Raw genomic sequence first — 71,413 nt, 5'->3', positions numbered from 1 at the left:
CATGGGCCTGGGACCATAAACCAAAGCACAAGTTACAGTAACTGCCGAAGCAGTCGATTAAATTCCTAATTTTAAACACTACATAAGGGAACAAGAAATTCAGCTAGAAGGGAACTCTGCCATTTCCTTGGGGAGACTAAATCTCTGACTTTCAACAACCCATTGTAAATAATCATCCTGGAATATGAGAAAGCAAGATAAAGCATTCAGCCAAAAAACTGCAACACCAACACCACAACTAGTTTGGATGTAGTGGTGGAAAGAAGAGCATCAGTCATTTGTTGACCTTGCCCTAAGATAATGCCAAGAACTTGTCTTTCTGCTTCACCGGGCTCAATTGCATGAGCAGCCAATGCACTTAATGCAGCCTGACAACTCAAATAGTTTGAAACAGTATTTATTTTCAGCGGTGGACTATAACAAGAATGAAAAAAAAAAAAGGAAAAAAAAAAAAGAAAAATGCAATAAACTGGCATGTGCAAAAGATCTGCATAAGGTGCAACTGCAGTGTGAAGGTTGCAAAAGGCCACATTCCATCATCCCTTCTTCGATTTGCATTTTTCGATATGTAAATACAGATCAAAGCATCTTAGAAATACATAAAAGCAGCAAATAAAGGAAACAAAGGAACTCTTACCAATCAATCCAGACTTTGCAGTAGATTCTCTAACGAAAAAGCCCTCACTGGACTTTTCAATAGGGAAAGAGTATACAAGGACCAATGGACCCAGAGGATGAAGAAAGTATTCCAGCAAAGAGACTCTCACTGGATTCTTCAACTGGGAACAATGTTCAGGAAGAAGGAAACAGGTACCAAGTGATACAGACAGAGAAGAAAGCAGTTCAACGATGATGCATTCAGAAGGCTCTTCAACAGGGCAGAGTGCACAAGAAGCAGAAAAACCGAAACCAATGGACTTGGATTCTACAGAAGGCACTCCATATACAGCAGGCTCTTCATTTTCATTTTATGCAGTAGTTTTAGATTCTTATCCCACATCTTTTTCTTCTCTTTCCTTCTGTCACCACAGTCATATGATGCCATATTAGGATTTGAATCCAGGTCCCTGTACGTTTTTCCATTGGTTGTCAAACTAAGATCATGGAATTGTGCATATTGGTATTCTTTAGAATCATAAAAGAGTATAATTTCATAATGGTCATGAAATATTATGATCTCCTATCCAAATAAAGAACCAAACAAACAAATCATCCAAATTATATCAAGAAGTAAATTTTAAAAAAATGCAAAATCGCCAACCATAATAGTTGCATCCCAGCCCTAGGTTTTCATTACTGCAGGAACCCTGTATCTCTATTTTCTATGCATAGGTTCAACCACAAAGGAGCCTTTGTTTATCATCCAAGTAAATAGGGAAACAACTGAAGAACATGCTCAACCAGGAAAGCAGAACACTAATTCTATAATAAGATAGAAATTACTCCATCAAAGCTAATGCCTCTGGAAGAATAGACAATCAGATCCAACAACAGCAGCAAAGCAAAGACGTCATACCTCAGGGCTTGAAATCAGCAAATCATAATGCCTCCACACCTCTGAAATCAGCATCATGAATCCCACCAGATCTTAGGGCTTACTTTTGGACCTGAAACATAGAAATTACTTGGTAGTTAAACGACTCAACACTATTCGGACTTTTTTAGGAGTAGAAGGCGATCTGCCGCAGTATTTGGAGGGCTGCGGCAGATGAAAAGGGTTTTCTATTTTTTATTTTTCACGTCTCCTGCGTTTCCCTTTTGGTTACGAAGGCTATTCCCTTCATCCAAAAGAAGAAGCATAATATTCCCATAACCACTCCCACAAAGAAAAGCAATCCAAAAGTAAAAGTGGGTTCAGAATAAGATATAGCATATTTCGATGGGTAACCTCTGATTCTGAGTCATGGTCACGTCCTCACATTCAATGGGTTCCCCCGCAGAGATTTCTTTAAGGACAAGAGTTGACTCATTAGGGGAGGAGTAGAGAAGAGAGAATTGAAATTCACCTCTTCATTAACATACATTAAACCTAACCCACATCTCTTAATTTCATAATAGTTCGGCACGGACATTATTGCAAATGTAGCCTTGATGTGAATGACTTGATGCGGACTGAGTGAGGGTTGAACTGGTGCAAAAGTCAGAACCACATGATCCCCTTCAGCGAAAACACTATTTTCCATGGGGAAAGAAATACCAGTTTCGAAAGAACGGCGACATGTGCCAAAGTCCAAGAAAACACGTGCCCAAAACCAATCATCATAAGCGACAGGAAACCGGCCACCGAAGACAAGAGCCAATGCAAAACCCAGGCAGTTGGTAGACCAATTTAGGGGTAGGTCTGCTTCAATTACATTCCTCGAGCTCTGATACCTGATCCAATCTGGTATTCTACTCCCAGGAATCACAACACCGAATGTAGAATCCTGCAGAAAGAAAATAAATAATGTCCATGTTGAGAGAGCGAGAAATTGCTACTTTCCCATCTTGATTCATTCAACATTTATTTTACACTATCAGTCTAATTTAGTAAAACAGAACAAAGACTAAAATATGAGTTGTCTCCTCATATTTCATACAGGCAAAAGCTTTTTATTTTTTATTTTTTATTTTTTATAACGAAAATTGGATTTAAAGAGAACTCACTAGGGATTCGAGTTCCCGCGGTCTCAGCAGAGTATGCACCTTCGTTGTAAGTAGCAAGTTGAGTAATTCAGTTGTTCCCAACGATGTGCAATTTTTTGCATTTAAAGAACGTATGCTTGATGGAAGCTGTGAAAGTGCCTCTAGTCTTTTACAATTTCCCAACCGAAGCGTTTCCAGGTGAGAGAGTCCACTCATGTTAGGCAAAGTGACAAAGTTGTTTCCACTTAAATTTAACCATTCAAGTGAAACTAAGAAGCCAAGGCCACTAACATTTGCTCCATCTGATATATTGCAGTAACTTAAATCTAGGTTCTTTAAAGAGCATAAGTTTGAGGAAGAAGGTACCGTGAAACAAATAGAATTTGAACTTCTTTTTGGCCACAACCATGAGGCAGATGCTGGTCCTTTACATCCACCGAAAGATAACTTTTCAAGGTTTCTCATGGAAAAAAAGGAGGGGGGTAGTACTCTTACCACAATTCCATCTGCGTGAAGCTCCTTCAACATTTCTAAGTTCCCAAAATTCTCTGGAAATTCTTCAAATTTGGAGCAACCAGAAAGAATAAAGGTTTCAAGAGATTTCAAACTACAAGTGCTGCTTGGAAGCCTTCTAAGCATTGTGCAATTTTTTAAACTCAAGAAATTTAGCTTCTTCAAAACTCCAAGTGATGGGTGAACCTTAGGCAAATTTATACAACCTTCTAAAACTAGACGTTCAAGGTTGGTGATCCCTGAGAAATCTGGAGTTTGTATTAAGTACTTGGAGTGGCTGAGATCTATGGATTTTAACCTTTCAAGAACCTGTCATAAAAGAAAGTTAACTTAAAAATTAGCTTCCCTATATATTACATACTTCCTAAACAAAATAACATGAGTTGTAGATCATAACAATACCTTGATTCCTTTCCAAAGTTTTTTAATGTGACTATAAGGCATACTGAGCTCAACAAGATGCTTTGGGCTGAAATCCTTTGGTAATGATTTCAAAGAGTATCCATGCCAATATAAGTACCTCAAATCATTGGAACAAAACTTAAATTCATGGGCAAACCGCACTCTACAATTCACCTTGTTGTTAAAGGTATCTCTGAAGTCTCTTGAAATACTCTTAGAATTATAGACTTTGAGCAATCTAAGTTTTTTCATCCCAGCAAAGGCTTCAATGGTGAAGTCTAGTGTATCTTCTAAATGAGACAAGTTGAGGAATATGCCTTCAATTTTTTCACTTCCCTACAAACCAAGAAGCAAATTAAGTGAAAAGCATTCAAAATGCAAAAAAATAACTATAATTTTATCAACATATAACTACTTAAAATAAAATAATTCTTAATTTGTTCTACACAAAATAAATTTCGTGTTTTATTTTTCTCTTACCATATTTCTTTTCAACACATCAAAGATATCTTCATGTTCCCACAATCTACTTCGTCTTTCAGGCTCTTTTGGACATTCTTGGCGAACAATACCCTTACCCATTTCTTGTATTAAGTCATGCATCTCCAACTTGTTAGCAAAATTAATAGTTATGAGAGACTTGTTAATGAGAGTTTTTATTCCACATTTTGCAGAGAAGCCACAACCCTTCAGTATTTCCACCACATGATCTTTGTCCTCTCCTTTAAAGAAACATGCAATATCCAAAAATATATTCTTCTCTTCATCATCTAGCCTATCGTAACTTAATCTAAGTACTTCCTGAATTTCTATATTAGGAGTACTTTTTAGTTTGACCAAGTAATCTCTCCACTCGTCTTTGTTCATGCCAAATAAAAGAGAACCTAAAACTCTAAGAGCCAATGGAAGGCCTTTAGCATAAAATATTATTTCTCTTGAAAGCTCCTGTAAATCATTTTCAAGAAGTTCATATTTTAACGAATGATGTTTGAGGAACTCAAATGCTTCATCACCATTAAATTCTGCAACCTCATAATAATCAACTTTATGTTGAATTAACAAACGTTGATCCCGAGTAGTTACGATAATTCTACTCCCTTGACCAAACCAATCTTGATTTCCAGCTAAATGTTCCAATATTGTTAGATTATTCACATTATCAAGAACAACAAGGACCTTTCTTGAGTGGAGCCTTGCTTTTATAGAAGTGGATCCTTTTATTTTGAGATTTTCTTCCTGCAATAATTGAGAAAGAAGTTTCTCTGCTAAACTAGTTAAATCCTGCTCTTTGAAATCATTTGCAATTTCAAGAAAGGAGCAAGCTTCAAATTGGTTAGAAACTTGGCTATAAATAGCTCTAGCAAGGGTTGTTTTCCCTATTCCACCCATACCACAAATTCCTACCATCCGAACATCATCTGATTGTAAACACAATAGCATTCTCAGTTTTTGAATGCGGGACTGTATTCCAACCAGGTTCTCTTCAGTATCACTTGTCCATGTATTTAACAACTTCTTCAAAAGTTTTATAACGATTTCTTTTATTAGCAGAGGCTCATTCCTGCAATATTTGAACCATAAACATGTATAATAAGTTTAACTACCCACAAAAAGTTAGTAAGAGTAAAAAAAAATAGCGGAAGATGTCATGATCATATTAGTTGGTCCTATATCTAACTTTACAAAATTCCAATAAATTTTTTTTTTGAATTTTATGAACTTTATCCTCTAATCAAATAACATTAATTAATAACAGGGTATTCTTATAGCCTCTGTATTATAATAACTGACAAGTGAATTAGCAAGAGCATTCAAAGAGGCATATTTAAAAATTTAAAACAAAATTAAGAGAGAAATATTACTTGTTCCTTGAATCCCAGCCAGATAAATTTGCAACTTCAGTCAGAGCGTCCCTCCAAATTTTCACCCTCTCCCCGTTCTCCTCCAAATTCTCTTCATGTTTAGCCAAGGCTTCTCCAAATTTTCCCATGTGATTCCGCACATCTGATGGATCCACGTTGTAGAAAATTGGTAGAACCCTCTCCTCCTTGGATCTATTGCATTCTAGTATCTTGACCATCTCCTCCAAGCACCACCTAGAAGATGCATAGTTTTCCGACAAAACAATGATAGAAAACATGGAGTTTTCAATAGCTGTAATGAGTGCAGGGGATATGACTCGACCTTTCTCGAGCTTATCCTCATCAAAGAAAGTGTTGATTCCTTTGGTGCGCAACTCCTGAAGGAGATGGGCAGTGAAATTGTTGCGGGTGTCGTCTCCTCTGAAACTGAGGAAGACATCATAGCTCTTCTGAGAAGAAGAAAAAGCAGCAGCCATTGGGAAGTAGCTAGAGAGTTGAAGTCGAAATTATCCAACAAAACAAAAGGAATTCAGAAACACAACGCGAGAGGTCTTTGTATCATCAACGAGAATTGAATTGAATAATAGAGCTAAACCGGGAAGCAGAAAAGAAAAAGTAGCTACAATTAAAGAACACAGGAGTGAGAAATCTGAACAAGCGAATAAGCAACGATAATAACTAAAAACAGTGACAGGGTTTGGTGATGAATCTGATGATGCTGATACAATCGAAGCCAAGCCTCACAGCACTGAGCAGTGAGTAGGAGGAAAGCACACGGCAATTACAAGAAAAGATGAAAGCCGGCTGATATTTGGTAATGTAGAATGGTCTTGTTGGGCCACAAGGCCCACAACCACAAGGCAAGCCGCGTAACCGTACTTGGTCGAAAAGGTTAAAAAAAAGTATACTTCAAAAGAAGCCTCGACTCACCCACCATGCTCCTGTCCTTTTGCTTTGCTTGTTCTTAGCACTTGTCTATATGTACAATCCTCCGTTCATCCCGTCAAAATTTAATCCAATGGCCAGAGCCAACAGTACTTGAATCCAATGGTCAGGAATAACCCCATCTTAATCCCATGGCAAGAAAAAAAATCCTGTTTTAATTCAAGGGCCAGGTTTCGTCCCTTCTAATTCAAAGGTTAGATTTCATCCCTTTTAATTAAAAGGACATATTTAATCCCTTTTTAATTAGTCCAAGGAATATAAAGAAATATAAAATCTCACTTTACTATTGCAAAAAAAAAAAGTACTCTACACTATTAGCTATGAAAAAAGAGTTTAAAAAGGGATAAACAATTAGCCCAAAAAAAATTGAAAACTTAATTGTGGTGGTTTTAGTATTGTTGATAAGTTCTCAATTACACCTAAACTTAAATATGAATAAGTTTCATTTATAAAAATTTTAGTTAAAATTGAGTTCTCAATTAGAATATTCACTTGCACTTAATTATGTTCAAGTTTCACCTACGAAGAACTTAATTGAGGTTAAGTTCTCATGTAAAACATTCACTTAAAATTAACTATAATTGAGTTATAATCTATGAAGAACTTAATGAAGGTTAAGTTCTCAATCAAAATATTAACTTCAATTTAAACTACTATTGGTTTAGTTTCATTTGTATAAATAATAATTCAATTCCTATTAAGTGCATTTTAAACATAGATAATTGCAATAAAACTTATGAATAAACATGTTATATTTTTCATTCCAAGTAATAAGTTCATCCAAGTATTTAATAGTTTGTGATTCTATAAGATTAAGTCTATCATATTACTATAAATTTATATAATTGTTCATCCAATATATTCACAATAATAATTAACGTTGGACCTGCATTATTGGATTGAATTAATCATGGACCTAACCCCTGAAGTGTATATATATATATATTAAACTAATTGATATGTGTATTATAATTTGTTTTATTATTTCTTAATATTTCATCCAAAATTTCTATATTTTAAAAAGTTGATAAGGTGATTTTCTCAAAAACATTTTTAGAAAAACCACTTTTACTAAAAGCATTTTAAATAAAAACACTTATCAAATGCACTTTAAAAGTTTGTTTGACAATACTTTTAGGAAATATTTATAGTATAAAAATGTTTTCAAAATAAAGAATAATGTGTTCGAAAAAATTTAGAAAGTATTTTTAAATAATTAAAAAATCATTTACAGTATTTCTAGAAAAAAAACATTTGACAGGTGATTACTATAAAAATACTTTCATTAAAAGTATTCCAAATAAAAATAATATTAAACGCACCCTAGATAAATTTTTGATTCTTTGAGAAAATATATTTATATATATTGGAACAAACATACAATTATATATGTTGCATATCAACACATGATGTATCTTAGAAAATATGGTATCCTTATGCAATGGTGGGGAAGAAATGAATAGGTGATTCATGCCCAATTGGTGTCTCAGCTGATTTGTGTTCAGCTGGTGCTCCTTGATTGAGGAAGTGATCAACAAAATTTATACCTATAACACCATACACTAGGGTAGCAAATACAAAGCTACTATAGTATAGTGGCTCTAGGATCGTTCACTGGGAATGATTTGCAAGCAATCAATGATACCAATTCCAAGTGAATTGGTCTTGTTTCATTTCACGGTTAGCTTAAGGAATAAAACACAAACTTTGATTTGTAAAGGTTGAGATTTAAACTAACTAACTTAACAGAAGTTTGGAATAATTTAGGAAGAAAAACATTCCTTGGAGATTTAGGTTCACTGGGGTGGTTCCTCATGCAAAAGACATGGCTCCGGTCAGATGGTTCATTTCCTCGCATTAGAGATTCAACTTAGAGTCAATTCTCTAACCGGTGATGTACAGAGACTCCTTCAATTAGATTTCACTTTAATTCTCTCAGTGATGCAACTTGCAATGGTTCATGCCTCTCACGAGCACTTACCATTCAAGGTGATCTTTAACCTTGGACTTCCCTTCACAAACTCGCAAGAGATAACTAATGGATGTCTCCTAGGAGTCCAAAAGCTTACCAAGTGTTGGTAATTCCAGAAAATCCTACCTTGAAGTCACCTACCAGAGGCTCGCAAGGGGTAAACTAGTGCATTTCCACGATTGGAAATCACTTGCCTTACCAAGTGTTGGCCCAGGTGACTCCAAGGTGTTTTAAGTTAACTAAAAACATTGAAATCACTAAAGGATTTCACTTCCTCTTCATTACTAGCTAAAACCACAGAGCTTTGCATTCTTGCACTTGGAACCTTCCCCGGCAACCTTAGCTCCAAGGAATTGGAGGTTTAGTTACTCATTCTCTGGGGAAAACTCCTCAGAGAATTCATAACTTAGAAATACAATGAAAATACAAAGTGAGAAGGTAAGGCAGTAGAAAGAAAATAGACTTTACTTGCTTACCAAACGTTTACAGAAGGAACTCCTCTCCGAGAACAGGCTCCCGAGAGGTATATATATCAAAACAATATAAAACTAATTGTTACAAAGATATTTGGTCTTTTTACTAACTTAAAAACTAAGGAATCATGTAATTGGTGGTTTACAAGGAGTATTTTGGGATTTAGACAACAAAAATCTAATGGAAAATATCTCCCAATGTCGGTAGCAAGCTTCGGGAGGCTTCAGGAGCCATTTCGCAGGAGAAAAGTGGTGTCTGCGAAATTTCGCAGACACCCGAGAGGGCTACGAAATTTTTTCGCAACACCAAGCTATCTTCACCAGGCTGCAAAGTGATTACTACTCAAAAAGTGCTATTTGATAGCCTTTAATTAATCCTTTTTAACACTTTTGAGTAGTAGTTTAGGCCTTTTAACTCAATTGGCATGTTAAGGATCCTTTAAAGCAATTTTGATCACTTTGTGTAAGTTTTGGTGTTTTTGTTAGTATTTTGATCACCAAAGCAAGTCAAGAATGAGGAGAGCTATGAGGAATCATGGGCAAAGCTTAGAATTCAATTGCCAAGAGTGAATCCGGATTGCAAGGAGAAAAAGCAAAGAGGATCAGTCATGGAGCATATTCTTGATGACAGTCGTATCAGCCACTTTTGGAGCACTTTATGAAGTCCAAATGATGCAAGCTATATACCATTTCAAAGCTCAGGAAGTCAACAATCCAATGCTTCAAACGGTGTGTGATTCGGAATTGAAACGAAGAAGTTGCAGCCATTACAAGCCAGACACTCTAAAGTGTTGCGGAATCAGCCATGTGTTGCGAGAATTTCGCAGCACTTTTGTACAGTAAGGTGTTTCTCCTTCTAACGATGCACGAACCATGCCGCAAGAAGGGAGCTGGAAACTTCAAGATGGAAGCCAACTTTGCAGCCTGGTGAAGATAGCTCAGTCTTGCGAAATAATTTCGCAGCCCTCTTGGGTGTCTGCGAAATTTCGCAGACACCACTTTTCTCCTGCGAAATGGCTCCTGAAGCCTCCCGAAGCTTGCTACCGACATTGGGAGATATTTTCCATTAGATTTTTGTTGTCTAAATCCCAAAATACTCCTTGTAAACCACCAATTACATGATTCCTTAGTTTTTAAGTTAGTAAAAAGACCAAATATCTTTGTAACAATTAGTTTTATATTTTGTTGATATAAATACCTCTCGGGAGCCTGTTCTCAGGGAGGAGTTCCTTCTGTAACCATTTTAGAAGCAAGTAAAGGTCTTTTCTTTCTACTGCCTTACCTTCTCACTTTGTATTTTCATTTTATTTCTAAGTTATGAATTCTCTGAAGAGTTTTCCCCAGAGAATGAGTAACTAAACCTCCAATTCCTTGGAGCTAAGGTTGCCGGGGAAGGTTCCAAGTGCAAGAATGCAAAGCTCTGTGGTTTTAGCTAGTAATGAAGAGGAAATAAAATCCTTTAGTGATTTCAATGTTTTTAGTTAACTTAAAACACCTTAGAGTCACCTAGGCCAACACTTGGTAAGGCAAGTGATTTCCAACCATGGAAATGCACTAGTTTACCCCTTACGAGCCTCTCGTAGGTGACTTCAAGGTAGGATTTTCTGGAATTACCAACACTTGGTAAGCTTTTGGACTCCTAGGAGACATCCATTAGTTATCTCTTGCGAGTTTGTGAAGGGAAGTCCAAGGTTAAAGATCACCTTGAATGGTAAGTGCTCGTGAGAGGCATGAACCATTGCAAGTTGCATCAGTGAGAGAATTAAAGTGAAATCTAATTGAAGGAGTCTCTGTACATCACCGGTTAGAGAATTGACTATAAGTTGAATCTCTAATGCGAGGAAATGAACCATCTGACCGGAGCTATGTCTTTTGCATGAGGAACCACCCCAGTGAACCTAAATCTCCAAGGAATGTTTTTCTTCCTAAATTATTCCAAACTTCTGTTAAGTTAGTTAGTTTAAGTCTCAACCTTTACCAATCAAAATTTTGTGTTTTATTTCTTAAGCTAACCGTGAAATGAAACAAGACCAATTCACTTGGAATTGGTATCCTTGATTGCTTGTTCATCATTCCCAGTGAACGATCCTAGAGCCACTATACTATAGTAGCTTTGTATTTGCTACCCTAGTGTATGGTGTTATAGGTATAAATTTTGTTGATCACTTCCTCAATCAAGGAGCACCAGCTGAATACAAATCAGCTGAGACACCAATTGGGCATGAGTCACAAAGTTGGCTTCCATCTTGAGGTTTCCAGCTCCCTTCTCGCGGCATGGTTCGTGCATCGTCAGAAGGAGAAACACCTTACTGTACAAAAGTGCTGCGAAATCACTTCGCAACAAAAGGGTGATTTCGCAACACTTTGCAAAATGCTTGCTTCAGCTCGGAGTGACTGGCTTGTAATGGCTGCAACTTCTTCGTTTCAACTCCGAATTGCACACCGTTTGAAGCATTGGATTGTTGACTTCCTGAGCTTTGAAATGGTATATAGCATGCATCATTTGGACTTCAGAAAGTGCTCCAAAAGTGGCTGCTACGACTATCATCAAGAATAAGCTTCATGGCAGATTCTCTTCGCTTTTTCTCCTTGCAATCCGGATTCACTCTTGGCAAATGAATTCTAAACTTTGCCCATGATTCCTCATAGCTCTCCTCATTCTTGACTTGCTTCGGTGATCAATATACTATCAAAAACACCAAAACTTACACAAAGTGATCAAAATTGCTTTAAAGGATCCTTAACATGCCAATTGAGTTAAAAGGCCTAAACTACTACTCAAAAGTGTTTAAAAGGATTAATTATAGGCTATCAAATAGCACTTTTTGAGTAGTAATCAATAGGTAGTTTATATTTTCCTAAAAGATGCATGTGAGATTAGTTAAAAAATGCCTCTGCAAAGTTTGCCCTACTTTTGATGCCGGCTTGCTCACCTACCAAGCAACCTCCTCTCTTCTTGTTTTAAAATCTTCAAGCATTTGTTAGAAGATTCTTAAAATTATCTTCTTTTTTTTTAATAATATCAAATGATGCACAGGAATGGAACCCACCAAAAGCCTTGTGCATGGCCGACGTGTTTGATATTTTAGAATTTCTTTTTAATAGACAAGCATTTTCTCGCACATCGAGTTTTGAAACTCACTTTTTCCTTTTTTATTTGGTTTTGAAAATGAGATCAAATATATGAATATTTTAATTAAGGTTTATAAATGAAATGAAAATTTAACCTCATTTAAATGAAACTTAATCACATTACAACTCAAGTTTTCCACAAATGAGAAGGAAACTTAACACTAGTTAACTTTTTTCTAATAAAACTTAATTATAGTATAGTTCAAAATATCATTACGGTTGAAAGCTTAACTTTATTTAGGTTTTTATTATTTTTTATTTTTTAAATTGAACTTAACTCCCATGCAATTAAGGTCAACACCCTAGGAAATTAATAATAAAAAAGTGAAATAAAAATATAAATATATTATAAAAAAAAGACGAAATGAATATAATAATAAAATAAAAAGAGAAAGTGATTTTTTTTTTAGTCAATACAGTTTGGATGAACACCAATAAATGGTGGATAGAGCATTATGAGATGATAATTAACCAAAGTGTCTTGCAAAAAATAAAGTAAATTAAAAATATAATGGATGATCATGAAATGAGAAAGAAGAAAAGTTTGAAGTCACGGTATTTAAAGATTTAGCCATGTAGTGAGAGAGAGTATGTTGGAATCAATGTTAGAGTGAAAAAGTAAAAAAATGTTTGCAAGATAAATGAGTAGAAAAAAAAAAGAGCAAAATAAAGGGAATACGGTGCTTTTGGAGGAAAACAGTTTAAAATGGTAAAATAATCCAAAATATATCATCTTTAAGCAAAATTAAGGAAGAAGGTCATTCTTACCATTTGATTATTATTTTAGCCTATCAAACTAAATAACCCAAAAATAAAATTCTAGAAAAACCAATCAATCGATCAATTTCATCAACCGTTCTTTTAATTTCAACATTAAATGAGAAGGTGTCTGGTTGGCTATCCAACCACTCTAGCTTTAAAAATATAGTCGGCAAGTCTACCAATAAATTCTTAATGGCCCAACCACCTCACTATAAATAAATTATACAAAATATTTATGAAATAAATAATAAACTTTAATTTATACAAAATGTTTATACAAAGTACTCTCAGCTTATTACAATTAATGTTTTAATACCCTTCATTTAAAAATAAATTATTTTTTAGTATGTTTAGATAAAATAAGTGGGTCAACAATGACCCTTCTTCTTCAATGATCTTACATGCATTTAATTTACTTGTTGCAAAATCCACTTGCTCATTTAATACACTGCAAGTATTGCTGAGAGACTTGATGTCTTCAATCACATGTGAAACTACTGCATGTATTATCATTTTTCACTGTTTTTAGTTATTATTATACTATTCCCAATTCTCATCTTCAGATTTATTTTATTATTTTTCTTTTTCAAATAATCAAATTTAGTTTTCAGTTTGATTACTCTTTTGCGACCTTGTCATTTAGTCCATTGGACCTTCATTGGTAAGTTTGAAAAGATTTGAGTAAAAACAAGTTAGTTTTTTTATAAGATAGGATTGGATTCGAAGTTTTAATTGAGTTAAAATATGTTAATTAATTAAAAAAGAATTTTAAATTGAGAATTAAAAAAAATCATCTTTTCAAATAATAAAAATAATTTGAAAAGAAATTTTAAATTGAGGATTTAAAATCAAGATTTTTTTTTAAAAAAATTCAAATCTTTTAAGGAAATTGGAAAAGAAATTTAAAAAAGAAGTTAAATTAAAAATTTTAAAAAGAATTTTTTTTCCAAATATTTTTAAATTTAAAATATGAAATCTATCTAAATCTTTTTAAAACTATTAAGTTTCTAAATTATTTTTTTAATAAAATATGATTTATAACTGATTCCAAGTTTACTAGATTTTCCCTTATAATATATATCTTACCTAAATGTGTTTTGAGATGAATGTCGTAAGAGAGTCGACCCTAACTTGCCCCATAATTCCCAAACTCTCATAATTTATTAATTGAATTTTGAGTTGTACGTTAGGACCTGCTTTCCCATAGAAGTTGAAATGAATCCATTTGGATTTGAGGTGTTGCATCGTGGATGTTGATTAAGGTATAGATATTAGAGAGTAAGTGGTAAAACCATTAGGTAAATTTATATATTTTGACTTCATATGGTGGATTATTAGATTAGAGGTCTTTAACCCCGTGATTATTTATCTCCATAATTAGTGTACGGGTTTTCCTCATAAAATCTCTTTTATCTCTTGTGTGTGATTCATTTTTTCATTGATTTCTTTCATATACTAGGGTTCAATTGAGTTAAACAAGTTTAAATCCCTTTCACATATTTAATTGGGTTCAAAATCTCAATTCTTATGTTATAATATTTGAAAAACACTCATTCACCTCCTTTGGTTGTTAGTCCTTTGGCTTTTAACTTTTTAAGTGATTATAATTATATTCTTTGTAGAATAAGGAAGATTAGTAAGAATATCTTTATAAATATTCTATGTGAAAAAATTTATGAGAAATATGAAATAGAAATGTGGAAAAGCGAGAGACACTTGGTAAAATAAGAAGGCTTAGTACACCGTACCGTAGATGTAAGAATGAGTAAGAACCACCTAATAGAGATATAAAAGTGAAGATGAAAATACAAAGAAATTCGATAATTATATCTATTTTTTGTCCTTTATTTCTTTTTCTATCATATAATGAAATGTTTTATTTCATTCATGGAGATAGACATAATTGACTATATGCTAACACAATAAGTAGTATCAAAGTTTTAAAAAGAATTTAAAAGAAAATATCCAAGTAAACTTTATGGGTTTAATATGAATAAATTAAATATACATTATTAATTTTTATTTCTTTTTATCTTGTAGTGAAAGTTTGAATGACTGTCAGCTTTTTTATGCCATTTTGGTCTAAACCCACCACTTACTTGGAAAGACCCATCTTCATACGTAATGTGGCAATATGTTTGAGAATAATTTCAAAGTTTATTTTCAGCTAATAAAATCAATTTTTATAAAAATATAGCCAAGAGGATGTTTCATATATTTAAATATTAAGTACTTAATTGTTGAATTTTAAGTGTTAAAAACAATGAGTGTTAAAAATATTATCTAAAATTTAAATATTGAAAAAAAAAAAGGGAAAAAAGACAGTGCTGCAAGTTGAATGTCATCTAGCTTGGGTTGAATGGTGAACGCCCTCTCCTCGTCGAAGAAAAACTGCAAAACAAAGCATGTCGGTGGAAGAAGTCTTTTATGGCATATGCCTTGTTTGTCCATAGGTGGATTGGAAAATAATTGTGACCGAACGTGTATGCTGCCTCAAAATAAAATCAAAAATAAAAAAGAAAAGAAAAGAAGAATTGAATGGTCAAATAGGAAATAGGCCATACCTTTCCCAGTTCACTTGTCTCATTTCACTTGTCTCTTTTCCCTATGATATGACATGCGAAGCCAACAATGTCAACAAACCCTTTTTTTTTCCTGCTTTGCCTTATCTTTTCTCTTCTGTCGTTTAACGCGCTTGCCTCCTCACCACTTCTTTTAGCAGAGGGAGGATTTTCTTGCTTGTATCATAGACGACATCTTTGCCTTCAATTATTTCAAGTTTTGTGAGGAGACTTGGCTTCAATTACATTCACTTGCCACAGTGTTTAGTTGTTATCATTGATCATTCTCTTTCCAGATTTCTCAGGTGTATTATTCAATTATAGCTATTTTCAGATTTGCAGTTCTCTTCGATAATACAAAGAGCTGACATTTTGTCTCAGAATTTCTTTGGTTTTGTTCATGAAGTTTTTGGATTATATAAATCAATTGTGAAACTTTCTCTTTCCTACAGGATAATTCAGACTTGACAACTCATATCTCAAGCTTCATCTCTCTACTACTCGGTAATGGCTTCTGCGGCTGCTGCTTCTTCTTCTTCTCAAAGGCGCTATGATGTGTTCCTCAGCTTCAGAGGAGAAGACACCCGCAATAACTTCACTGCCCATCTCTATCACGCCTTGTGCCAGAAAGGAATCAACACTTTCATCGATGATGACAAGCTTGAGAGAGGCCAAGTCATATCTCCTGCCCTTGTTGCAGCTATCGAAAACTCCATGTATTCGATAGTTGTTTTGTCGAAAAATTATGCATCCTCTAGATGGTGTTTACAGGAATTGGTGAAGATAGTAGAGTGCATGAAAAGCAAGAGACAGATGGTTTTCCCAATTTTCTACGATGTGGATCCCTCGGAAGTGAGAAGACACAGGGGTACATTTGGGGAAGCATTGGCTAAACATGAAGAGAACTCTGAGAACATGGAGAGGGTGGAGAGTTGGAAGGATGCTCTCACTCAAGTTGCAAATTTATCTGGTTGGGATTCAAGAAATAAGTAATTTTCTTTTCACTCTTATTTTTATTTTGTGAAGGACCGGATACATAGAATTCAGAACTTTTTTTGTACATAAGGGTAGATTTAATATTGACTATGTCTTCACACATCTTCTCATATTTCCGTTATTTTTATTATCTTTTTGTGGATAGCTAGACTTATTATGTGTTTATGCTTCAAATATGGCAGGAATGAGCATCTACTAATCAAGGGAATCGTCACAGATATTTTGAATAAGTTGTTAACTACATCTATTAGTGATACCGTAAATTTGGTTGGAATAGATGCTCGCATGCAAGAAATAGAAATGCGATTATGTTTGGAGTTTGATGATTTTCTGATGGTAGGAATTTGGGGCATGGGCGGAATAGGGAAAACAACCCTTGCTAGAGCTATTTACAGAAAAATCAGGGGTCAATTTGAAGCATGCTGTTTTTTTGAAAATGTTGAGGAGGATTTGGCAAATGAGGGTTTAATAAAATTACAACAAAAGTTTCTAGCTCAACTATTGGAGGAACCAAATCTAAATATGAAGGCACTCACATCTATAAAGGAAAGGCTCCACTTGAAAAAAGTCCTTATTGTTCTTGATAATGTGAATGATCCAATAATATTGAAATGCTTGGTTGGAAACCGGGATTGGTTTGGTCAAGGAAGTAGAATTATTATAACCACTAGGGATGAACGTTTGTTAATTTCACATGGAGTACTCAATTGTTATGAGGCTCGGAGATTTAATTATGATGAAGCTAAAAGGTTCCTTTCACATTATTTGTTAAAACATGAAATTCTTAGAGATGATTTCATTGAACTTTCAAGAGAAGTAATAGGTTATGCTCAAGGCCTCCCATTGGCTCTAGAAGTTTTAGGTTCTTTTTTATTTAGCATGACCAAAGAAGAATGGAGAAATCAATTAGACAAACTGAAAAGTACCCCTAATATGAAAATTCAAGAAGTACTTAAAGTAAGTTATAAGGGGCTAGATGATAAGGAGAAGAATATATTTCTAGACATTGCATGTTTCTTTAAAGGAGAGGATAAAGATTATGTAATGGAAATACTAGATGGTTGCGGCTTCTTCTCACTTAGTGGAATACGAGCTCTCATTGAGAAGACACTCATAACTATTTCTTGGAATAATAAGTTAATGATGCATGACTTGATACAAGAAATGGGAAGGGAAATTGTTCGTCAACAATCCCTTGAAGAGCCTAGTAAACGCAGTAGATTATGGTTCCATGAAGATATCTATGATGTATTGCAAAAAAATACGGTAAGTGCAAAAAATATATATGAAATTTATTTCATGTAGCACAAATTAAGATAAGAAATCAAGAATTATTTTGCTTTCAATATTTATATGTTAACAAACTTTAGTGAGCTTTTATGCACTATGCATGCTTTTTACTTACTCAATTTCTTGGCTTGTAGGCAACTGAAAAAATTGAAGGCATATTCCTCAACTTGTCTCATTTAGAAGAGATGCTAGACTTTACCACTCAAGCCCTTGCAAGGATGAATAGACTTAGATTGCTCAAAGTCTATAAATCTAAAAATATTTCAAGAAACTTCAAAGATATCTCCAATATGGAGAATTGCAAAGTGAACTTTTCCAAGGACTTTAAATTTTGTTACCATGAATTGAGGTGCCTATATTTTTATGGATACTCTTTGAAATCATTGCCCATTGACTTCAATCCAAAGAATCTTGTTGAACTCAGCATGCCTTATAGTCACATTAAACAACTTTGGAAAGGATTGAAGGTAAATTTATGATCTACCCATGTTATTATCTTTAGAGAGTATGTAATGTTTATGAAAGCTACTTTTAAAGTCAAGTTTCTTTCATGGCAGGTTCTTGAAAAGTTAAAATTCATGGATCTCAGTCACTCCAAGTACTTAATAGAAACTCCAAATTTTCAAGGAGTCACCAACCTTAAGCGGTTAGTTTTGGAAGACTGTGTGTCTTTACGTAAGGTTCATTCATCACTTGGAGATCTGAAGAATCTTAGTTTCTTGAATTTGAAAAATTGCAAAATGCTAAAGAGTCTTCCAAGCAGCACTTGTGATTTGAAATCTCTTGAAACATTTATTCTTTCTGGTTGCTCCAAATTTGAAGGATTTCCTGAGAACTTTGGAAGCTTAGAAATGTTGAAGGAACTTTATGCAGATGAAATTGCTATAAGAGTACTTCCCTCCTCTTTTTCTTTCTTAAGAAACCTTAAAATATTATCGTTTAAGGGATGTAAAGGACCATTATCTACCTTATGGTTGTTGCCAAGAAGAACTTCAAATTCCATCGGTTCCATATTGCAACCTTTGTCTGGTTTATGCTCTTTAACAACGCTAAACCTAAGTAACTGCAATTTATCGGATGAACCAAACCTTAGCAGTCTTGGCTTCTTATCATCGTTGGAAGACTTACATTTAGGTGGGAACGACTTTGTTACTTTGCCTTCAACCATCAGTCGACTTTCTAACCTAAAACGGCTGGAGTTGGAAAACTGTAGAAGACTGCAAGCACTTCCAGAACTCCCATCAAGCATATATCATATTTATGCAGAAAATTGCACATCATTGAAAGGCGGCTCACATCAAGTACTTAAGTCACTACTTCCAACTGGCAAGCACCAAAAGCGCAAGTTCATGGTGAGTTCTCTCTATATCCCATAAATCATTGCTTTAATTATTAAAAAAAGGTCTTGCAATAAAGTTCATATTATATATTATTACAAAAAATGGTTCTGTAATAAGTTGTGTTTTATTTTTATAATTGCTGAGATCTTGTTGAAGTATGAAAGATATGGAGACAGTTTGTTATGTTTCCTTTTACTTTTTTTCCTTATAAAAAGTACTTAAAATTTAAATTGACAAAAGGAAAGTGTATTCAAATAATATTAGTAATAAATGATGAATGAAGGAAAGCAACAATTTCTATCTTTCGACACCCTAATCATTTTCATTCTACAGGGTTACTTCGTGGCATCAATAGCATCAATGGCATTTATTCCTGGAAGTAGAATACCTGATTGGGTAACATATCAAAGCTCAGGGAGTGAAGTAAAAGCAGAGCTACCTCCAAATTGGTTTAATTCCAACCTTCTGGGTTTTGCTTTGAGTGTTGTCATTTTTCCCCAAGTCTGCTACTCGACCATTGTTTCAATGACGGTCTCATTTGACAATTCTTCCTCCTTTGAAATCGGTCCTCGTATGCTTCACTTTAATGGAAGGTTGGAGTCGGATCACGTGTGCCTGTTTTATTTACGACTTCACCAGCTGATGAGCAATTGCTCTCAAGTGACTCGCTTGAAGATATCATTTAAAACATTCCCCATGGGGGGTCAGATTGAAATTAAGAGGTGTGGGGTTGGTCTAGTGTACAGTAATGAAGATGGGGTAGGCGACAGTCCCCCAATGATCCAATTCAACTCTATCTCCTCTCCTCCTCCCCCTCCCCCTCCTCCTAATAAGTCAACTGTTGTCCTTGAAGAAATCCATGAGGGGGAACCCAGTGGAAATGGGTGCTCTAATGTTGATGGCTCAGAAGAAGAGAATTCTGAATACCATACTGCTGATGAGGAGGAACCCAGTACTGCAACTGCCTGCTCTGAGGATCACTCTGAATCAGTTATGCGGCCACAGAAACGCTTGAAATGCAGGCATTAATGAGGACATCCCTTGATCAGGAGAAACAGTCCAGACAAAAGCTTAATATGCACCCAAATCTTCCCATAATATCTCTTGGTGGGTTGTGTGTTTCTTTTCTGCTTTTCTTTCTTGTCTGATTTTGAGTAGATGTCTTAATTAGGATACGTTAGAACTGTTTAAAGCAAGAGTTAAAATATCCCATAACACTGTTCTAAATTAGATTTGCTTAGAATTACTCTCCCATCAATTCCTGAAACAATTTGATGAACAAGTGATATTTTTTCTCACGCATCTTCAATTTCATGTGTTAAGATACAAATGATTGCACATCACTAGAATCATTGCTGAGTCTATTTGTATTTATGCATTCTCATTTACTAATCGTGGCAACTAATCACAGAGTCCCCATGTCTGTCTCTAGGTTGATCGTCTTCAGTGGATATACGAATGCCTCCATATTGCTCTTGCAGTGGGCAATGCAATGCAATTAACTGGGATGATGGATTGATGAGGGGATTATTCTAGTGAAGGAGCAGGAGCAGAAGCAGAGCTAGAAGGATAGTAGAGAAAAGGTCTTGTAACAGAACCCAATCTTCCAGAATCTAATTGTTGTTGCATTGTTTTTCTTCATTCTACGTAACTATAGTATTCACAGTACTCTAATTTGTTAGATTCTTCACTCAATACATTTATCACTGGTTTCACTACTATGTGAAGTATTAGTTACTGTGCAGCAAAGTCACTGCATGCTTCAAAACCTCAGCACAACCCAGAGCCTTTGCATTCCTTTTATTATCTCTACCTTACATCATACTTCAAAAGTCTGCATTTGATCTCACACACTCTTGCTTGTCCGCACTTCTATTTGGTTATAATTTAAATATGGTATTTCTTGTCCGATTTTCTCTCCATTGTAGAACTGTAGATTTTAGGTAGGTCATAAGTAAATTTGAGTCATTCATTTGTTTTTTGAGTTGATTTCTATGCCTCACCATGTAATTTATTTCTCTTTTTTTTTTTTTCACATGCTATTGGTATGCTTAAGAATGAAAAGTCAAAATTGGAATTAAAAGGAAAAAAAAAAATTGTGGTGATGACTTTGACAAAAAGTTAAAATTGGAGCATGTTAATGATTGAAAGGGAAATTTGTTATTAGTATTAGACAATGCTTGTAATATTATTTGTTAGTAAAATAACTAACTTGGTGTTTTAATAGATTTTCTGTTTTTTATTTTAAAAAAGAAAAAGGCAGAAAATTTTGAAAGCAATTTTAAAATTTCTATATTTTATACTAGAAGTCTTATATTCATATAGGAGGGCTATTGCAATTCTTTTTTTAAAAGAAGAATAATAATAATAATAGTAATAATTTCTATATAAAATATAGGAACTTTTATATTGAAAGATAATAGTTTTCAAAAATTATTTAAAAGAATGTGAATATGAATTACTTCCAATAATAGAGAAGTCTATTTTTATAAGAGGTAAGTTACTAATATTTTATTTTTTTAAAATAAAAAATAAGAAAATAACTCAAACCATACTTAAAATTTTAAAATATACTAACTAACAACATTAATAGAAACACATGCAATATGGACTTTTTTTGGTATAACTACAATGGTTGGTTGGCCCTTTCTCCAACTATCTCTAACCCCTCTTCCTTTTGCACAACCTCAACTTACTTGGCCTTGACTAAATGGGAAGCACTTTGTCAAGTTTATTTTTTATCCACGTATAGAAGGATCCTCTATCATGTGTAATTATATCTTTTTTTTTTTTTTTTTTTGATGATTTCAAAACAAAGTTTTAAAACATAAAATAAAATAAACTATGTAGAATAAATGAGATGAAACAAATATGACAAATTTTCAAATTTTTCTTATTTGACATTTTTTTTTTCTAGGAATGGGATGATATGTTTGAATAATTAAACAGGGTAGAGATATAGTTGACTCATCTTAGACCCACCCAATTACATATCTATCAAGGAGTAACATAATAATAATAATAATAATAATAATAATAATAATAATAATAATAATAGATAATGATAATATGTTGGTGAAATTAATAATAATAAAAATACTAATAGGATAATAATATTAATATCAATATTATAAAATTAATAATATTCATACTATTAGTATAGATGATAATAGTAATAATTTTGGTATTTTTTTTGTATAATCAATGAGTCAAATGTCATTCACTTTAATTATATAAAAAGTTAAAAGTGGATTTTTACCTTATATAGAAAGTTGAAGGCTTTTTTTAATTAATTCTCTTTTTTCTTAAGACTTTGGCATGAAAAATAAAAAGTATGAATGATTGAAGGGGCCTTTTATCTTTATAACTTCATCCTTTTTTTTCCCTTTCAATGTAAGTCCACCCACCATGTACTTTTTTCCTCTCCATTTTGCATGATTCTCCCAAAATGATATAGGACACTCTCCACCATCCACCCTCCTTCATGGATTCCATAGCCCCAAAACATCATTTTTTGTTTATGAACACACCATTCATAAACAAATGCTTAATCCTAAATCCATCATACAAGTTTGGGAAAAGTAGACCCACAAGCCAATAGCCCAATAAAGCGTTTCTTTTTTACTTTTACGTGTAATGCATGGAGGCTTCATATTTTCTTCTATTACTCAACATGCTTTCCTCCTCCTGCTTCAATTACATCTGCAGCATCACATTGTGGTTTAGTTGTTACTATTGTTCATTTTCTTGTTCATATCTCACAACTGTATTCTCAAATTTAGTTTTATCATTCAATTGTGGTGGATGTAAATGAGTTTTTGGAATTATATAAATGAATTGGGGAACTTAGTCTTTCTTGTAGGATAATTGCCTACTGGTTCATATCTCTCTATTGCTTGGTTTGAAGAAGAGAAAAAGCCAAAAAAAAATTAATTTCATTCAAAGAACTTAAGATTCAAATAGATTTTCAAATATCAGAGTCTATAAAATATTGCTTTTTGTATAAAATTGGCAAGTTCAATTAGTCTCATATGACATTGCAAGACAATAATGTGGGGAAAAGCAAACCCACAAAGCCGACCAATAGGTCAACAAAGCACTTCTTTTCTACTTGAATTGTAACACATCACACATGACTTCATCATTTTCTTCTATCGTTCAATGCGCTTTCCACCTCGCGACAAGCAGATTCAGGATTTTCTTAGTTGCCTAAAATATTTGAAGTTTTGTTGTGAGACATCTGCAGCATCAGATTGTGCTTAATTATTATTATTGCTCATTTTCTTATTCAAATCTCACAATTATATTCTCAAATTTGTAATTAATTAAGCAAATTTAGCTTTATTATTCAATTGTGGTGGTTCATATATACCTTTGTTTTTGGGATTATATAAATGAATTTTTGAATTTTTCCTTTCCTATAGGATAATTTAGAATTCAAACTTTCCAATAACCAAATATAGACTAATGAGGTTTTAGATGACTTCTTTTTTATATGATATTTATTGAGATATGGAGTCTTAAGGGGTTAGGTTAATCTAATGTTTAATATATATATATAAATAAAAATATCGATGCTCAGATTTTATATAAATATCAATGAAAGTATTAATATTGCTAAAATTTTTATAACAATGAAAAAAACAAGGGAAAATGATAAAAAATAATCCCTTAAAAATTTTATATGAAACGTTGAAAAATACATATATTAAATTAGTATTTTTTTTAAATATATGTATATTAAAATTGTTGCGATTGATTGGTAATCTAATGTGCAATATACTATTAATGTTCTATATATACAAAATCTTGTAAAATATATGGTCATTGTGCACAAGGGATGAAGTCTAGCTGTTGGATAAATCATGGATGAAGTTTGGCCGTTGAATGTTCAGAAGATGAAATCTAGCCGTTGGATTAAAAAGGGATGATGTCATTGTCACATGGAAAGTAAAAGCAAGGCAACTAAGTGGAGGCAATGGTTTTATTTCGACCTTCAACGTGCTTTCCTCCTCTTCACCGCATGCTGATGGGGCCTTTTCTTTACTTGTTGCAGAAGCAACTTATTCCCCTCGTATGCTGCAAGTTTTGTAGTCATCATCGCCAAACACTTGTCACAGTTGTTAGTTATTAGTATTGGTCATTCTCTTGTGTTCAGATTTCTCACGGTAGCATTCTTCAATTATAGCTCTTTTTCCATTTCTGCTTTGAAATTAAGAACATTTAGCTTTATCATTCACTTATTGTTAGCTGTACAAAGCTACAACTAACATTTTGCTTCATAATTTCTTTTGTTTTGTTCATGGAGTTTTTGGAATTATATAAATCAATTATGAGCCTACATATTAATATTAATTGTATATGTGTGCTATCTGTTATTAGCATATTAAAAATATCATTTAAATTAATTAATTTATTAGACTTATAAGGCATCTTTAAATGGAACGTATTGCTATTCTCCTCACATCCCTTCGTTGAGTGAAATTTAAGTAACTCCATTATTACACTCCAATAGATATAGGTATGCTTTCTTATTAATTTTCTTGATGATTCATTCTTCCTTATTATTTAGATTTTCCAAATTCTTTATTCAATTACGACATAAAAGAAATATTATTGAGTAGCCTACTTCCCTTCGAATGATGAATCCCCTTAAACTTAAATTAAAAATTAAAGAAGTACCTTACCATTCATAAGGGATTTACTTGTCTATGTATCGTTTCATTCGATCTTTTTAGGTCCTGACTTCATCTCCATGGTTATGCCACGATGCCCTTAAAGCCTATATGCGATGGATAGACTCCTATAACCATGACATATTTGTTTACTTGAACATATTTAGCATGAGATTCTTGGACAGTGAATAAATGTTTTATCATTTATCAATTTTCTAATAATTAGTGTGCGATAAAGTTCTTGGGTGTGTTTTCTCTAAAGCTGAGGAAAACATCATGCTTGCGCTGAGAAGAAGAAAAAGTTGCAGCACACATTATGGAGAAGTAAAGAGATGAAGAGATTTGAGTTACCACTCCAAATTACCTGTAGAGAAAAGTGCTTCTATTGATTAATATAATTCTGAAAAGGAGAACAAGAAGCAAAAGATTGAACCTGCGGATCTAAGAATTACAGATGTTGGTGAGAAATCCAAGCCATGCCTCACTTCCACTAAATGAGAGATTTGAGTGGACTTGCTGAAGACTTGTACTACAACATAAAGTAAATAAAGGGGTCCATTTCTTCTGCAAATTGGTCCTGGAAGCGTGTTAGAGGATAAATGAAAGAAAATGTGATAGAAGAAGCAAGACAAGACACTGTAAAGATAATCATGTGATGTGTGAAAAGGAGAAAAATAATGAGATGCGCAGAGCACACTGCAACGGGCCGCTCCAATAATGAGATGCGGCCAAAGTAATGCTCGGAATGCAGGCATTATTAGGACAACCCACTTCCATCGAACCAAAATATACAATTGAGTCATTTTCAAGCCCATTTATATGCACATTTGAGTGTTGTTTGGATTAAGTTTCCTTGTTTTTAAAAAATGTTTTTTATTTTTTAAAAACACAAAGTAGCAGTAACTCAACTCTTATAGAAAATACATGAATAAATAATCTTCATATATTCTTAAAACCTACCATGAAACTAAGACAAAAGATTCTGTTTTTAAAAATTAGAAATAATTATAGCACTATTTGACTGTTAGTTCTCTATAAACTGTTTTAAAAAACAAAGTGAATAAAGACCAATTTTTATTTTTTTTATTTTTTATTATCACTTTTAAAAATATACACTATGAGAAAATGAGGAGATAGTCACACAACTTTAGTCAGGGTTAGCAAAACTCATGACCAAAGGGTGTGTACAGTTGTGTTTAGAGGGGTTAGCAAAAATCATGACTCAAGGATGTGTACAGTTGTGTTTAAGAGAGGTCCGCCTCTACTAGTCATGATCGTACCAAATTCAAGTGGGTAAATTTCCTGGGGTACGGGGCTGTAGTACAACCATAGAATGGTTGTGGACATGGTATTTCATGGGCAGTGGAAATAGGCCCAATATGCCAACAGTGGGCCAAACGGTAGAGACTGGGTCTGCATATAAACCCAATTCTTTGCGGCCCTATCTCTTTCATATCCATTTTTTTTTTTTTTTTTTTGCAAATATGCTCTCTGTGAACTAATTTCAGCAGCCCTAGATTAAAAACTCCACAGATTTCGTATCCAATTTAGGGCAAAACTGCAGTTTGGAGGTTTTGATTTAGTTTAATTTTTTTAGTTCTTTCTGGTTTGTTTATCATTTTTATTGTATGATTAAGAAAATTAAGGCTAAATTTTTGTAGTTTGTTTGGTGGAGAAAAGGCTCAATATATACTTAAATATCATGAAGTTAATTTTTTTTATTTTCTTGACAACCAAATACACATAATGCTAGTAGAATTAGACAAATTCTCAATTTGAAGAAATTCATTAGAAAATTAGTAGACAAACTAAAAAAATATTTGCACAAAAACATGTCTTTTTCTTGGTGGAACCATCACTAATTTTGTTGTTATCTTTGCCTTTTTCTTCATCTTTAATTGTGAATATATATATATATATATATATATATATATATATATGTCGTTATTAAATTTTCTTTATTTTTCCCTATAACTGTGCATGTTAGTGGATCAGTTATTAAATCACCACTTTAACACCTACACATCAATGCCCAATAACACAATATTTGTGCTATTGCTAAGCCTAAATTTCCTTTACTTTTTGTTTCTCATTTCTCCCATACAAAACCTTTTGTACATGGTTGTTGTGGGACTATAAATACCGTCATGTATTCTCTTGGCCATATAAATGGAATTTGCTATGGTTTGCCATCTCTATGTTGAGCCATATTCAAACCTGAAATTCTCTTTGTTCTATTTTTTATTTTCTGTCTTCCTATTAGAGCCATTGGGCATCATCAATATAAATTAAAGCCGACTCAGCATACTTGCCTCCCTTTCCATCTATGACAATAGTAGACTCAACTTCATTGGCACTTAATATTGATCTACCTTAATCCTTCATTACTAACAACTCTTTGCTTGGCAATATCATGAGCTTTAGGTCTCCAATAAAACTAGATTGGAACAATTTTCTTTTATGAAAATCCGTCATCATTACGACTATGAAAGGGCATGAGTTAGATGGTTATCTATTTGAGACACAAACCCATCCCAGAAAAGCTACTACAACAGGTTGGTGAGACATGATTGAAGGAGTGCAAACAAAGAAAGGGCTTGAGATGTGCATGAGCCGCATAAAAGTGCATGTGACAGGTTACCTAGAGATGCAATATCAAGTTAATTGAATGCATGGCTGATTCAAACACATGAGTGGACTAATGCAAGCGACAATACTAAGAGGAATTTCAAATAGAGGAGGAATGGACCAAAGACACTTGAAATCTCAAAGTTGGAATCAAATTGGGATTGCAGTTTGAGTTCGAGTAGGAGTTCATATGCTTATTGTAATTGCAGTCTTACCAAGACTAGGATTGCTTGTCCCTAATCCAAATAAGAATTATTGGTACCACAACCGATGAATAAGAGTTTGGGTAGGACTAGGATTGTTAATTCCTAATCAAAATAAGAATAGGTGGTGTCACACTTATAAAAAGAGGATAGGAGTGCCATCTAAAGACATCTTGTAGGCATGAGATGAGAGAGAGCCTTCATGAGACTAAGCATGAACTCATCAAAGAGAATGTGGGAGTCTTGTTATCTTGCATTGTTATTTAAAGAAGAAATAATATACAAGTTGGGGATTGAGCCCCATAAATCTCATGTTTCTTTGGGTTGATCATCTTCAGTTGACATGCCAATGCCTTGATATTGTTTTAAAACAAACTTCTTGGGATTTCCCTTATGTGGTGTTGCTTTTGCGGTGGGAGCCCTAGAAATATGTGTTGTGAATTGAAGTCAAATGAGCTCCATTCCTGTAATGCAAATTAATGAGGGGGATTATTCTAGTGGGCTCTAGTGAAGGAGAAGAAAAGCAGAAGCAGATGAGAGAAAAGCTCTTGTAACAGAACCTAATCTTCCAGCATCCAACTGTTTTTTGATTGTTTTTCTTCATTCCTAGAAATGGGATGACTAGGCAACTAAAGGATTCACACTTGTCAGAATATATAATTATTGTAAATAATATTTTACTCCTGTATGTAATTTTTCTTGTATAGGGTGATAATCCCTTTGATGATGATAGGATTCACACTACTTATTTAAGGCGTTTATATATTAAAATAATAGTTAGAAAATATGACTTATCATATAAATTTTATTTGAACTTATTCAATAAATTCTTTCATGTATTAATATTATTTTTTTAAAAATCATGATTTTGGTTTAGTGTTTTTTGAGAAGGTGTTTCAAATTCCTATTTAGATTATACTTTTTTTTGTAAAAGAAATATTATATAGAATATTTCATAACTTTATATGTAATTGTAATTAAATTTATTAGAAAAATAATATAAATATCTTTATAAATATTCTAGGTCATGGAAAGAAAAAGTTATGAGAGAAACAGGATAAAGATGTGAGGAAGTGCGAGAGACATTTGATGGAATAAAATAGTTCACTAGGGTGGAGATGTAAGAAAGAGTGAAAAACAAGGTAGAAGACGTGTGAAAGGATGAAGTTGCTGTTTTTTAGTATGAGAATTTAATTTAATCTTTTAGCCAAACGGAATTTAAAGTAGTAAATCAATACTCTCTTTGATATTTTGTTCAATCTTTCTTATGTGGGATCACCTAGTGAAGTAAAAAAAAACTCATGGTTCAAAGTAGATATATAAAGGAACCAATAGTTGTATCTATATTTTTTTATCTTTTGTAATATTTGTTATCATATAATAGAATGTTTTATTTTGTCTATAGAGGTAGGCATAAAGAGAAAAAAAAAAATAACTTTTTCATTGAAAAATTAATTATTAATTGATTTTGCCAATAATGAAAAGATTACTAAGAAAGTCCGACTCCAAATTGTTCAAGAATAATATCATTGAATTTCTTAACCCTTTGTAAGTGGGAAACCCTTTGTAAGTACACTTCTTTAAGGGTAGATTTGAGATTGACTACGTCTTCACACATCTCTTATTTCCTTTATTTTTATTATTTTTTTATGGATAACTAGACTCATTATATGTTTATTCTTCAAATATGGTAGGAATGAGCCTCTACTAATCAAGGAAATCGTTACAGATATTTTGAATAAATTGTTAAGTACATCTATTAGTGATACTGAAAATCTGGTTGGAATAGATGCTCGCATGCAAGAAATAGAGATGCGATTATGTTTGGGGCCTGATGATTTTCTGATGGTAGGAATTTGGGGCATGGGCGGAATAGGGAAAACAACCCTTGCTAGAGCTATTTATAGAAAAATCACTTGTCAATTTGAAGCATGTTGTTTTTTTGAAAATGTTGGGGAGGATTTGGCAAAGGAGGGTTTAATAGGATTGCAACAAAAGTTTCTTGCTCAACTATTGGAGGAACCAAATCTAAATATGAAGGCACGCACATCTATAAAGGGAAGGCTCCACTCAAAGAAGGTCCTTATTGTTCTTGATAATGTGAATGATCCAATAATATTGAAATGCTTGGTTGGAAACTATGATTGGTTTGGTCGAGGAAGTAGAATTATTATAACCACTAGGGATAAGTGTTTGTTAATTTCACATGGAGTACTCAATTATTATGAGGCTCAGAGATTTAATTATGACGAAGCTTTTGAGTTCCTTACACCCTATTCATTAAAACATAAAATTCCTTGTGATGATTTCATGGAGGTTTCAAAAGAAGTAATTGGTTATGCTCAAGGCCTCCCATTGGCTCTAGAAGTTTTAGGTTCCTTTTTATTTAGCATGACCAAAGAAGAATGGAGAAATCAATTAGACAAACTGAAAAGTACTCCTAATATGAAAATTTAAGAAGTACTTAAAGTAAGTTATGATGGGCTAGATGATAAGGAGAAGAATATACTACTAGACATTGCATGTTTCTTTAAAGGAGAGGATAAAGATTATGTAATGGAAATACTAGATGGTTGCGGCTTTTTCTCACTTAGTGGAATACGAGCTCTCATTGATAAGTCACTCGTAACTATTTCTTGGAGTAATGAGATAATGATGCATGACTTAATACAAGAAATGGGTAGGGAAATTGTTCGTCAGCAATCCCTTGAAGAGCCTGGTAAACGTAGCAGATTATGGTTTCATGAAGATATCAATGGCATATTGAAAAAAAATACGGTAAGAGCAAAAAAAATATATGAAATTTATTTTATGTAGCACAAATTAAGATAAGAAATCAAGAATTGTTTTACTTTAAATATTTATATGTTGATAAACTTTAGTAAGATTTTATGCATTATGCATGCTTTTCACTTACTCTATTTCTTGGCCTGTAGGCAACTGAAAAAATTGAAGGCATATTCCTCAACTTGTCTCATTTAGAAGAGATGTTATACTTTACCACTCAAGCCCTTGCAGGGATGAATAGACTTAGATTGCTCAAAGTCTATAACTCTAAAAATATTTCAAGAAACTTCAAAGATACCTCCAATATGGAGAATTGCAAAGTGAACTTTTCCAAGGACTTTAAATTCTGTTACCATGATTTGAGGTGCCTATATTTTTATGGATACTCTTTGAAATCATTGCCCAATGACTTCAATCCAAAGAATCTTGTTGAGCTCAGCATGCCTTATAGTCGCATTAAACAACTTTGGAAAGGAATCAAGGTAAGATCATGATCTATTCATGTTATTTTCTTTAGAGTATGCAATGTTTACGAAAGCTAAATTTAAAGTCAAGTTTCTTTTCATTGCAGGTTCTTGCAAATTTGAAATTCATGGATCTCAGTCACTCTAAGTACTTAATAGAAACTCCAAATTTTCGGGGAGTCACCAACCTCAAACGGTTAGTTTTGGAAGGATGTGTGTCTTTACGTAAGGTGCACTCATCACTTGGAGATTTGAAGAATCTCATTTTCTTGAATTTGAAAAACTGCCAAATGCTAAAGAGCCTTCCAAGTAGCACTTGTGATTTGAAGTCTCTTGAAACGTTTATTCTTTCTGGTTGCTCCAAATTTAAAGAATTTCCTGAGAACTTTGGGAGCTTAGAAATGTTGAAGGAACTTTATGTAGATGAAATTGCTATAGGAGTACTTCCCTCCTCTTTTTCTTTCTTAAGAAACCTTCAAATATTATCCTTTAAGGGATGTAAAGGACCATCATCTACCCTATGGTTGTTGCCAAGAAGAAGTTCAAATTCCATTGGTTCCATATTGCAACCTTTGTCAGGTTTACGCTCTTTAATAAGACTAAACCTAAGTAACTGCAATTTATCGGATGAACCAAACCTTAGCAGTCTTGGCTTCTTATCATCATTGGAAGAGTTATATTTAGGTGGGAACGACTTTGTTACTTTGCCTTCAACCATCAGTCAACTTTCTAACCTAACGTTGTTGGGGTTGGAAAATTGTAAAAGACTGCAAGTACTTCCAGAGCTTCCATCAAGCATATATTATATATGTGCAGAAAATTGCACATCATTAAAAGATGTCTCATATCAAGTACTTAAGTCACTACTTCCAACTGGCCAGCAGCAAAAGCGCAAGTTCATGGTGAGTTCTCTCTATATCCCATATATCGTTGCTTTAATTATTAAAAAGGAAAGTCCTTGTAATAAGTTGTGTTTTATTTTTGTAATTCCTGAGATCTTGTTAAAGTATGCATGAGAGATATGGAGACAGTTTGAAGTTGACAAAAGAAAAGTGTACTCAAATAATACATAATTTAGTAATAGATGTTGCATGAAGGAAACCAACAATTTCTATCGATCAACATCCTAATCATTTTCATTCTACAGGTTCGCGTTGTGAAACCGGATACAGCCTTGGCGGTTTTGGAAGCATCTAATCCTGGGATTAGAATACCACATAGGGCAAGTTGTCAGAGGATCGATCCCGTTGTGAAACTGGGTATAGCCATAGTGGCTTTAAAAGCATTTATTCCTGGGAGTAGAATACCAGATTGGATAAGGTATCAGAGCTCAGGGAGTGAAGTAAAAGCAGAGCTACCTCCAAATTGGTTTAATTCCAACTTCCTGGGTTTTGCTTTTAGTTTTGTCACTTGCGGCCATTTCTCTTGCCTCTTCACGTTGAAAGCGGATGTCTTGTTTGATTGGACATCCAGGGACGATTCTTCCTCCGTTGATATCATTATTGTCGAAATGATTTCCTTTAAGAGAAGGTTGGAGTCGGATCACGTGTGCCTGTGTTATGTACCACTTCCCCAGTTGCGGAATTGCTCTCAAGTGACTCACATCAAGGTATCATTTATGGCAGTCTCCAGGGAGGGTGAGATTGAAATTAAGAGGTGTGGGGTTGGTATAGTGTACAGTAATGAAGATGGGAATCACAACAATCCCCCAATGATCCGATTCAACTCTATCTCCTCTCCTCCTCCTCCTCCTCGTAGTAAGTCAACCGTTGTCCTTGAAGAAATCCATGAGGAGGAACCTAGTGGAAATGGGCGCTCTAATGTTGATGGCTCAGAAGAAGTGAGGAGGAGGAACCTAGAACTGCTACTGTCTGCTCTGAGGATCGCTCTGAATCAGATGTTCGGCCACAGAAATGCTTGAAATGCAGGCATTAATGAGGACGTCCCGTGATCAGGAGAAACAGACCAGATAAATGCTTAATATGCACCCAAACCTTCCCATAACATCTCTTGGTGGGTTGTGTGTTTCTTTTCTTTTATATTCTTTTCTGCTGTTCTTTCTTATCTGATTTTGAGTAGATGTCTTAATTAAGACCAGTTAGAACTGTTTAAAGCAAGAATTAAAAGATCCGGTCATACTGTTCGAAATTAGATTTGCTTAGAATTACTCTCCCATCAATTCCTGAAACAATTTGATGAACAAGTGATATTGTTTCTCACACATCTTCAATTTCATGTGTTAAGACACAAATTAATGATTGCATATCACTAGAATCATTGTGGAGTCCATTTATATTTATGCATTCTCCTTCACTAATCGTGGCCACTAATCACAGAGTCCCCAGGTCTGTCTCTAGGTTGATCATCTTCAGTAGACATACCAATGCCTCCATATTGCTTTTGCAGTGGGCAATGCAATGCAATTAACTGGGGTGATGTATTGACGAGGGGATTATTCTAGTGAAGGTGGAGAAGCAGAAGCGGAGGCACGAGGAGAATAGAGAAAAGGTCTTGTAACAGAACCCAATCTTCCAGAATCTAATTGTTGTTGCATTGTTTTTTCTTCATTCTACGTAACTAAAGGATTCACAGTACTCTAAATTGTTAGATTCTTCACTAGATACATTTGTCACAGGTTTCACTACTATGTGAAGTATCAGTGGCCATGCAGCCAAGTGACAGCATGCTTCAAATTAAACCTCAGCAGAACCCTGGCCACCCTTACATTTGATTGCATTCCTTTTACTATCTCTACCTTGCATCGTACTTCAAAAGTCTACATTTGATCTCACACTCTCTTGCTTGGCCTCACTTATATTTGGTTATAATTTAAATATGACATTTCTTGTCCGATTTCCTTTCTCCATTGTAGAACTGTTGATTTTAAGTAGGTCATAAGTAAAATTGAGTCATTGCCTTGTTTTTTGAGTTCATTTCTATGCGTCACCATGAACTTGCTGCCCTTTTTTTTTTTTTAATTTATTTTTCTATATATTTTACATGCTGTTAGTATGCTTAAGAATGATTATAGGTAAGAATTTAGAATTAAACTAAAAAAATAAAAGAACTAGTTAGAAAATAGAAAAAAGTGGAGGTTGGTTGTGGTGATGAATTTGACAAAAAGTTAAAATTGGAGTATGTTTATGATTGTAATATTATTTGTTAGTAAATTAACTAACATGGTGTTTTAATATATTTTCTACTTTTTATTTTAAAAAAAAAAAATAGTAGAAAATTTTGAAAGCAATTTTAAAATTTTTATATTTTATACTAGAAATCTTATATTTTTATAAGAGGGATATTGAAATTCTTTTTTTTTTTAAATAATAATAATAATTATTATTATAATAATTTCAATATAAAATATATGAACTTTTATATTGAAAGATAATAGTTTTCAAAAATTATTTAAAAGATTATAAATATAAATGGTAATAATAGGGAAGTTTATTTTTATAAGAGGTAAGTTACTAATATTTTATTTTTTAAAAATAAAAAATAAGAAAATAACTCAAACCATACTTAAAATTTTAAAATATACTAACCAACAACATTAATAGAAAACATGCAATGCGGACTTCTTTCATCCAACCACCCCCAACCTCTCTTTCCTTCCTCTCTTTCCTTTGCACAACCAAGCCTTATTGGACTTTGACTAAATTCATGGGAAGCACTTTGTCAAGCTTATTTCTTATACATGACGTACAAGGATCCTTTGTTGTGTGTAGTAGTTCAATAAGTTTCTTAATGAGGCTTTTTATCAAGTGATTTGCTTTCTATAAATTATATCCATTTTCTTAATAGAATTAAGAAAACAAAGTTTGAAAAAATATAATAAAATAAACTATGTAAGATAAATGAGACAGAATAAGTATGACAAATTCTCAAATTTATCATATTTAACTTTTTAAACAGGATAGAACTAGAGTTGACTCGCCTTAAATCCACCTAATTGCATCTTTATCAAAGAGTAGCATAATAATAATAATAATATAATAATAATAACAATAATAAAAGATAATGATAATATTTGGTGAAATTAATAATAATAAAATACTATAAGGATAATAATATTAATACCAATATTATAAAATTAATAATATTCATATTATAAGCACCAATGATAATAGTAATAATTTTGGTATTTTCTGCATATCAATGAGTCAAATATCATTGACTTTAATTATATAAAAAGTTAAAAGTGGACTTTGACCTAATTATATAGAAAGTTTAGGGCTTATAAGCATAATTGTCTTCTTTTTTAACAAATTCTTTTTATTTTTATTTTTTAAAGACTTTGGCATGAAAAATAAAATTATTAAATGATGCGATGTAAGAGTGTCAAATGAATGCCTTTTTGTGATATTTTTCTTTGTCTTTAGCATCAATTGCATTAATGTTTATTTAAATTGACATTTGAGAAGTCAAAAGCTCACTTTTAAACTTAATAGAAGTTTATATGCCTTTTTGGAATTATATAAATGAATTGGGGAACTTTGCTTTCCTGCAGCATTATCGCCCACTGGTTCATATCTCTCTATTGCTCGGTTTGAAGTGATGAGCAGCAACAAACAGCCACTGGTGCAAGAAGCTAACTGAAAGAGAGCTTCAGTCTGTCAGATGGTTAGGTAGTTCAAGAGATTCCAATTCTGTTAGAATACTTAAATATAAATATGTGAAACTCAGATCTTGTTGTATCTTTTCAGTTTTTTGTTTTCAAATTATCAGTTTCTGAATCATCATGAAGGAGAGAAAAAACTTTAAAAAAAAATAAAAAATTATTTGATTAATTTCATTCAAAGAACTTAAGATTTAAAATCGATTTTCAAATATCGAATTCTACAAAATATTGCTTTTTGTATAAACTCTATTTTAACTTAAAGAGCAGTTCTATTTTTATTGATATTACTTTTTAAAAATTTTGATTTTAATTTTTGACTTTACCTTTCAATTAAAATAAAAAAAAATTCAAAATAAATTTAAAAGTCCAACCCATATAATATAAGAAAAAAAGTTAATTTTATTTTCTTTTATTTATATCACCCTTTCATTCCTTTCCATAGAATGTGAATGATTGAAGCTGTTTTTTTTCTTTTCAAACTTTACTTTTCTTTTTCCCTTTCATGAAAGCCCACCCACCACATACTTTTTGTTTTTTTTCGTTTCAGGTAAGCCCACCGAAAGAATCCTTTGCAAGAAATAATGTGGGCAAAAGCAAACCCACAAAGGCAATAGGTCAACAAAACGCTTTTTTTCTACTTGACTTGTAACACATTACACACTGCTTCATCTTGTTCTTCTATCGTTCAACGCGCATTCCTCCTCGCTACAAGCAGGTCTAGGATTTTCTTAGTTGCCTAAAATAATTGAAGATTTGTTGTGAGACATCTGCAGCATTAGATAGTGCTTAGTTATTATTATTGCTCATTTTTTATTCAGATGTTACAGTTGTATTCTCAATTTTTCAATTACTCAAATTTAAAATACGTTTGATAGTGATTTTAAAAAATGTTTCTAACATCTTTAATATTTAAAAAATAAAAATTTTTAAATATTAAAAAAAGGTAGAAACACTTCCTAAAATTACTATTAAACACACTCTAAGAACTCATTTGATAGTGATTATAGGAAACGCTTTTAATATTTTTAATACTTAAAATTTTTTATCTTTCAAATATTAAAAATGCTATAAACACTTTCTATAATCACTCATAAATATACCATTAACTTCATTATTCAATTGTAGTGGTTGATATATACCTTCTGTTTTTTAAATTATATAAATGAATTTTTGAATTTTTTTCTTTGCTATTGGATCATTTACAAGTGACTTTTTATAACCAACTTGTCAAACTTTTTAATAACCAAATATAGAAAAACAAGGTTTTAGATGGCTTTTCTTGAGATATGAAGTTTAAGGGGTTAGGTTAGGCATGATATTTTTTACAACAGAAGGAAAGTTTAAAAAAATAATTCTTAACCTACTGTGGACCTTGCATTTTGCCTGATGCATTCCCACTCGATGGCGAAACTCGTTTTTCATTTTATTTGATGAAAATTTGATTTTTAGAAAAAGACTTGGAGTCAGCCACTTATTTTTGTTTTATTTTTTTTAAGGGAAAAACCAAGTAAGAAAGAAAACTCTAAGTGTGACTCCGGAAGAAAAAACGGGTCTGTAAAAAACCAAGTCTAGGTCCGGGGGTCATATTGGGAAGGTATAGTGGTGAGCCGTAGCACCCCTCTAAGCTCGTATACATACGACTTCTACTAAACGAATTGAGGAAATTGTGGCAATTAATTAATTAATTATGGATACCAAGAAAAATAATCAATATACAAGTCATGGTGAGAATTAATATGCACAAAAATAATGATGAAATCTAATTACAAAAATATTACAAAATAAATAATAAGAAAATTATGCAAAATGATTTATTGAATTAAATAAATAAAATATATTAAAAAAAGTTTTAAAGAAATTTCAAAGGATTTTATTAAAAATGATTTTGAATTAATGATTTTCATTCATTTACTTATAAAAAGAAACAATTTATTTTCTCAATTTTAATTGTATTCAATTTTCAAAAAAAAATTATTTACACTTATTGTATCAAAAGAATTCATTATAAAATTTCAATTTGGGTATAAAAATTATTTTTTACTTGCTTTTACTAGAAAATAATGAATTTTACAATTTTATTTACAAAAGTATTTAGATTCATTTTCATTTAAAAGAGTGATTTTTATAAATTATTTAAAATGACATAACTTTATTTACAAAAGAATTTTTAATTACAAGGAAAAAAATAAAAATAAAAATAAATAAATCATCTATTTCTAAAAATGACTTTTAATCCAATTTTAATTAAGTAAAAATAATTTATTTAAAAAAACATTTTTTTGGACGATTTTATTAAAAATTAATTTTTGGGACAACTTTATTTACAAAACAATATTTGGAAAATTTTTGTTAAACGAAGAAATTTTTGGACAAATATTATTTAAAAACGAATTTTCAAATTCCATTAAAAATATTTCTTTTGGATTTTTCTAAATGCATTTTTTTTATAAATAAATAAAATAAAATAAAAACTTTCTTTTATTAAAAATAATATTTTAAAATTGTTGTTTTATTAAAACACATTTACTGACTTCTTCCACTCATTTAAACAAAATTTTTAATTTGTTCGATGTTCAATTCTGTACACACTCAATAAATACATGCGAACGAATATTTATACAAATTAATAAAAATAAAATCAAATAAAAAGTGAGAAATAAAATATATATATATACCCAAATAAACTTACAACAAGCTCCACGTGTCATTGATTTATACTCAGCCAACAAAATTGCAGAGCCGGTCCATGCAAAAACAAGAATAACACAAATATAAATATCTAAAGATGTATAAACCTCAAACAAATATTTAAACCCAAATTCCAATTTCAAATTAGTCTCATAAATTTCGTCAATTAAAATGAGCCCAAATTACTATAGGTCTTAACCCAGAACGTCCAAATTAATAACAAAAATACAAACACAATCAACCAAACCTAAAATTGGACAAATTAAAATAAATTCTACTATACCTAAATTTAATATTTCATAATCTAAGCGTAGTTTAATATACACCACAATTGTCCCATATCCAAATTAAACAATTTAAATTGGCCAAGCTCATATCAAATATTCAAATAATCCAACAAATCCCACCCACATTATGAGCCTCAAAATCCACATCAATTAACAAGCCCACATAAAAAAAAAACACATGGTTAAGAGAAATAATATTTCAAACTCAATTCAATAAACCCAAACAAATAACAACTTAACACCAGGTCCAAGTCCAAATAAACAATATGCAATTGATATAATCTAAATATCCCCAAATTGATCACCAAATACAATATGCTCACAAACCCAAATTAACAAATTTCAAATTAATTCACTAACAATAAATTAAACCAAATTATGTATTAATCTACCAACAACAAATTAATCTCAAATTCCATATTAATTCAACAATCCAAATTTCACAAACAACAATTATTATTAAAATAAAATAAAATAACAACAATAACAATAACAATAATAATAATAATAACGGAAACGAATGAGATGGGAAGGGGTCGCTGGCCGGCAGTGGCTCGCCGGCGGCGATTGGCCGGTGGCCCTATCAGCGACAGTGAGGGTGGACGGGTTTTCGGGAAGCAAAATAAAATGAAATAAAAATTAAAATCAAATGGGAGGTGTGGTGGAGTGCGCTGAAGGAGGAAGAAGATGGAAAAAAATATGGGGTTCGCTTGTGGGAGTTCAGAGGGGAGAAGAAAAGAAAAAATGCCCAGAAGCCAAGGTGAGGTGCCGGCCGTGTGAGAGTGAGTGGAGAGGGGGGCTGCCCAAAAGCCCTAAAAAAAACTTCAGAAAGAAAAGAAAAGGAAAGAAGAGAAAAAATGGGGGGCCTCCGTTGCTGTTTGGGAGAGTGTCCAAAAATGGGGGTGGGGGGGGAAGACAAGAATTAGGGGGGTCCCCCACGTGGGAAGAGAGAATGAGGGGAAAATGAAAAGAAAATAAAATAAAAAATGAGATATTTTGATGGCCGGTGGTGTGAGAGGAGAGAGAGAAGGAGTGGGTAGACGAAGGTAGGTGGGGGAGAAAAAAGGAAGAGAGAGGAGAGAGAAAAAAATAATAATAAAAATAAAAATATAAAAATATAATATAATATCTTAATAATAAAAAAAATAAAAATAAAATAATAAAATAAGCATAATAATAATAATAATAATAATAAAATAAATAAAAAATAAAAATTTACAAAATAATAAAGACTAAAAATTAAATGGTGAGTGAGCCTAAAATAACACATATAATTGGGATTTAAAATTGGGCTCAAAATTAATGTAAAAATAAAATTGGGACAAATTTTGGGGTCTACACCTACTATATTGAAAAAAATAATTTTAAATTTAACATAGTTTTTATCCATTAGGAAAGAGAAAAGTAAAAATCATCTCTTCAATTTATGATTTATTTTTTAAAAAAAAAATTATAATGTGGACCCCGCATTTCGGCTCAATGCGTTTTCCACTCGAAGGCGAGCTCGATTTTAATTTGAAAAATGATTTTATTTATAAAATAAAAAATGACTTGGAGTCGCCACTTATTTTTGTTTTATTTTTAAAAGGGTAAACAAAATAAGAAAGAAAAACTTTGAGTGTGACTCCTTATTTTGGAAAAGGCGATCTGCGAAAAACCGGATCGGGTTCGGGGGTCAGGTTACTTATCGGGAAGGTACGGTAAAGACCGTAGCGCCCCTCTAAGTCCCTAAAGTCGGGTCTCTACTAATAAAATGGAGCAATCATGGCAATGGACGAGTAAAACAGTGAATACCTAGAACTAATCATGCACATATGAAAATCAAAACATGCATATAGAAATACCAGAATGGGAATAGATACGTACTCGGGGCGACGAGCCACAATGCGCTATCAAGAAGTGAGGTTAGTGCACAATTAAAGAATAATTTCAAGCATGTCATAGGGCAGAATAGAAACAATCATGCATGGTAACTAAATCAATCAATCAATCAATTATAAAGTCACATATGTCGGGCTCCCACCAAAACCCATTTATTTTGCATGAATTAATATCACAGATTCCATTATTCCGGAATTATGAAGAAAACATTCATGCCTATTAAAATCAAAAGGAGCAAAAGATTGCGGGCGGAAATGGATCCGGCGGATCACGAGTGTCTAACGAGCCAAGCTGTCTGGGGAATCTAAATTGTCGGCTGCGGATGCTCTCCAGGTAAGCGCTATCAGAGGATCCGGACATGTCTGACCGGGGAAGTTGAATCGCCCCTCTCCCACCCGGCATTAGGCGCCGGATGTGAAATATTCGAAGAAGGTGGAATGTCGGCGGGGACAGAATTCCGGATGTCTCACCTTCTTCGAATATTTCACATCCGGCGCCTGATGTCGGGTGGGAGAGGGGCGATTCAACTTCCTCGGTCAGACATGTCCGGATCCTCTGATAGCGCTTACCTGGAGAGCATCCGCAGCCGACAATTTAGATTCCCCAGACAACTTGGCTCGTTAGACACTCGTGATCCGCCGTATCCATTTCCGCCCGCAATCTTCTGCTCCTATTGATTTTAATAGGCATGAATGTTTTCTTCATAATTCCGGAATAATGGAATCTGTGATATTAATTCATGCAAAATAAATGAGTTTTGGTGGGAGCCCGACATATGTGACTTTATAATTGATTGATTGATTGATTGATTTAGTTGTCATGCATGATTGTTTCTATTCTGCCCTATGACATGCTTGAAATTATTCTTTAATTGTGCACTAACCTCACTTCTTGATAGCGCATTGTGGCTCATCAACCTGGGTACGTATCTATTCTCATTCTGGTCTTTCTATATGCATGTTTTGATTTTCATATGTGCATGATTAGTTCTGGGTATTCACTATTTTACTCGTCCATTGCCATGATTGCTCCATTTTATTAGTAGAGACCCGACTTTAGGGACTTAGAGGGGCGCTACGGTCTTTACTGTACCTTCCCGATAAGTAACCTGACCCCCGAGCCCGATCCGGTTTTTCGCAATCCGCCTTTTCCAAAATAAGGAGTCACACTCAGGGTTTTTCTTTCTTATTTTTTTTACCTTTTTAAAAATAAAACAAAAATAAGTGGCGACTCCAAGTCATTTTTTATTTTATAAATAAAATCATTTTTCAAATTAAAATCGAGCTCGCCTTCGAGTGGGAAATGCATTGAGCCGAAATGCGGGGTCCACAAAATGGCGACTCCGCTGGGGACACTTTTAGAGGGTCAAGCTTGAACTTAGGATGAAGCAAATGTGGTGTTTGATGAGTCGGTCAGTGGATACCTGTCTCTTGATTGCACATTGAGAGTTCCTGATACTATTGGATGCATGCTTGGGTGTTTGTTTTTACTTGGGACATTGACGTGTTGATTATGATGATTGTTTATCTTGATTGAGGATTCCGATTGTGGCAATTTTTCCCGTGCTTCATTGCTATATTTGTTTGGGGCATTGATATGCTGATTATGTTGATTGATCATCTTACCTCGCTTAGAATGGTGACTCTGATTTTGCCATGTTTTGTTCTGATCACCTCACATGCATAGACTCACCATTGCATATCATTTGATTTGACACGATTGTTTCTCTCGGTTATATATTATCTTGACTATCATGGAGCATGCTATCATTGCCAGATATTCTTTTCAATTAGTTTGTGTGTAGATTTGGATGATATATACCTGTTTTGCATGACTGTCTGTTGCATGACTCCTCTCATCCTGATGTGACTGCATGAGTTGCGTGTCTATGTGGGATACACACTTATCCCCTTATTTCCAAGTCCCTAGTCTCGATCGACATTGTTTTCCTTGGTCTTGTATTTGATACGAGACTTGTTGCTTTGTTTGCTCTTCGACCGAGCTAGTGATTGGGAGTAGGGTCTAGCGACGGCCTATATCGATGCACGGGAGCATTCTGGAGGAGAGCGACTCTTTGATGACGATTGGAGTCTGATCATTGAAGACTTGTATAGCCCGGAGCTAGGTTTCATGGATATTTGTGTGGCCAGTGTGTTTCATTTCCCGTTTTAGCTTCTTAGGGTTATCGGATGCACCCACACCGTTCACTGTGCACTCTAGTTGACCATTGAGCGTTGAGAGTTTGAGATGCTTCACAATAGGAAACCCCCTGGGATGTCGAGGTAGTGCATGTGTGGAGGTGATGTCCACCTTGCATGGAAGCGCCCCGTCTCTTCGGAGGCGTGTAGAGGGTTGCGTACCACCAGAGGGTACGATCGCTTCTGCTATGGATCTTTTAAAGTCCACCTATTTCCTCTTAGAGCCACCTTGACCTTGTAGGTTGAGCTATAGATCCTTTGATTAGGATTCCTTCCTCACACATGGGTGCATCTGAGAGCCTTCAGAGCCTCTGTAGTCACAGTTTGGATTTGTTACTCCTTCTGTTTTTTAGTCTCCATTTGAGAGTGCTTAGAGATCGGTTTGAGTTTGAGTATCAGTTGGACCACCTTTATTGTGTCACCTTGGATTACGTTTTTCACTCGATGGGTTTGTCATGTTTTTCCTTAGGGCTTTCGTTTTTCTTTCTTGGCTCGACACATCCTTTCACTTTGTTGACACTTACTTGATGTTTTGGGATATGCTCATTGATTGTGCTCACTTTTTTTATATTCTTCACCTATCATGGGCTTGATACTTCATTCTTTAGTTGACTCACCTGATTCTACTTTCAACCAGATTTTTCATTACAGAAAGGTGAAAGGCGAGTTTTCACATTCACACCATTTTTGAGATGTTCGCCTTTACCACCTAATCATTTTTCTTTATTGAGTTTGGGTTGAAAGTGAATCAGAGATATTTTGTTATAGATGGAGTATCGATCTCATGATAGTGTTGTTTTTCACACCTCATTCATTTTTTGGATCGTTGATAGAAATTCTTTAGTCACATTTGCAGCCATCTCACAGTGGACACCTTTATGACCTTAGAGTTTCTATCATATTTCCAGTTTAGGATTGCCATCACAGGACCATATTTCATATGATGTGTTGTACTTTTGATTTAAGACATATTTTCATTTGCACATCGCGATCACTCTGGCCTGACCTATCATGGAGGATATTGAGCCTATTGACCTAGGATTAGGGGATCGACCTAGGGAGTTCGAGATTGTGACCCATTTCACCTTCCGTTCAGAGCAGTACCATATCCATATCCATACCCTGACTCTATGGACTTGGCGACCTACCCATTTTGAGCCTGACATGACACCACCCCTTGGTACCATTACACGACTTTACTACCCTTGTTCGCCTTATCATGCTACAGTACCATTGCCTTTCCTTTCCATCATTTCCTTGATCTAACTAGGTAGAGTCCGAGATGGTTAGACCCGAGGTGAGCTTTACACGATGATGGATGGATCATGATGAGAGAGTGGTTTGACTGTTTGACGATATTGTTGAGATAGAGGGGTTATCATGGAGCATCCAGATTTAAGTCATTGCACATGACTTCAGAGGGTCGGGATGATTAGAGATGGTGATTTTATGAGACGGTGGTGAGTGGCTTATGATAATGGAGTGAGGTGATTATCAGAGGACATTGACGGTTATCACAGAGCATTAGTGAGAGATTTCACACGATTTCAGAGGAGTTGACATGATTTTGTTGGACGGATGCTAGTCGTTAGTATTGACCATGTGAGATCTTGAAAGCACGATGTTCGAGGTTGTGGTTAAAGGATGGGTGGCCATCATTTCATGAGCCCATTGACCCTATCATCCTTACGTATAGAGTTACCCGTTGCTAGCCCATTGAGCCTCACATGAGCATCATAACCTTTTATTTCATCACCTCATTTACCTATTACATCGGGTTGGGGACCCTATAGTGCTTGCATGCTATGTTTGGATACGTCATGAGTTCCGAACCTGACATATATATTCGAGCCTCATTCTTCACTCTTCATTGTGATATTTTCCACTTGGATATCATTTCATCACTATTTTCCGATATCACATATCACCTCTTGTGATATTCGTTCTCTGTCTTTTCTTTCATCATTGCTTACTCGACATTATCCGTATTTCACCTTGAGTGGTGGTTTCTCACACGTCATTGCATGGAGAATTGTCACGTTCTTTCCCCCATTCACCTTATGGGCAGTGGTCCAGAGATCTTATTTTTGAGAGGTTGTCTTGTTAGTGAGGATTCATGTTACATCAGTACATGGGGAGAGTTTATGCATTTAGCTATGTATTTCATGGGATATCATTCACTATTGATCAGAGTACGCGCAAAAAAAAAAAAAAAAAAAGATAAAATAAAAAATGATGATAGCGTATTATTCATCGTATCATTCTTCATTGGGCATGTGTATGGACGTGCCAGGTTGCTTCATTGAGTTCATATGATAGAGGAGAGTCCGAGAGGTAGTTTTTTGGGGAAAAGAGGTCCTGATTTGGGCATCTTCGAAAAGGGATCAGAAAAACAGGGCTCGAAGTCAAGTGAGCTTGGATCTGCGAGGAAGCTTTTTAGGTATGGACCCTGTTCATTACCATCTCTATTTTGTTTTTGGATATCGATAAGATTCTATTTCGGTGTTTAGATGCGAGCTTTGGAGATTTTATTATGTTCTTATGGAATCTGAGTTCGTTTGCCTCCATGTTGTGCTTGATTTCTAACTAGGCTTTCAACTTGTTTACACCGACTATTTTAAACTGCTCTCCTCTGTGTCTTGATTGTTTGCGGGTTATCCTCGATGCCTGGAGTATACTTACTCATTCTCTCTGTTCTGGAAAATTTTGAAAGAAGGTTCATCACATGCTTTTGATTTGTGGGGTCGTGTCTGCATTTCTTTTCATTTATTTATTATTTATCATTCCGTCCGGGGAAGATTTCTGTCCAGCCGACGTCCCACCTTCTCCGGATGTCTCACATCTGGAATTCTGTCCGCTGACATCCCACCTTCTCCGGATGTCTCACATCCGGAATTCTGTCCCACCGACATCCCACCTTCTCCGGATGTCTCACATCTGGAATTCTGTCCTGCTGACATCCCACCTTCTTCGGATGTCTCACATCCGGAATTCTGTCCGCTGACATCCCACCTTCTCCGGATGTCTCACATCCGGAATTCTGTCCCGCTGACGTCCCACCTTCTCCGGATGTCTCACATCCGGAATTCTGTCCGCTGACATCCCACCTTCTCCGGATGTCTCACATCCGGAATTCTGTCCGGCCGCTGTCCCCCCTTCTCCGGATGTCTCACATCTGGAATTCTGTCCGGCCGACGTTCCACCTTCCTCACGTATTTCACATCCGGCGCCTGACGCCAGATGGGAGAGGGCGATTCAACTTCCCCCGTCAGACATGTCCGGATCCTCTGATGGCGCTTACCCGGAGAGCATCCACAGCCGACAATTCAGATTCCCCGGATAACTTGGTTCGTCAGACACTCGCGATCCGCTGAATCCATTTCCGCCCAAAATAGAAAAGCAACTCCAATAATACTGACGACCAAGTCTCTTGAACTATCATTCTCTCTATGTTTTATCCTTATTTGTTTTTTTTTTATGAATAATCTCTCATACTCCTATTTCTTACATCTTTTTCAAGTTCAAGCTATTAAATAGTTTTCCAATCTTCTAACCCTTTCAATAATTTTAGTTTTTTTTTAATTCTCATCCTTAGGGTTTTAGGTCCTAAAAATCACATTTTTAATAAAAATTGGATGCCACTTTCTTTCTGGCAAGCCATTTTCACACCTCCTCTATTTTAAAAAAATGTTTTGAAATAAGCAAAGAATCAAATTTTGTAATTCTGAATAATGGAATTTACGGATTTAATTCATGCAAAATAAATGGGCTTTGGTGGGGGCCCCACATACATGATCTTGTGATCAATTGATTGATCTGATTGATTGACTTGGTTATCATACATGATTTATTTATCCTGCTCTCTAACATGCATGCTATTATTCCTTAATTGTGCACTAATCCTCTCTCTTGATAGTGCATGGTGGCTTATTGCCGAGGTACGTACCCACTTTCCATCTAATCATTGTCTATGCATATTCAAACTCATACGTGCATGATCACTTTGGGTATTCATTGATTTACTCATCAATTGTCATGATTGCTTCACTTTATTAGTAGAGACCCGACTTTAGGGGCTTAGAGGGGTGCTACGATTTTTACCGTACCTTCCCGATAAGTAACCTGACCCCCGAACCCGATCCGGTTTTTCAAAGACCACCTTTTCCAAAACAAGGAGTCGTCTTATTTTGTTTACCCTTTAAAAATAAAACAAAAATAAGTGGCGACTCCAAGTCATTTTTCTTAATCAATAAAATCAATTTTTCAAAATAAAAAATCGAGCTCGCCATCGAGTGGGAAACGCATGAGCCGAAATGCGGGGTCCACAAAATGGCGACTCCGAGTCATTTTTCCTAATCAATAAAATCATTTTTCAAAATAAAAATCGAGCTCGCCATCGAGTGGGAAACACATGAGCCGAAATATGGGGTCCACATATAGGTAAAAAGCGTTTCTTGAAAAAATAATTTCTAAATTATTTTACAATTTTTTTTAAAGGCTTATTCTGAAAGTGTCTCTTCAAGAGACAATTTATATAAATATAAAATTTTAAAATTAAAAAAAAAAATCATCTTCTCAAGAGACTGATTTTCATTTCCATTTCTAAAAATAGTAAAATAGGGAAGGAAATCATCTCAAACTATTTTCATTTCCATTTTCTTTTTTTTAATAATAATATTATTAGATATAAATTATTATAATATATGTATTATAAAATTATTTAATTTTATTTACTAAATTCAATATATAAAAATAATTATAATTATCAATAATAATATTTATAAAAATATAAATTAGATATTGATTTAAAAAACATTTTGGTATTTATCTCTAATTTTATATTTAAATTCATTCAATTAATTATAACTATAACTAGAAATTAATTTAGTTTTCTATTATTTTTATTTATAAGATTAATAATATTTATTTATTACTTTTTGTTTCTTTTACTTTCATATTAAAAAAAAGGGAAAAGTGGGTTTTGACTCGCTAATTTGATAAAATATAGAAAAATGAACCCTAATTTTTATAAATCAATTTTATCTTTATTCATTTAAAAATATTTTAAAATATATACACTTTTTCACAAGTCAAATTATTATTTCCTAAAATGACCTTTTACTTTGTGAGGTTAATAACACCGATTGATAATTTTTTTTCCCTAAGAATTGATTTGAAATTGATAAAATAAGAAATTTTAAGAATTAAAAATACGATTAAAACTAAAAAAAAAAAACTTTAAAACTAAAAATATAAAAATAAAATATTAACTTTCATTTGGTTAAATCACATCATTAGAAAATATAGATTCAAGAAAAAATTGGAAATACAATATGAGTCTAATAATATTTCCTAAAAATTTCATTTTTTTATATTAATATCTAATTTAATATAAAATCTTTAAATATAGAATTTTAAACACAATTTGTATTTTTATAAATATTATTGTTGATAAATATCTAAATAATTATAGCTATTTTTATATATTAAATTTAATAAATAAATTTAATTAATTTTATAATATATATTTATAATAATTATATTATTGTAAAAGTATATTAGTTTTAGGGAATGGAAAAATGGATTTTTTTTTAGAAAATCATATCTTCAAAAGATGATTTCTCATCGACGATTTCCCCATAAATCATCTTTAAAGAGATGATTTAAAAAATATATATATTTTCCTCTTTCCTACTTAATAAAAATTACAATAAATTTGGAATTATTTTTCCTGTTATAGTAGTTTAGAAATAATTTTTTTAAACTACCATACTCTTATAAAAAATTCCAATTAATCCAATGTTGAAAATATATATCAATAAAAATAATGGTGCTTGGATTTTATGAAAATATCAATGCAAGTCTTAATATTGGTATAATTTTTATAACAATTGGAAAAAGAAAAAAAAGGAAAATGATAAAAAAAAATCCCTTGAAAATTTTATATGAAACGTTTATTAAAAAAAAGTATATGTATGGTAAAATTGTTGCGATTATTCACAATCTAACGAATCAATAATATAATGTGCAATGTACTATTAATGTTCTCTCTCTCTCTCTCTCTCTCTATATATATATATATATATATATATAACATATGGCCATTATGCACAAGGGATGAAAATGTAATCGTTGGATTAAAAAGGGTTGATTTCAATGTCACATGGAAAGTAAAAGCAAGGCAACTGTGTGGAGGCAAAAGTTTTATTTTGATTTTTGACCTTCAACGTGCTTTCGTCCTCTTAACCGCATGTTGATGGGAGCATTTTCTTTACTTGTTGAAGAAGCAACTTATTGTAGTCATCATGACCAAACACTAGTCACTGTTTTTAGTTATTGCTATTTGTCATTGTCGTGTGTTCAGATTTCTCACAGTCGTACTCTTCAATCACAGCTATTTTTCCATTTCTGTTTTGCAGTTAAGAACATTGAGCTTTATTATTCACTTATTGTTAGCTGTACAAAGCTACAACTATCATTTTGCTTCAGATTTTCTTTTGTTTTGTTCAAGGAGTTTTTGGAATTAATTAAATCAATTATGAGCGTAAATATTAACATTAATGGTATATGTGTGCTATCTGTTATTAGCATATTAAAAATGATCAATTAAATTAATTAATTTATTAGACTTATAAGGCATTTCAATTTAAACGGAATGGAATGTTATTCTACTCACATCCCATCCTCGTGTGAAATTGAAGTCGTTTGTAATATATTGTTTCGAATGTGAAAGACTGAAAACCTCATTGTTGGATTCCAATGATATGTCTTCCTTTTAATTTTTTATTTTTATTTTTATTTTTATTTTTATTTTTATTTTTATGAATTAGCACATGCTAGCATGTGAATAAAAGTTTTATCATTTATCAATTTTCTAATAATTAGTGTGGGATAAAGTTCTTGCGCGTGTCTTCTCTAAAGCTGAGCAAGACATCATACTTGCATTGAGAAGAAGAAAAAGTTGCAGCATCCATTACGGAGAAGCAGAGAGATGAAGAGGTTTGAGTTACCACTCCAAATTACCTGTAGAGAAAAGTGCTTCTATTGATTAATATAATTCTGAAAAGGAGAAGAGAAGCAAGGATGCATTTAACTAAAGCGGATAGCAGAAATCCTCCACAGCAAATGCTTAAGGATAATAAGAAGCAAAATACTGAACCTACGGAATTACAGACATTGGTGAGAAATCCAAGCCATGCCTCACTTCCACTAGATGACAGATTGGAGTGGACTTGCTGAAGACTTGTACTTCTGCAGAAAGTAAATAAAGGGGTCCACTTCTTGTGCAAATTGGTCCTGGAAGCATGTTAATGGATAAATGAAAGAATGGGTGGTAATGTTTTTGCGCGTGTCTTCTCCTCCAAAGCTGAGGAAGACATCATGCTTGCTTGCATTGAGAAGAAGAAAAAGTTGCAACATTCATTATGGAAGATTAGAGAGATGAAGAGATTTGAGTTACCACTCCAAATTACCTGTTGCGAAAAGTGCTTCAATTGATTAATATAATTCTGAAAAGGAGAATAAGAAGCAAAAGATTGAACCAGCGGATCTAAGAATTACTGATGTTGGTGAGAAATCCAAGCCATGCCTCACTTCCACTAAATGAGAGATTGGAGTGGACTTGCTAAAGACTTGTACTTCTGCATAAAGTAAATAAAGTGGTCCACTTCTTCTGCAAATCGGTCCTAGAAGCGTGTTAAAGGATAAATGAAAGAAAATGCAACAAGACCCCGTAAAGATAGTCATGTGATGTGTGAAAAGGAGAAAACAACGGCGAGAGATGCCCCTGAGTGAATTCCATCCCTTTCCTTGCTCATTTTTCTTATGTACTGTCTAGGCTCATGGATTTCCATTCAAATAGGTTTTGTTAATTTGTTGTCATATTTCCATAATTTCCTTTATTTTTTAATATTGGTTCTCCTCGATATAGTCAACAAACACGATGTGTTTAATAAGCAAATTCTTATTAATCAAAATCTCTTATAAATTCATTAGAATTAATTATATATGGTTTATATCACGTATTCTTAATTAAATTGAAAGAAAAAAAAAATTGTTTGGATTACCATATTTCTACATCTTTTATGGGCTATATTTTAGGTGAGGGACATATAATTCATGATGTACTTGTTTAAGTGTAACTGCCTCAATTAATTAACAATAATCATGGATTATTTATTTTTCTATTAACTTATCATTTATTATTACTATTATACAAATTTCAAGTTAACTAGTACTTAATTTCAATGTCTCCTAATACCAAGTATTGATCATATGAAACCTAACATTTGTTATCTAAGCGTGTTAAGTAGCATAACATGTGCTCATATGCCTAATTCTTTATGAAAAACTTGACAATAAAGGTCAAAAATGTATTTTTAGTAGTTAAAATTAAGTGACAAAAGGCTATATAAGTTATACAATCCACAAACCAAGTAGAAGGTTATTCTTAATTGTGATATGATTTTTAATGAACAAGCAGTATAAAACTGGTCCTATAATCATAAAAAAGGATAATCAAATATTCACATTATTCTTAAAGAGGAAGTCGAAGACCAAAGTATGCAGCCTACTAGTGCACTTATTATGACTTGGTGTCCTACAAAGTCATCAAGACATTTATAGTCTTAACTACATGTTTGCAAGATTATGTGGTTGGTGATGAAAGTGGCTGAATATGTGAAGAATTAATTAATTTTAAATTGTGATCCATTGAATTATGAGGAAGCCGCCTAAAATGATTGATGGCTTAAGGTCACAGATGAAGAAATTTATGTAATTGAAAAACATAGAGTTTACAAATCTCTCTTAATTCCAAGAAGCCAATTGATGTTAAGTGAGTGTAGAAAACCAAGTACAAGCAAATGGAGAAGTTGCTCACTTTATGATAAGATTGGTTGTAAAAGGGTTACAAGCAAAAATAAGGTATTGATTATCTTTTAAATATTTATACCTATTCTTAGAATTGACATTGTTTGCATGATTTTTTTCTCTTGCTACACAAAACAATTGGAAAATTTTTAAATGGATGTAAAATTAACTTTCTTCAATGGCAAAATTAGAAGAAGAGGTTTATGTTGAGCAACCTCAAAGATATGTGATGAAAGGGAAAGAGGAACTGGTTTATAAGCTAAAAAACCTTATATTAATTGAAATAGACAATAAAAGCATAATGCACATGTATTGATATCTATTTTATAATAAACATATTTCAAAGATGTCCTTATCAACACACATTTTATATGTCAAATCAAATTTTATGAGTAATATTATCTTTGTGTGTTTATACATGAATGATTTAATTATCATTGATGATACTTTAAAGATGATAATAGAATTCAAAAAAAGTGATGATAGGTCGGTTTGATATGATAGATTGATATTCTATTTTATTGGGATTGAAGTAATTTAAGTAGATAATGGTATCTTTATTTTTCAAAAGAAGTATGCAAGTGATATTCTTAAAAAATTCAAGATAGAATCATACAGTCCTATTCTAGTTCCAATTGAAAAAAGATTAAAATTAGGCAATGATAGCTTGAGTGAGTTTGTTAATCCTACAAATTTTAAAAGAATGTTGAAGAGTTTGCAATATTCGACTTTTACAATACCAAATACCATATTTGAAGGTGGATTCATGAAGTCTCCACGTCAATCTCATTTGCAAGCAATAAAGCATGTTTAACTATATATCAAAGATACATAATGTGGTATCTCATTTGCAAGCAATAAAGCATATCTAACTATATATATCCAAGATACATAACATGGTAGTGTTTATTCTGCATACACTAACAAGATCTTGGAAGTAGAGATAGCGATTTAGGAATTAATGAAGAGAAATAAAAAAGTATTTTAAACAATGCATTTAATTTTAGTTCAAAGGTTTTTTTCTTGGTCATTCAACATATGATTGCTTTGCCAACCATACAAGTTGAGTATATTGTAGTATGGTTGCATCAAACAATGTCTAATTCGAAGAATACTTAAAAAATTCTCACAAAGAATTTTTTCTATAATAAATCAACAATAACATTAACCAATAATCTAGTATTTTATGGAAGAAGCAAACACACTAAGATCAAGTTTCACTATGCTCGGGAGTTGGTATAAAAAATTATGCTTTAAATATTTTCTTTTGAAAATCAAATTGCGAACATTTTTATAAGAGCGCATCAAGGTAGAAACATAGCTCAAATTGAAAAAAAAATGATGGATATGATGAAATTTAAAGAGTTTGCTTTAAGGGAGGCAATGTACAAGTCCTAATTAATCAAAGACTATATTTCCTTAATATATTAAATTTATTTCATATTTGAGTTTTATTTTTCTTAGATGGAGTCGATTTTTCATTAGAATTGGATTTTTATATCTATTCCAATGTATGTTTAAAAATAGGACAAAAGTGTATGGTACATTTTTTTTTTATTATTTTCTTACTTGTTCATAGTTTTAGGTCATTTTGTGCAGAAAAATTATTTTTATGTTGTAAATTTTTTTCTTTTTATTTCTCACAAAAAGAAAAACAAGGATGCACTTAAATTAAGCTGATACCAAAAATCCTCTACACACAATATATATATATATATATAAACTCAAGGATAATAAGAGTGTGTTTAACAGTGATTTTAGAAAACATTTATAGTCTTTTTAATACTTAAATGATAAAATTTTTCAGGTGTTAAAAATATTAGAAGTGCTTTCTAAAATCACTACTAAACAAGGTTTAAGAGTGCATTGGATGGTATTTTAGGAAGTGTTTTTAATATTTCTAACACTTAAAACTTTTTATTTTTCAAATGTTAGAATGACTAAATTTTTTTTTGAGAATCATTGTTAAACGCACTATAAAACTCTAGCATGAATGTTATTGATGCATTTTTTTTTAATATAGTTGGTATCTCTTTTATTGATTAAGGGTATATTCCATACTGATTTTATTTGAAGTGTTTTTAATAGAAACGTTTTTTTTTAGAAAACAACACAGGTGATTTTTTAATACTATAAATGATTTTTGAGATTTTTAATAATGTTTTTTAAAATTTGTCAAATACCTAATTTAAAAAAAAAACATTTTTTTAGGCTAAAATATTTTCTAGAGTCATTGTCTAGACAAAAAAAAAAACACTTTTTAGATAATACTAATTTTTCTTATCTCTTTCATTTCTTTTTGTTTTTTTTTTCCTTCTCACTTTTGCTTTCTCACATCTATCCCTTTGAAGTGTACTGCTTTTTCTTTTTGTTTTTTGGTTTTGATTTGGACATCAACCCCACCTTTGAAAACATGTACATACAGAAACACATTCTTTGCCACAGGATATATGTAGTGGCATGTCTTTATAACATTTAACTAATTTGTAGCATTAATTAAATGTAATCTAGTGCTGCAAGTTGAATGTCATCTAGCTTGAGTTGAATAGCAAACACCCTCTCCTTTGTTGAAGAAAAACTGCAAAACAAAGCACGTCGGTGGAAGTTGGAAAATAATTGTGACCTAACGTGTGTATGGTGCCTTAAAAAAAAAAAAAAAAAAAGAGTCGGCTGGTCTAATAGGAAAGAGGTCATACCTTTCCCATTTCACTTGTCTCTTTTCCGTATGAGAAGTCATCTGAAGCCAATAATGTCAACAAAACTTTTTTTTTTTCCAGCTTTTCTTTATCTTTTCTCTTCACTCGTTTAGCGCGCTTTCCTCCTCACCACTTTTTTAGCAGAGGGAGTATTTTCTTGCTTGTACCATAAGCGACTTCTTTGCCTTCCTTTATTTCAAGTTTTGTCGGAAGACTTGGCTTCAATTACATTCACTTGCCACAGTGTTCAGTTATTATCATTGATCATTCTCTTTTTCAGATTTTGCATGTCTATTATTCAATTTATAGCTATTTTCAGATTTGCAGTTCTCTTCTATAATACAAAGAGCTAACATTTTGTCTCTGAATTTCTTTGGTTTTGTTCATGAAGTTTTTATATTTTATAAATCAATTGTGAAACTTTCCCTTTCCTACAGGATAATTCAAACTTGAAAACTCATATCTCAAGTTTCATCTCTCTACTGCTCGGTAATGGCTTCTGCAGCTGCTTCTTCTTCTTCTTCTCAAAGGCGCTATGATGTGTTCCTCAGCTTCAGAGGAGAAGACACCCGCAATAATTTCACTGCCCATCTCCTTAAGGAGCTACGTACCAAAGGAATCGACACTTTCATAGATGAGGAGAGGCTTGAGACAGGCCAAGTCATATCTCCTGCCCTTGTTGCTGCTATTGAAAGCTCCAAGTTGTCTATCATTGTTTTGTCAGAAAACTATGCATCTTCTAGGTGGTGCTTGGAGGAGCTGGTGAAGATACTGGAGTGCAAGAGAACCAGGGGACAGAGGGTTCTCCCAATTTTCTACGATGTGGATCCCTCGGATGTCAGAAATCACAGGGGAAAATTTGGAGAAGCATTGGCTAAACACGATGTAAATTTGAGGAATATGGATAGGGTGCCGATTTGGAGGGTTGCTCTCACTGAAGTTGCCAATTTATCTGGTCGGGATTCAAGAAATAAGTAATTTTCTCAGTCCTTTTTTATTTCCTCTTTTATTTTCCTTTTAATTTTTAATATACGTGCTTACATTATTATTATTATTATTGAAATTTGCTCAAGGAAATATTGTGATTGTTGATATTCTCAGCTTAAATTAGATTCTCGTAACTAATTTATTAAATAAGACCTTTTGTGTTTTCTCTTGCCTTCATTGTAAAATTGAAAATAAAGTTTTAAGATTTAGGCCTGATAACTGTTTTTAAAATAAAAAAATAGTTTTTAAAAATTATTATGTTTTGTAAAATAAAAGTCCGAAAACTTAAAATATTTTATCATATTTTTTAATATTTTAAAAATATTTTTTATGTCAACAACTTTATTTTTAATTATTATATATGTTTGTATAAATATTTTTTAAAATAATTCTAAAAACAAGTGAAAACAATTAAAAGATATTTTTTAAAAACACTTTTTTTTTTAAGAACAAAAGCCAATTCAGATCATCATAAAAAGTGTTTTCCAATTTTTTATTTTAAAAAACAGAAAACTATTCTTGAAAATAATCTTTAGAGCTTAGCTCAATTTTTAAATGTTTCATGTTTTTATGTCAAATTATTCAAAATAATCATGATGAGATAATCATGAAAGTATTAATTAGGACACCAAATATTTAAGGAATCACCCTGTTTTTTACATATAATTTTGTTTTTTATACGATATGGGATATCATTCATTCAATAGTTAGAAGGTTAAGGTAATGGGTTAATAGTAATTAGTAAATCAAATACCTAGAATAATGGACCGTCATTACTAAATTTCAAATATTCTCTCCTCTCCTTCCCCATGTTTCACAATTGACGACTGTCATTGTAATTGACTGACTTCGATCGTCAAATTGTCATGGTCACCAGTCACCATTAAAACTGACTGATCTTAAGGCCTAGTGAAGCCTTCTCAAAGTGTAAATATGTAATATTTGTTTGCCTATGAAGTAGACTGATCACGCGCCTGCATTGTCAACCTTACTACTTATTCTTCCATCATGGCAGGAATGAAGCAACGTTTATTGAGGAAATTGCCTCATTTATTTTCCATGAGAAAATTAATATGGCACAAAGTGATACAGCTGAGGACCTAGTGGGGATAGATTCTCGTTTATGTGAAATCGAACCATTATTATGTCTTAAGGCGGCTGATGTTCGCATCATAGGAATCTGGGGCATGAGCGGCATAGGGAAGACAACTCTTGCAGGTGCTATTTTTGAACGATTTCGTAATCAATTTGAGGGTTGCGTCTTTTTTGAAAATGTTGGAACAGAATTGGAAAGAGAAGGTATTGAAGGTTTACAAGAGAAATTGCTTTCAAAAATATTAGGGCTTAAAAATCTTAGTTTAACAGGACGCCCTTCAATAAAGGCTGCATTAGGCTCTAAAAAAGTCCTTATTGTCCTTGATAATGTGAAAGATCAGATGATCATAGAAAAGATAGCCAAAAAACGTGATTGGTTTGGTGTTGGAAGTAGAATCATCATAACTACTACAAATAAAAATGTGTTGAGGACTCATGAAGTGAAGGAAATATATGAGGTGAAGAAATTTGACGGGGATGAAGCCATGAAGCTTTTCAGTCGTTATGCATTTAAACAAGACCATCCCAGAAAAGATTTTGTGGAGCTCTCCAAAAGCATAATAGCTTGTACTCACGGTCTTCCATTAGCTATTAAACTTTTAGGTGACCTTTTATTTGAAAAGAGCAAACATGAGTGGGAATCCAAATTGGATAAACTGAACAAAGATCTTAAGTTGGGCATCAATTGTCTTCAAATGAGTTACAATGAGCTCAATGATGATGAACAATGTTTATTTCTAGACATTGCGTGTTTTTTTAAGGGTGAGGACATAGATTATGTTGCAAAAATACTTGACAATCACAATCGTTGCCCAATTGATGGAATACATGCTCTTGTTGATAAGTCTCTAATAACTATTTCTGGGAACAAGCTTCAAATGCATGATTTACTACAAGAAATGGGAAGAGAAGTTGTTTGTCAAAAGTCCCAAGAGCCAGGCAAGCGGACCAGGTTGTGGAAGCATGAGGACATTTCCCTTGTGTTGAAAAATAATAAGGTAACAACGAAATCCAAATATTTCTCTTTTCATACATGAATTTAAGTTTGAAAACTATCACTTTTGTTTAAGTAATTATAGATCATATAAATTTTTTATGCATTTTGCATGGTTTATCATTAATCTTTTTAATTGGTTGTTAGGGAACCGAGGAAGTTGAAGGAATATCTCTCGATTTGTCTCATGTAAAAGAGAAACTCCGCTTCGAAACTCCAGCCTTTGCAAGGATGAATAAACTTAAATTGCTTAAAGTGTACAATTCTGGAGGTGCCTCCAAAAAGGGGAACTGTAATGTGCACTTTTCCCAAGGTTTTAAATTTCATTATGATGAATTGAGGTACTTACATTTACATGGATACAATTTGAAATCATTGCCCAATGATTTCAATGCAGAGAATCTTGTACATTTAAGTATGCCTCATAGCTACGTACAACAACTTTGGAAAGGAAGTAAGGTATGATTATGATTTATTCATATTTTTTTCCTTTTTCAGATGGTATACGATGTTCATGAAAGCTAATTTTTTAAATCATTTTTTTATGGCAGGGTATGGAGAAGTTAAAATCCATTGATCTCAGTCACTCCACACGTTTAACAGAAACCCCAAATTTCTCAGGGGTCGTTAACCTTGAACAATTAATTCTTCAAGGTTGTATTTCTTTGCGTAAACTTCACACATCCATTGGAGTCTTGAACAAGCTGAAGCTCTTGAATTTGAGAGACTGCAAAATGCTTAAGAGTCTTTCAGAAAGTATTTGTTGTCTAAGTTCCCTTCAAACACTCGTTGTTTCTGGTTGCTGCAAATTGAAAAAATTTCCTGAGAATCTTGGGAAATTAGAAATGCTGAAGGAGCTTTACGCAGATGAAACTGCTGTAACAGAAGTACCCTCCTCTATGGGTTTCTTGAAAAACCTTGAAACATTTTCTTTTCAAGGGCGTAAAGGACCATCTCCTGCCCCGTCCTCAATGCTCAGAACGAGATCAGATTCCATGGGTTTCATATTGCCTCATGTGTCAGGTTTAAGCTCTTTGTTAAAGCTAAACCTAAGTGATCGCAATATATTAGATGGAGCAAGGCTTAGTGATCTTGGCTTGCTATCTTCACTGAAAATATTAATATTAAATGGGAACAACTTTGATACTCTGCCTGGGTGCATCAGTCAACTTTTTCTACTGGGATGGCTTGAGTCGAAAAATTGCCAGAGACTTCAAGCACTGCCAGAGCTTCCATCCAGCATAGGGTATATAGGTGCACATAATTGCACATCTTTGGAAGCAGTTTCAAATCAATCACTGTTCTCATCACTTATGATTGCCAAATTGAAGGAGCATCCTCGGCGGACATCCCAACTTGAGGTGAGTTCGCTCTTTAAATTCCATGGTATAATTGTCACTGTACAAAATATAAGAAGTAAACAAAATAAAAATAAAAAGTTTTGCAATTATGTCTTTTTCTCATCTTATTTTTTCAATTCTCAAAGTTTTATTGTTGTATCAAACTTAATTTAATATAGTGTGAAACAAATTTATGAACGAAAAACAAGGATAATAGAACAATTGGAGACATGGGTTTTATCTCTCTAAACATCCTCATGATTTTCATTCTACAGCATGATTCCGAGGGGCAGCTATCTGCTGCATTCACTGTTGTTGCTCCTGGGAGTGGAATACCAGATTGGATCTCTTATCAGAGCTCAGGGAGAGAAGTAACAGTAAAGCTACCTCCAAATTGGTTTACTACCTACTTCCTGGCTTTTGCTTCTTGTGTTGTCACTAGTCCCTCAGTTCTGCCTTATGCAGACAGTATCAATGAGCTTTGTACAAAGTGTACCGTGTTCTATTCCACATCCAGTTGCGTTTCTTCTTCCTATGATGTTTTCCCTCGAAGTCATGCAGAAGGAAGGATGGAGTCGGATCATGTGTGGCTGAGATATGTACGATTTCCCATTTCTATTAATTGCCATGAAGTGACTCACATTAAGTTTTCATTTGAGATGATTCTTGGCACAAGTTCGGCAATTAAGAGATGTGGGGTTGGTCTAGTGTACGGTAATGATGATGAGAATTACAACAATCCAGGTATGATCCAATTCAACTCTATCTTCTCTCCTCCTAACCTTGAAATCCATGATGGGGAACCCAGTGGAAGTGGGTGCTCTAATGTTGATGGCTCAGAATCAGACGATTCTGATTACTATACTGCTGATGAGGGGGAACCCATTGCAACTGCCTATTATCACTCTGAATCAGGGAGATGCGGGCAAAGAAAGGCTTCAAATGTAGCAATTATCAAGACAACACTTGCTAAGGAGGAACTGGAATACCTGTTTAATAGACTCTTGGTGGGTTGTGTATGTTTCGTTTCTTTTCTTTCTTTCATCTTCTTCTTATCTTATTTTGATTTTGGTTACATGTCTTAAGATCGTTTAGAGTAGTTAAATAAGAATTTAGGAACTTGAAGAAAAAGTGATATTCTTTCGCACATGTTCTATTTCATACTTAAATCATTTAATTTGCATATGTAATTAGATAACAAATACATTAATTCCATTAATTTACATCAAACAGGTTCATGAAAAAAACAAATCAGCAGAATACTTCAATTTCTAAACTTTTTGGAACTCTATTTTATTTCCTATTTTGCACTGAGTTATTAGGAGCGTTTGGGATGTGTGTTAGTGGTGTTATTGACCAGTCTTGGAGGTTTGAAGATGTTGGGTGGTATGCGGCCAACAGAGTTCAATCTCTTGCTGGTTAGTACCTTTCATTTGATTTGAATAGTTTAGGCTTGATAATAGAGAGTGACTGGTTAATTATTAATTAGCAGCCACTTCAAATTGGCAGAGAAGTGATGTAGTTTTTTAGATTGTTTAGACCTCCCTTTTGGTCTAATTTTAAGGACAGAACCATTGGATACTATACATTAATTGCTAGAATACAAGATTGATCACAGATTCCATCAACTGTGATTGTAACTTGTTGGGATTTTCTGTATGTATGTGTTGTTTTGCTGTGAATGATGTGATCCATGGAAGCTCTCGTGATATATTTTGTGAGTTGAATGATCTCCATTCCTTAGAGGCTGGTTTCTTCAGCAATGGTTTCAATTGGGATGGAGTGATGAGGGGGATTATTCTAGTGGAAGTGGGTGGTCTAGTCAAGGAGCAGAGGAGAGAAAAGCTCTTGTAAGGGAACCCCGTCTTCTAATATTTAACTGTTGGGCTATTGCTATTGTTTTTCCTCATTTTAGAAATCGGATGTCAAGGAAATTAAAGAATTCACTCTAAGTGTCCGTTTAGATATATATATATATATATATATATATATATATATATATATATTTAATGTTTTTAAAATAAAAAATCTCTTGGGAGCTTGCATTTAAACATCAATGATTGTGGACCTGGATTTTTCATGTGTCCCTATTAGTCGATGAGACTTGCTTTTATTTGTGAAAAATCGTATTTTTATTAAAGACTTAGAGTGACCTTTTATTTTATTTAAAAAAGGGAAAATAAAATAAGAAAGAAAACGCTAAAAAAATGTGACTTCGTAGTTTTAAAAAAACATATATTCGAAAAACTCGAGCCTAAGTCCAAAGATCAAGTTACCTATCGGGAAGGTACCTCAAATAAGCAATACCTCTCTAAGCACTAAAGAGGTCTCTACTAGCTAGATTAAGCGAAATATGACAATTAATTGATTGACCTAGGGTACCAAAAAGAGCTTAGGTGATTTTAAAATTCTACTAACACTAGCATGCCAAATAAGAATTGAAATCGTAACCATAAAAAAGAGTTAGAGTGTGTACCTAGATTGCAATTTAATGTGCTATGAGTAAAACAACAATGGTTAGTTCAGAAAATAAAACACACAACATGTATTTTATCAGTGAGAATCAAACAAGCATTTAGGCAAATAAGGATAATATCAAACATGGATATAATTTACAACAACATACATATTTATAGAATTTTGAAATTGAAGGATAGAGAACGTACTTGAGTAGCAAGCTTAGCGCTTCAATGAGAAACAAGATTAGCACAACAACAGGTACAAAACAATCTCATATATATTACAGAACGGATCAAAGTCGATCAAATATCAAATAATCATCTCACTTGAATCATTATCAAAGTGATATCATGGATGTTGGGCCCCCACCAAGGCCCAATTTATTTTTTCATGAATTAATTTTATGAATTCCATTATTTTTTAAATCATAAAACTTTTTTCATGCTTGTTAAAAATTGATAAAATCATGAAAATTTTTAAATGAGACAAAGAAAATGCATGCCGGAAAGAAATTTGGCAGCAAAAAGTTTATTAAAATCAAGTTTTTAAATTTTCAAAGGATGAAATTTAAAGAAAACTGGAGTTGATTTAATGGAAAAGATATTGAAAACCTGATTGAAACGTGTAAATTCACACAAAAAATGAAAAACATCATGAAAAGGATAGTGCATCAAGCCGGCCATGCTGGAGAAGGGCCTGTGAGTGTGACTGAGACTGCATTACTGATGGTGTTGGTGCTGCTGTTATTCTCTCTGAATTTCTCTTCCCACTCTCCTTGTGTTTTCTTTCTCTGCCCCATATTGGTCTATGAGCTGTGCTTGATATTCTAGTGCCCTTCCCATACCTTGGGCTCTTCCATACGGTGAGTCAGAATCCTCTTCAGCTTAGATAACCACGATCTTCATCATATATCCTAAGCCTATTGGTTTGCTGGCTGGCTGAGTTTCCTTGAATCCAAAATGCTTCAATATTCCTCCCTGAAGCATCATGTAAGAGCATCAATAACCCTCAACGCACATCAATATGATTGCAATGACCTAGTAGAACTCTTCTTTTCTGTAAGGTTCTAATACCTGATTGCAGTTTCTTGCCTGTTCCCTTGGTTAGTACTGATTTCCGGACTGATCTGACCAGGGATCCTTGGAGAATTCACAGATTAAAGGAGCAGAAAAAAAAAAAGAAAAATCCATCATGAAGACCTTGTCGTTTGCAACTGCACCAGCATTATCTAAAGCAAAGCCCACAGGCTGCTGATCTTTTCCCAGAACAGTAAGCATTATCCCATGGCTAGACTGAACTAGTTCCTTTCATTGTTTTGGAGTAGCCAAGTCCATTGAGAACAATCAAGTCCCCACCCTGAAATGATGGTCAGGACCCAGCAGCGTATGAACAAACGTTGAGAGGTTTTTCAGTATTCCAAAAATTCTGTTCCTGCATTTTATTAGTTTCCTGTGATTCAAGCAGGACATGGACAACCTGCTCAAGGTGGATATCAGGATTTTCTGGGTATGACAGTCCCTGCTCTTCTATTTTTTTGATCTGGGCAAGGCAAACAGAATCAGAATCTTCAGATGGATGACAAAAGAAAACCTCTCTGATATACGAATGGGATATTTGTAATCCAATTGGGTGAGCCCCCTGGAAATACTTCGATATTTAAAGTCAGAGTGTCCTGCTTTCTTCCAATTGTGGTGATTTCATCTGGCATTCCACTATGGGAGAAAGGTTGAGAACACTAAGCTTGAAGTGCTTGATTTAAGGACATTTCAGCACCTGGAACAGTGATAAGTGGCTGCATTAGTGATGAATTTACCAGAGATAGCTCTTGTGAAAGTGAGTCCCCATTGGTGGATATACATACCTCATTATGGAGGTCACCTCCAACAAAGTTTGTTCTTATTTTGAGGCAACAGCATCAGCAGCTTCATCATTCTCTCTATCGGACTCACCAAATTGTTTGATATCAGACACATTATACCCTTTCCAGGCTGCCTGTTTCCATAATGGATTTATGGGCCTTTGCCCTCTCCAAGTTATTGGCCTCAATTGTCTTTCCATTTAAAGCTATGACAACGTTTCCAGGCCTTAAGCCTGTTCTGCTTACCATTTTCTCATAAGCTGAGACAATGAAATGAACTTCCACTCCAGAAGGTTTAATTTGAACAACGGCTTTTGCTGCACCTAGAACTGTAGCTGAACCCCCATATCAAACTTCATTTGTTCAAATATCATAGCAAGTCCAATCTATTCAGCCTGACTTCCCAATAAATTCCTGAACTGTCATCTTCATCCTTGTAAAGATTGCTTCCAGCATCTGAATATCTGTGCTGTCACCTTCATACTCAGAATCATCATCATCACCTTCTGGACTGTCGTGATCATCATCTCTCTCTGTTGGATCCCCACCTCTTCTACATGGATGAAATGTAGAAGTGCCAAAGGTGGGAATGAAAGTGTCACATTCAAAACTTGTCTCAATTCTTGTGATGTGGATGGCATCATATCCACTAGCATTCAATTTCACCAGAATTAGCAGAGTTTTCCTGAAAACAAAAATAGTCTTCTGTTGTGTCTGATTTCAGTAACCAGTTTACCCATTGTATCCCAGCTTTCCCAAGTGTCCTTATTATCACCCGCCCTTGCCTGAAGTATATAGTGACTGATCCTTGTTCAAATCAACACTATTTTTGGCAAGGCCTTCCACAGATAGTTCTGGTGAAACTTGATCAAATTGAAGTTCAGCTTGTGACGTTGATGCATCAGCTATTTTGTCATTGAAGCCACCAGGAAGAAGCTGGAATCCTACCTCCCTTGCAGGCATCGGTTTTCCAGGTTATAAGACTGTAATAGACAACTAAAGGCATCAACTAAACGTCTCCATATGATTGCATCTCCTTCCAGAGTTACTCATTCGCCATCCCTGGCCTCACTGCTGAATATCGCAACCATTTTCTCCTAACAGCCACACTTCATTCTGTTGCCCCCTCAGCATTTCTTGGATGAAGGCCTGCAATGATCTCAAGCATACTGCCATGCATGCATCGGTCGTAGAATAGGGTGAAAATTCTGATGTTTTTTTATCAGATGCTAGCTTAAAGTCCAAGATAGATGAGAATTTCTGTCAAAAAGATTTAAGCCCACTGGACTCTCCATGTTGTAATATCCTTGCTTTGTGATCAAATACTGCCAATTGCCGCAAGTCAACTAGCTGAATAGAACCTCTTGAGCTGCTATATGCCAACAGATTACAGTGAATTGGATGGAACTCAGATGCTGTTATCACCTCAGTAAGATCCTCCCTGTTTGATGGTTTCATGATATTAAAACATCGATCACTGATTTCCAGGTTCCACACGTTTAATTGTCTTGTTTGTTGAAAGAATAAATAGTGATCCACTGGGTGTTGCACACCACCTTACTTTGCTGATCTTCTCTTCAATTTCCTAGCTCCTTAAAGAATCAAACTAGGGCTCATAACTCTAAAATTCAGTCTTTGGCAGTGAAATCCAATCACTCCTGCTCATTTCAAGATTGCCACTAATTTAAATTATATCTTGTTTTCGGGCTAACACATACTTCATGAAAGAATCAGATGCCATCTCAGAAGCCGCTCTCACCAACATTCCTCTTGTTTCAGCTCTAAGTCTTTAGTCCAGAAACTTCTCTTCAAAGCATATAATAGCCTGGAGGCAAGTTCACATTGAAAGGAAACACGTTTCTTCTTCAAGGACTCCTATTTCATGAACTCATTAAGCTTGAAATTAATGTCACAAACACCAGTAGATAACATCAAAGGCCCCATTCAGTGTATCTGTTTTCATATGGCTGATTATTCAACAGCGTTCATATACACCCAAAGAAGGTTTAAATCCAACCGAAGCTTAGGCCATGAGTTTATACTGTGACTCATTTAACTCCATCAACCCGTATTCCTTCCCACGAAAGGAATGTTATATCCATTGAAGCATCATTGCTTGAACAATTTAGGTCAGAATGGAGCCTGGCACAATGGGCAAGCTGATTTGTGAGAAGTGGAGGACCACTTGCACAGGCTAGCTGAATGGAACTTGTGTTTGCAGGCCTTGAGAACAAAGTGAGGAAGGCTATGATTCACGGTGTTGTTCACACTGTAACAGGTGGGGCACTCCTCAATATCTTCAAATTCCTTGTCAAAATTACTCTTCCAAATCGTACTCAAAATCACCATATATATCCAGTTCCAGGTGAGAATCCATTTCAAATGTATTATCAAGTCCTTCTCTGTTGTCCTTTGAGAGATCATCTTCATCATTGAGACCTTTAGCTTCCTGATGTGGGCTGTTGGGAGGGGAATCAGACAAAAGGCCTGCAGTTCTCAGAGCTTCTTCAATCTCAGGATCAGTAGAAGGTTCATTAGTAGTTAGTCCTGATCCATCGGTAGATTCAGCAGGAACATCATGAATCTGATCTTCTTTTGAACAGACAGTATTGACTTAACTTGCAAATCTTGAGGTTCACCTTGAAAGGTTCTCTTTTTTTGTTGGACGACAATAAGGGCATCATTCATCAGTTGAAGCAACGGGGTCTTTGCAGACACCTTGTGGTAAAAATGAGCTACCTTCCAAGTCAAATAATTCTGATTGCCAAGGACAATTGGAAAAAGAGTATAAAAATCTGCAGAAATCAGTGATCACCAGAGTCTCAGGGTTCTCAGCCAGTTAACTGTACTTATCATTCTCTGGGAGGTCTTCATTGTTCACTGGTAATTCATAGGTAGGATCTGCAGAAGCAGAGTCACTGAACCTCACAGATGAGAAATCAAGAACTTCACCAGCTGGTAAGGCAAGAATTGAGTCCTCGTCTATGTAATCAGTATCAGATGGAAGCAAATGAGTGCCCTGTGAACATGAAACAAACTCAACTGTGGTCTGGGCGGGGCACATCAAAGATGAGTTTATCTTTATCAGTATGTAGCTTCAAGTCTAACAGTGACAAAAGTGTTTTTTAGTCCAAAACCTGGATAAATGCAGCCGTTTCTGTGACCTAAGCCTGTACATGGCCAGTATTGGATCGGCAGCAGGTAAGAGCTCCACTTGATGCATAATATAAATCACTGTATTTGAACCCAACAGACCCAGCAAGCATTCCTTAAAGAGATGGGTTCCTGTCAGATCATCCACAGCATTAAAGGGTTCATCAAACGGATATCAGCATTTTGGCAAAGTGTGCGTGCAACCTGTGCTCTTTGCATCCGACTACCACTCAAATGGAGTCCCCTCTCACCTATAACTGTTTGATCACCAGATGAGAAAACCTCCAGGTCCTTCTTCAAGGAACATGTATTACCCTCTCATAGCTTTCTCTATCCATGCCATTGCCAAACAATATGTTCTCTTCTATCTTGCCACTCTGAATCCAAGGAAACTGAGTACCCTATCAACCATCGTAGCCAACTTGCCCACCATGACGTACACTAGTCTAAGTTCCATAATTTCCAGAAACCCGTGACGGATCAGATTTCCATGCTGCATTCCTAAATGTGCCAGAACCTATGCTGCTGCTTTCATTGGCACCAAACTGATCAACCTTGCCGTTGGCAGAGCTGCTGCCACCATCAGTGTTGCCAGTAGAGTTCTTCAAAGCCCCCCTGGAGATCCTCCTCCCAAGCAGTGTTAGCTTGGTTTCAAGTGAGGCCCACCTTCTCCAAAAATCAGCAAAACCAGCCAAGCTTCACACCTCTGCTCTGCTTCCCTCTAACAAATCACACCAAAACATCTGGAAAACCCCCGACAGCTCACAACTCTCTCTCCCTAAGACCTTGAAAACTCCTCAAAACCCACTCTATACGAACCTCAAAACCCACCAGAAAATCAGAAAAATGCCCCCTGCCAGTTCCCATCTTTCACCCAAACCATATGTTCACCATTCTCAGGTAAACCATGCCTCGAGCGGTGCCAAGGAATCTTTCCCACGAAAGAGCAGTCATATCAGAAACCACTGAGCCTGCTCTCTTCTTCCAAACTTGGGTACCAAGTTCCAACAGCATCTAGAAGCCATTCTCTAGCACCATCAACTAGTGATGCACATAAGCACCCAAAATACCCACAGAAAACAGAGGAAGACAACCAAGAAAACAGAGCATGAAGAATGTAAACCAAAAAAACACAGCGAAGCAAACATTTCATGTTTCATTCGAGGGGCTTAGGTTGGTGGGAGGAGTATAGGCAGATTCAAACAAACAAAGGCAACCAAAGTCCTCACATAACACACAGTAAATAGGAAAATCCCAAACCAAAACTAGGGAAAACAGAGCCTTACAGTCCCAAACCAAAACTAGGGAACTCCAAAGGAAGAAATCAACAACAACAACTATATGAGCAATCTAGTATCAATGCAAACAAATATATGGTCCCCGTCATTCCACACCCAAGCATCCAGAAGAAACTTAAAATCCAACAGAAAATGATGAATAAAAATAGGATAATGGAGATGAAGAAGGGGCCTACAGCAAACGTACGTGGAAATGCTCCCCTCCAGCAAGAAAACCTCCACTGGTGTGTCGTCTGAAATCTCTCTCTGCCGGCGTCCTTTTTCCTTCTCTGCTCCTCCGTTCTGCTCTAACAGCTTCTTGCCCACTGGCATCTTCTCCTCCCTCGTTCCCTTCCCTTCTAAGCGTCCCTTGCCCAGTTCAGTCTTTAACCCCTCTTTTTCTGTAATCCTCTCTCTCTGAACCCCAAAATATTTTCTTCCAAGAACCTTTCTTCTCTCTGCCGCCTCTAAATCCCCCAGAACGCGGACTGATTCTCTAGCCAAAATTCATCACGTCAAATCCCCACTTACCAAAACGCTCTCTCTGTCTTTCTGTACCACAAATTCTTTCATTCTTTATTCACCTCAGCATTTTGCCAAATTCAGAATGGCAACTTGGCGCCTTTCCTTTTAGAATGTGCGTTCCCGTGAGTGGAAGGTGATCTAGAATCTTTCTGAAAAATTTCAGCTTGCTTTCTTTGGGCGCATGTGCGTTAGAGAAAGTCCATAGCAGCCTGGATTCCTTGAAAAATAATAAAAAGAAAAAATTAAAATCTTGCAATATAATTCAAAAATTGGAAATCATGTAGATTTAAAAAGAAAAAAAATAAAAAGATTAATTTATGCATATATATATAAGCAAGCCATAATGTTAACTCATGCAAATTAAAAAAAATAAATAAAATCAACAATCTCATGTAATTTTATGAAAATAAATGAGTAAATAAATAAATCAAAGACATGCAAGTCATATAAATCATACAACCATGCAAGTCGTACTTACAAGGCAACCAAAGTGGGTTAGGTGTGTCTAGGTGAGCTCAAGTATGGTTAGGTGTCTTATGATGTGATTTAATGTCTCTAAGTTCTCCTAAATGGGTTATTCTGAAAAAGAAAGTCTTAAACATAATTCGGGACTGCTAAGAGTTATAATAAGGGACTAGATAAATCTTTCGATCATAGTCTCTAAGGTGACTGAAAAATGTAAACTGTATGAATAGCAATGAGTTACTAAAGGACTGTTGCAAAGTGTTAAATGAGTACCTAATATGGCACGTACTAAGGAAACAAAATGAAGGGTTTATAATGATTTTAAAAAACTATTTAAAAATATTAAGGTATCAAACAAATTTATTACCTAAAATTTTAAAATTTTTAGAAATGATTCTTAAAGACATAAAGTAAATTTTGCATGAGCTTTTATATAGAAAAATTAAACTTTAAAACAAAAAATAAGGAATGTTTCCAAGTGAACACTAATTTGTTAAATTCTTCTATTGAAACATTTATTCCTCCATTGGCAGCCAATGTGAAACTCTCAACTTGTCGGTAAATTATTCTTGTTTCTTATCTCAAATTTACATTAGTGGTTGAAAGCTCTATAACTGTTTGCGAATCATTGATACTTGATTGGATACCTCAAGAATTGAAGTCTTCTAATGGAATATTTTGATACTAGGAGGTAATTAATAAGGACTCACGTTGCTGAAGCAGAAGAGAGAAGTGCTCTTGCTTTTATTTTTCTTTATTACAAATTTTGGATCTAACAACAGAGAATATTGGAGAAAGAAAATAAAGGAAATATCTATTTCATTGATATTTGGACTCGGTACATTTTCGGGATACACAAATTGTGACCACAACCACAACTAACTACTCCAGCTCATCAAAAAATAGAAAAAAGGAAAAGAAATGTAATAATATCAACTGAATTGAGAATAGGAAAAAAAGAGGTAATAGCTAATTACATAAATGCCATAATATTCTAATACTCTCCCTTGAGATGGAGAATGCAAATTGTGAATTCCCATCTTGCCAAGCAAAAACTTGAACTGAGCTGGAAACAATGCTTTGGTGAGGTGGTTTACAACCTAGTGTTGGGATGAACCATGCATTGTTTTAAGATAGCCTGCTTGAATATTCTCTCGCACAAGATGATAATCGATCTTAATGTGCTTTGTCCATTCATGGAACATGGGATTGACTGTAATATGAAGTGTTGCTTCATTATCACATAATAATATTGTTGGCTACTTGTGTTCAATTCGAAAATCTCGAAGAAGAGAAATCAACCAAACTAGTTCACAAGTAACATTAGTCATTGCTCCATACTCTACTTCTGCAAATAAACTAGATATAATGCTTTACTTTAATTTCCACGAAATCAATGACTCTCCAAGAAATACACAAAAACCACTAATTGATCTCCTCGTTTCTTTGCACACAACCCAATCTGAATCCACAAAAGCATTTAGTTGAACTGTTGAAAATGAAGAGAAATAGAGACCTTGCCCCATAATTCCTTTGATATATTGTAAAACACAATATATTGCTTGAAGGTGAGTTGTCCTTGGATTTGCAAGATACCGACTAAGTCGATTCACTGCATATGACAAGTCTTATCTTGTAATTGTCAAATATAAAAGCTTGCCAATTAAGAGCCTGTGCAATTCAAGACCTTGGAGAGACTTTCCATCATCTTGATTAAGATTAATGTTAGCTTCCATAGGGGTGGTTGTAGGCTAACAACCCAAAAATTCTGCTTTTGAGAGTAGTTGAAGGGCATAGAGTCTTTGGCTAACAAAGATTCCCTTCTTTGACTTGGCCACTTCAAGACCAAGAAAGTATTTGAATTGTCTGAGGTCCTTAAGCTTGAATTGACTATCAAGAAAACATTTAAGACCTGCATTACCATTAGAATCATTGTTGGCAACTATGATATCATGATCAACATACACAAGAACTGCTTGAGTGAAACCTTTTCTTAATAGCACACTTGAAAACTTGGCAAACCATTGTCCTTAAGCCTGGTTGAGGCCATAAATTGACTTGTGCAACCCACAAACAGTGTTAGGAGGAGTCTTCCCCTCATGGTGATATCCTTGAGGTAAGTACATGTAAACCTCTTCAGTTAAATCATTGTGAAAGAAAACGTTGTTCATATCCAATTGGACGAGATGCCACCCATGAATAGCTGCTAAAGCCAACAAAATTTTAATTTGACCAGTTTAGCCATCGGGGAAAATGTACCTACATAATCCACACCTTCTTGTTGAGTATATTCTTTTGCAACTAAGGGTGCTTTGTGACGCTCAAGTGTACCATCAACTCGAAAGTTTAATTTGTAAACCCATTTACATCCGACGGCTTGTTTACTAGGAGGAAGGGTGTAGTTCTGCCATGATTTCTTGAAATGGAATAAATCCAAATGAAGATGAAGTTCTCATTGTTCATGGACAACATGCTTTGTTCTATTGGGGCCATTGTGAATCGCTCAACTTCTATGTCAGTTTCTCTTTGTTTCTTGTAACAAGCTCAAAATATTTATTGAAACCAATACCCTATTGACTAAATGCTTCAAAACCCTCAGCAAAACCGAAATCCCCAACAATTCATTGAACTCAAACGCAGTCTGCATTTTGTATGATAGGTGGGGTATTTGCCACAATTTCACACAAAGTGAAATCATGCACATCAACTTGCTTAGCCTCACTTCTATTTGGTCAAAGGTTTTATCATCAATCCCAACCTGAAGCCTCATGTATGATGATTTTCGCATATCTCTTATTCACGCTTAAATAATTTTTTTGGTCTGTTTTTTATTTATTTATTTATTAATCGTGATGTTCACGTACCTCTACTAAACCCACGGGGCCTTGAAGTTAACAACCGGGTAAACCTCCAATGGTCCTGAGGAGACTCGAACTGGTGACCATTGTGGAGTAAACCCAAGGTCGAACCAACTGAGCTACTCCTTAGGGTTAATTATACTATAAAAGTTGATACAACAAAAAGGTAAAATTATGGTAGGAATTTTGGCATGTGTGCTTTATTTCATCATAATTTCTATTTCCTTATTTTTATTTCTTTCATTGTATTTTGAATCCCAAAATTTCAGGCAGTTTGGCAATGTTTTTAAAATTTTATTTTGTAAAAATTGTTTTCAAATAGAGAACAAAAAATAGTTTTTTTAAAAAAAATAAAAAAAATAAAAATAAGAGTATTAGGCAAGATGTTTTAAAAAAATAGTTTTTTAAAACAAAAAAAACAAAAAATTTGTTTGGATGAAAGAATTTGTATTATTTTTAAAAATAATGCCTTACTTTTATTTTATAAAAATTTTATAAATTTAATTTATAATAATATGAAATCAAATTC

The 71,413-nt window shown here is 33.9% G+C and overlaps 4 protein-coding genes and 2 long non-coding RNA genes across 31 annotated transcripts in view; 3 read left to right on the top strand and 3 right to left on the bottom strand.

The window, feature by feature from the left end:
- Nucleotides 1-6,173, bottom strand: part of LOC104877973 (disease resistance protein RPV1) — a 10,249-nt gene extending 4,076 nt beyond the window's left edge. For 18 of the 22 annotated variants that reach the window (XM_059734308.1, XM_059734312.1, XM_059734309.1 and 15 more), the window contains exons 1-7: nt 5,403-6,173; nt 4,021-5,101; nt 3,541-3,876; nt 2,647-3,447; nt 1,517-2,426; nt 638-1,067; nt 1-588 (exon numbers count right to left, since the gene is read on the bottom strand). The exon at nt 1-588 is cut by the window's left edge. In XM_059734308.1, coding sequence (XP_059590291.1) covers nt 1,908-2,426; nt 2,647-3,447; nt 3,541-3,876; nt 4,021-5,101; nt 5,403-5,878 — 3,213 coding nt within the window. In that variant the 5' untranslated portion in view covers nt 5,879-6,173 and the 3' untranslated portion in view covers nt 1-588; nt 638-1,067; nt 1,517-1,907. Of the gene's footprint in view, nt 1,068-1,516; nt 2,427-2,646; nt 3,448-3,540; nt 3,877-4,020; nt 5,102-5,402 lie in introns of all 22 variants that reach the window. The other 4 variants (XM_059734314.1, XM_059734313.1, XM_059734315.1 and 1 more) reach the window with 4 other exon arrangements.
- Nucleotides 6,174-15,306: 9,133 nt separating this feature from the next.
- On the top strand, nt 15,307-20,594 carry LOC100263726 (disease resistance protein RPV1). 2 transcript variants are annotated; one of them, XM_010647604.3, is made up of 7 exons: nt 15,307-15,552; nt 15,700-16,236; nt 16,426-17,509; nt 17,668-18,000; nt 18,091-18,885; nt 19,207-19,980; nt 20,306-20,594. In XM_010647604.3, exons 2-6 carry the CDS (start codon nt 15,755-15,757, stop codon nt 19,900-19,902), a joined length of 3,390 nt encoding a protein of 1,129 aa, XP_010645906.1. In that variant the 5' UTR covers nt 15,307-15,552; nt 15,700-15,754; the 3' UTR covers nt 19,903-19,980; nt 20,306-20,594. The 2 variants fall into 2 exon arrangements, with proteins under 2 accessions (XP_010645906.1, XP_010645905.1); XM_010647603.3 differs by having other exon boundaries at nt 15,308-16,236.
- Nucleotides 20,595-24,671: 4,077 nt separating this feature from the next.
- Nucleotides 24,672-25,311, bottom strand: LOC109121975 (uncharacterized). The gene is made up of 2 exons (XR_009465015.1): nt 25,001-25,311; nt 24,672-24,912 (listed from the first exon to the last, which is right to left on the bottom strand). It is a non-coding gene; the product is annotated as an uncharacterized LOC109121975 (long non-coding RNA).
- Nucleotides 25,312-29,831: 4,520 nt separating this feature from the next.
- On the top strand, nt 29,832-35,229 carry LOC104877368 (disease resistance protein RPS4). Of its 4 annotated transcripts, none has more exons than XM_059734797.1 (5): nt 29,832-30,648; nt 30,738-31,532; nt 31,778-32,643; nt 33,037-33,138; nt 35,141-35,229. In XM_059734797.1, the coding sequence occupies exons 1-3, from the start codon at nt 30,367-30,369 to the stop codon at nt 32,549-32,551; spliced, it is 1,851 nt and encodes a 616-aa protein (XP_059590780.1). In that variant the 5' UTR covers nt 29,832-30,366; the 3' UTR covers nt 32,552-32,643; nt 33,037-33,138; nt 35,141-35,229. The 4 variants fall into 4 exon arrangements, with proteins under 4 accessions (XP_059590780.1, XP_059590779.1, XP_059590776.1 ...); XM_059734796.1 differs by lacking the exon at nt 35,141-35,229 and adding an exon at nt 33,266-33,546; XM_059734793.1 differs by lacking the exon at nt 35,141-35,229 and having other exon boundaries at nt 33,037-33,546.
- An 18,710-nt stretch (nt 35,230-53,939) lies between these two features.
- LOC100253436 (disease resistance protein RUN1) lies at nt 53,940-59,435 on the top strand. The gene is made up of 6 exons (XM_010647613.3): nt 53,940-54,122; nt 54,310-54,846; nt 55,875-56,952; nt 57,096-57,407; nt 57,500-58,309; nt 58,564-59,435. The coding sequence occupies exons 2-6, from the start codon at nt 54,365-54,367 to the stop codon at nt 59,371-59,373; spliced, it is 3,492 nt and encodes a 1,163-aa protein (XP_010645915.1). The 5' UTR covers nt 53,940-54,122; nt 54,310-54,364; the 3' UTR covers nt 59,374-59,435.
- Nucleotides 59,436-60,872: 1,437 nt separating this feature from the next.
- LOC109121977 (uncharacterized) lies at nt 60,873-67,773 on the bottom strand. Its single transcript, XR_002029302.2, has 2 exons — nt 62,610-67,773; nt 60,873-62,521 (listed from the first exon to the last, which is right to left on the bottom strand). It is a non-coding gene; the product is annotated as an uncharacterized LOC109121977 (long non-coding RNA).
- Between the last annotated feature and the right edge of the window lie 3,640 nt (nt 67,774-71,413).

Source organism: Vitis vinifera, chromosome 18 (assembly GCF_030704535.1).
Source record: "Vitis vinifera cultivar Pinot Noir 40024 chromosome 18, ASM3070453v1".
NCBI classification, from domain to species: Eukaryota; Viridiplantae; Streptophyta; class Magnoliopsida; order Vitales; family Vitaceae; genus Vitis; species Vitis vinifera.
The sequence above is the reverse complement of the archived record's forward strand: the minus strand, read 5'-3'. Positions and strand labels throughout refer to the sequence as shown.

What these genes read in the sequence shown, in the direction of transcription:
- LOC100263726 (XM_010647604.3), top strand. Translation starts at nt 15,755, where the DNA reads ATGGCTTCTGCGGCTGCTGCTTCTTCTTCTTCTCAAAGGCGCTATGAT. An exon ending in GGTTGGGATTCAAGAAATAA is followed by an intron (nt 16,237 to 16,425) that starts GTAATTTTCTTT and finishes CAAATATGGCAG; the next exon opens with GAATGAGCATCTACTAATCA. An exon ending in ACCAAAAGCGCAAGTTCATG is followed by an intron (nt 18,886 to 19,206) that starts GTGAGTTCTCTC and finishes TTCATTCTACAG; the next exon opens with GGTTACTTCGTGGCATCAAT.
- LOC104877368 (XM_059734797.1), top strand. Translation starts at nt 30,367, where the DNA reads ATGTTATACTTTACCACTCAAGCCCTTGCAGGGATGAATAGACTTAGA. An exon ending in AACTTTGGAAAGGAATCAAG is followed by an intron (nt 30,649 to 30,737) that starts GTAAGATCATGA and finishes TTTTCATTGCAG; the next exon opens with GTTCTTGCAAATTTGAAATT. An exon ending in AGCAAAAGCGCAAGTTCATG is followed by an intron (nt 31,533 to 31,777) that starts GTGAGTTCTCTC and finishes TTCATTCTACAG; the next exon opens with GTTCGCGTTGTGAAACCGGA.
- LOC100253436 (XM_010647613.3), top strand. Translation starts at nt 54,365, where the DNA reads ATGGCTTCTGCAGCTGCTTCTTCTTCTTCTTCTCAAAGGCGCTATGAT. An exon ending in AACTTTGGAAAGGAAGTAAG is followed by an intron (nt 57,408 to 57,499) that starts GTATGATTATGA and finishes TTTTTATGGCAG; the next exon opens with GGTATGGAGAAGTTAAAATC. An exon ending in GGCGGACATCCCAACTTGAG is followed by an intron (nt 58,310 to 58,563) that starts GTGAGTTCGCTC and finishes TTCATTCTACAG; the next exon opens with CATGATTCCGAGGGGCAGCT.